The sequence below is a fragment of the Ipomoea nil genome, unplaced genomic scaffold, assembly GCF_001879475.1.
Source record: "Ipomoea nil cultivar Tokyo-kokei standard unplaced genomic scaffold, Asagao_1.1 scaffold2036, whole genome shotgun sequence".
In the NCBI taxonomy this organism is placed as follows: Eukaryota; Viridiplantae; Streptophyta; class Magnoliopsida; order Solanales; family Convolvulaceae; genus Ipomoea; species Ipomoea nil.
Genome location: NW_017618464.1, coordinates 2,154,235 through 2,226,323, shown reverse-complemented (window position 1 = coordinate 2,226,323; position 72,089 = coordinate 2,154,235). Strand labels below are relative to the sequence as shown.

The following is a 72,089-nucleotide window of genomic DNA, read 5'->3' as shown; positions in this document are numbered from 1 at the left end:
GATTTGAATTTCATTTTTTAGATCAAATAGCCAAACTACTTTTATTAAAATCTATTTCATTTTAATTAATTCATATTCGGAATCTTATGATTGAACTAATCATCCGTTTTAATTTAAGAAATGAAACTCCATGCTCTTTGCCGTTAGTTGCTAAATAATCAACAAAATAATCGTATTGTATAAAATCGTAAATGCTCGTGCAAACTTGTGGATTCCACATTCAATATATACGAAGACGTACGATAGCACGTACAATAGCTCTCAAAATAATATATATTATTTTTATACCTATTACGGTAAACATTTTTTATTTTTAAATTTTTGTTATATATATTTGATAAGTTAATTATCAGGTAATCTTATTAAGTTCAAGTATTTGAGTGCAGATGAGATTTATAATTTATAGATTTAATCCTCACAACACAAATTTTCAATTGAAGAGGTAAAGAGTAAAGACGCTCACGACGAGTCGGGAAGTATTAAAGTTCCTTCTTTCACTCTCGTTCCCTTGTTCAGTGAAGTAAGATAACTTTTATAATGTGAGGAGGGATGACATGCTCGAATTCTCACTATCGAGGAACATGTGGCACTCGCTCATAGGCTAGTCATATCGGTCATGCCACACATGGCACTAACGTGATCTGGACAGGCCGGTGTAACAACCAAGTGGATACTTCACGGTTGGTTGGCCGTCTGATCGAGTAGGATCCACTTTTTGACCTTGGAGACTAAGAGACTCAATACTAGAGCCATATAAGGATAAAAGTCGTTAGATATGCATTGTATATCACCATCAATAATAATCTAGCTTGTATAAGCAATAATAGCAAACAAGATTATCTTTGTAATAAGACAAGTTTTTTGTTATAGTACAATTTGTCCACTTGATTATGAGAAGAGAGTTAGTTGGACTGTTGAAGGAATCGAAGATGATGAGATGTTATGGCTTTTAAAAGAAATACACAAAAAAAAATAAATTGAATTAGTTAATAAGAATTTTACGACCAAATATTATAACAAAAACTTTTTTTTTTTTTTGAAATATGGCGTACCAATATATTAATTAAAAAATTGAATGATAGAGTCGGGAGGGATTAAATCCCAGTACACAGAATGATCCTGATCATGGGCTAATCTAGCAAGAGTATGCGCATGTAAATTTAAAGTTCTTGGAATAAAACTAAGCGAACAATTAACGAAACTACTAATAGCTATCCTGCACTGCTCAACCAGAATTCCAGTATACGATAAGTTCGGTGTAGTTACTGCATGAACCGCATTCTTTAAGACAAGACAATCCGTAAGAATATCCACCTCGTTCTCGTTTCGGTCTTTAAGCCAGGACAAGGCTTCCTTGCATGCTAGTGCTTCTGCCATAAGAGGAGTTAAACACCCCGGGAGTTTTCCGCTTGCCGCTGCTTTGAACAAACCATTCGGATCGAGCAAGACCGCCCCATAGGTTGCATTTCTCGTTCCCGGATCGTATCCGGCGTCGACGTAGCACGCCGTCCGCCCGGCTGCCACTGTCTGCACCCCGCCGGCCGGTGCCGCCGCTGGGCGAGAATGATGTGCCGTGTAGCTCGCCTCCCCTGCAGCTGCACGGCGCCACACCACCTCCGGTCTCCGTACCGCATGGTCCCAGACCGCCTCGTTTCTGGCCCTCCATAAAAAATAGAGGACCCCCACAACGCGTCTGACCTGTTCGCCTGTGAGCATATCCATAACAGTCATAAGCCAGTTCGGGAAAGATGTTGAAAAAATATTCATAATAGGCAATCCCGAAATATTCCATACGGCTCTAGAATAATCACATAAAACTAATGAGTGCATAACATTCTCATTTGTAAGACCACACAACATGCATGTTGGGTTCACATCTACCCTCTTTATAATCAAATTTGTTGTGGTTGGGAGTATATCACACACCGCTCTCCATAAAAAAGTTTTCCACTTGGGGGGACTTTCAACTTCCACAATGTAATCCATTTATCAAATTCTCCCAAGGTGTGATTAAATTCTCCCATTAGACGCCTATAAGCATCCTTTACAGTGTAGCAACCATTCGCATCATTATGCCAATACCATGTGTCTTTATAGTCTGGGCTCACAGGTATTCTCAATATACGATCCACATCCTCTGGTTCAAATAAATCTGTTAAAATATGGGGGTCCCATGTTTTTGTTTGCTGATCTATTAAACCTGCAACAACTGCATCCCTTAATGGTTCAGGCATTACTGTTTGAACCAAGGGACTAGGATTATCCTGCAACCACGGATGACCCCATATCAAAGTCTCCTGGCCATTTCCAATTCTCCTGCGGACGTGGGCAATAACAAAATCATGAGCAGCCATAATACTTCGCCAACAAAAGCTGGGATTATTTCCCACCGTTGCATCAAGAAAAGAAGTTTTTGGGAAATATCTTGCTTTATATATTCGTGCTGCCAGAGATCCTGGATTCGTTAAGAAACGCCATGCCTGTTTACCCAACATTGCCAGATTAAAATTCCTCAGGTCTTTAAACCCCAATCCACCAAACTTCTTAGGGATACACAATTTATTCCATGCTTTCCAGTGGATTCCTCTGTCTGGCCCTTTCCCCCACCAATACCTATTCATGGCCCTTTGTATCGACTCGCAAACTGATTCAGGGAGCAAAAAAACACTCATTGAAAATGTAAGCATAGACTGAGCCACACTTTTCAAAAGCACCTCTTTGCCAGCCTGTGATAACAATTTCTTGTTCCACGAGAAAACTCTCTGTCTGATTTTATCTTCTATATAAGAGAAAACAGCCCTTTTATTTCTCCCTATAAAAGAGGGTAACCCCAGATATTTTCCAAAGTTTCTTGCCTGTTCCACGCCCAGACATTCGGCCACCTCCTCTCTCATCTGTTCCGCAGTATTCTTACTATAGCATATATTAGATTTATGATAGTTTACCAACTGACCAGATAACTCCCCATACCTTTCCAAACACTGCTTAACCACCATAGCTTCCTGGACATTTGCTTTAAAGAACAACAAACTATCATCAGCAAAAAATAGGTGTGATATTGGGGGGCTCCCCTAGCCACTCTACAACCGTGAATAGATCCTACTGCCTGTTCTTTCTGCAAAAGCATGGATAAACCTTCAGCACAAATAATAAATAAGAAAGGTGAAAGTGGATCTCCCTGTCTGAGACCCCTTGTTGGTTGCACCTGACCTCCACTCACGCCATTGATCATCACACTGTATGATACAGTGGTAACACATGTCATTATCAGCTTAATCCACCTTTCATCAAAACCCATTACTTCCAGCATCCTTTTCAAGAATGGCCACTCCATCCTATCATAGGCTTTCGCCATATCCAGTTTAAGTGCTCCCCACCCAGCCACTCCACACTGTTTACGATTCAAAAAGTGGCCCACCTCTGCCGCCACAAGTATATTATCCGTTATAAGCCTTCCTGGAATGAAGGCACTTTGAGAGTCTGAAATCAGATCCCCCAGCATAGGTTTCAACCTGTTAGCAATCATTTTTGCCATAATCCTGTATAATACATTACTGAGGGCAATAGGCCTCAAATCCGCCACAGTTGTAGGATCATTCTTTTTCAGGACCAAAACAATATTAGTCGCATTCAAATCACCCGGGACTTCACCTGAATTCAAACAATTAACAGCAAAAGTAGACACATCCTCCCCAACTATATCCCAAAAACGCTGATAAAATCCGGGATTCATCCCATCCGGTCCCGGTGCCTTGTCAGGATACATGGAAAATAAAGCAGTTTTGACCTCGGCCACATCATAGGGACACAACAATGCCTTATTCTGGTCAGTTGTCACACGGGGCCCAAACTCATCAAACAAAGGATCCTCACACACAGGATTACTAGTAGCAAAAATTGTATTGAAATAGTTGATTACTACATTATTCATATCCTGTCCCTCCACCCATACCCCATTCTCATTCAACAGCTTAGAAACAGTATTCTTTTTCTTTCTAGCAGAAGCGTACCTGTGATAATATTTCGTATTCGCATCTGCGCCACGAAGCCAATGCTGCTTCGCTCTCTGCCTCCAAAAGACATCTTCCTGGGCTTCTAACTGGGAGATCTGGTTATTTAACAGCTGGAACTGAGCCAAAGATGCCGAATCCCTCCTACCTCGGATCCACCCCTGCTCCCTGCGGAGTCGCCGGATATGCTCTCCAAACTTATGAAAATGGTCACCGCCCCAGCGCATCAGTCTATCCCCACATCGTTGTTGACAATTCAACAACCCCTCTGTCCTCCCCCCTTGCCAGGCAGTTTCCACCACTCCTCTACACCCCTCATCAAGCAGCCATGCCATCTCAAACCTGAACCTCCTCGGAACCCTTCCTCCTCCCCTTTTTCGTGCATTCATATCAAGAAACAGAGATGAATGATCCGAGTTACTAGTAATTATGTTCTCCACACCCGCCCCTCCATGCACGTCACACCACTCCATCGTTGCCAGTACCTTATCTAGTCTCTCCTCCAACCATTGATCCGTTCCACTATACTTCTCCCATGTGAACTGGTATCCCCTCATAGGTAACTGGCGCAATCCACACTCATCCACAGCTTCACTGAAACCCCGGAGAAAGCTATCTGGATGTGGATTGGTTCCCCTTTTCTTATGCTGGAATAAGAGATCATTAAAATCTCCTATTACAACCCACGGAAGCGGAGACTTCCCCACCAAAGATTTAAGCAACTCCCATGATTCTCGCCTTTGACTACTCTTAGGGAAGCCATAGAAACACGTCATACGCCATGTCTCTCCTGATGACATTCGGACCTCAATATCCACATGGTTTTTCGAATAGCCCAGTAGTGTAGCTGTATTATTCCTCCTCCACAACAAAGCCAGTCCCCCACCATTCCTCACACTATCCACATAGAACAAACCTTCAAAACCTATTCTCACACAGAGTCTCTCCGCATGATCTCGCTTCACCATTGTTTCCATTAGAAATACAAAGTCAGGCTTCTTACCGGACACAAGGTCCACAATCTCTCGAACTGTACGTGGATTGCCCAAGCCACGACAGTTCCAACTTATCGTACTCATGATGATGGGCGGGACTGGACTCCAGCTCCCGCCGTTCGCAAGTTTTTTGACATATCGGTCATAGCCACATCTTCTCTTTCCCCCTTAACCCCCCGGCGGCGCTTGACAGTTGCCACCACTCCCTCCACCCTCTCCCCAACCCCCATACTTCCCTCCCTTATCTCCCCCTCTTCCCGCCCCCATGCACCGCCACCTTCCACCCCCTCCCCCGCCTCCTCCCTCACCCTAGGTTTCGGCTTCCCCCCAACCGGCACTAGCCAATTCTCCCCCACCGCCCTCGGCGCTCCCTTATTTCCTCCCGCCCGTAACCCTAGAAACGGGTGCATCTCAACCGGTGTCGGCCTCTCACGTGCTTTCAGACAGAACATGTGGACATGACCCAACATCCCACAAAACGAACAGTGTTTGTGCAGACGTTCATACCGAAAAGTTATCCAGCTTACCGACTTATCCCGCTTCACCAACTTCATGCCACGCCTCAACGGCTTCCCTACCGCAATAGACACACGGATTCGGTAGAACGTAAGCCATGGTGCCCCTGCGAATCTCTCATCATGCTTCACAAACTTGCCTATAAAGTTCCCAGCCTGCTCAAGTACTGTATCCGACGTATATCCCATCGGCAATCCATGCAACTGAACCCACATATCAATTGAATTCAGCTCCACATCCCCCGGCACTGTTCCGGCCACCACCTCCCGGCATACCAAAGTATTATTCTCAAAACCCCATGGACCCCCATCCAAGACATAATCTATGTCCGTCCTATGATAAAAGACAAACAAGAAAAGTCCCTGTTGGATCTCCGTAACCTGCACCCCCCTCACCGGTTGCCATACGCATGCCATAACCTGCTTCATGAAATCCAATTTCACCAGCTTCGTAGTAAAGAACCTCCCAACAACAGCCCATGTCTCCTCATCATCATCCTGGAGTTCCCCAACTCCTTCCCCCTCCGGCACGAACTCGTCACGTTCGTCCTCCAAGTCAAACCCTTCCCACCGTGCAGTCAGCCTCTCAACGTCGCTGCTGTCTTCCGCCATGCCTGCCCCGTACTGCCTGCCTCGCTTCTCGTCAGAAAAGAAGCCGACGCTCCTTGTCGGTGAAAAACCGGCGTTACACACCGTAGAGATCCGATCGGAAAACGCAAAGAAACTTAATTTTACATCTTTATTATGAATATTTATAATATAAATATATTAGCTAAATTTGTAATGTTCTCTTTTTTTTTTTTTTTTTGATAGGAATTTTGTAATGTTCTATATATTATATATATGTTGAATATAGCCCTTAGCTTCACGTTTGTAGGATTCAAAGTTCAAATTCATAACCTTTCGCATAAGATTGACCCTGACACCAACTTAAAAGATATTTTTTGTCTCAACTAAACGAATGAATTTGCTTGCTTTAGCAATTAGGTAGAAGTGATATTCTAATTCCCTTCAACCAAACGGGTTGTAAGTATTGTTACGAAAGTGAAGAGAGAGAGAGAGAGTTTCTAATGTGTTGTAGTATATTGTCTCAAACTGTCATATAGAATAGAGAATACAAGGCCCTATAAATAGGTGCTAAAGACTACGAATAGGAAACAAGTTTTCATATACCCTACTTTCCTAAATAGGGATTCTATATATCAAATATGTATTCTATATTCCATAACACTCCCCCTCAAGTTGGAGCATATATTTTAATAATGCCCAACTTGTTACACAAATGAGTGATAACGTAACCCAAAATAACTAAATAACAAATAACTCAAGTCCATTTAGGACACTCCTTGTTGGAACCGTTGGTAGGAAAAACAAATAATAATCAAAAAATAAGATTATTATTTTATGGAAAACAAGGGAAGGAAAGATGGAGAAAAATTGGCTAGTGTTTGGTGTTGAGTTTTTGCAAGAGTCAAGTGAGCACTCTTTCCTTAAAACCTTATTTGTCACCTCCCAAAGATGCTAGGAGCGTTGTGGCCTAGGCTTCCCAGGATAAAACTTGCCAGTGATTCAATGTTTGAGCACTCAAACAAGGAATCCGGCGAGCAAGACACGGTTATGAACACAGTAGACTAAAGAAGGAGTAGAAGCAGAGAGGTTTTGAGGCTAAAAGATGAACTTTCGTGTTCTATATTTCTGTGCGTTAAAACTCTACTGCCCAACTCCTCCTTATATAGGGGTGGAGGATTTAAATAGCTTTTATTATGCACTTAATGTAACACCCCCCCCCCCCCCCCCCCCTAAAACAGGCTAATTAAAACCTTAAAACATGCAGATAACACAACTAAACAACAAACACAGCGGAAGACTAAAGGATAACTGGATAAATAAAAATCCAAGTCATGGGGTGTTATGCCACGTCCACCAACAAAGATGAACGCTACCACAGAATCTGCATTGTTTACAACTATCCAAAAAAACTCAACAGTCTACAACTAGAGCGGCACACAGGCCATAAACCAATGGGAGAGCTATGCTAACAGGCACTAGACTGCGCACTCACCTAGACATCACCTGAAAGAACACAACAAAACATGGGACGACGCCCAGTCAGCGAATAAAGCTGGTAACCCACCAATACATGTGAAATAACATACATAAGTAAGATATAAGTTGTAAAGCCATTTTCGAAACGGAATACATAAGTATATAAGTCAAAACCAAGATCAATAGTCAACACAAGACTCAACACTCTCAACAAGGATACGAGAACACATCCCAAAACCACAAAGGATAACCACAACACAAAAGATAACGACAAGACCAATGGCATTACATGCCCTTGTGACTACACACGTCACAAGAAAGAGATTCATAACCACGGCTACACAAGCCCTCGTGACATCACCCATCACGAGTTGATATGCCTTCCTTATGCCCGGTTCCAACCTTATGGCTACCCCCAACCTTGTATCTTCTTTCCAACCATTACCTCCAGGACCCCTGTACTTCTTAGTCCAACCTTTTCCCTCCTGGACCGTCGTCCCCCACCAACAAACCACCAACAAGACCACCAATTTCATAGTACACGAGGGTACCGTACACACACACGGCAACACATGCTACCCAAGAAACACGTGAACCTTACACAAAGGTCACAACTCCATAATCACGTCACGGCTATCACGAGGACCACTGCAATACCTTGGTGACTAGTGTCTCATACCACTAATCGTGCAATCCAGGTAAAGCCACACACACATCACACCACAACAGGAATCAATCAACAGATCACAACGAAGATATGAAACCATACTCAATCAAGGAATGGGTCACAGCCCAACAACAACAACGATGAATAACACAAGTTATCATCAACCATTAAGAAGGTACAAACAACACACATGCTAGCATTTAAACACCGAACTAGCATGCTTATCAAACGGGTAAACCGAAGGTAGTTCCGAAGAACACACAAGACTCATCACGGTTCAACGAAACACAATGTTGAACACTTAGCACGATTCACGACACCAAAACCTACATGGAATCCTAGCATATAGTTCTAGACATACGAAACATCAAGAAGACACTCAAATAGTTCCACAAAAGAACATCGGTAAGTCAAAAGACCAAATACTAAGTCAAAAGAATCACGGGGAACAAATCCCAATCAAACACCACGGTGTTCCCCGCGGGTGGACCCACGGGTAGGTTCCCACCCGTGGTCCCGCCCGCGGGTACACTACCCACCGGCCTACGTTCCCCGTGGGTGGGCGGCGGGATGGAGCTCTACCCGTCGTTCCGCCCGCGGATACATATACCTGTACAAAATAATCCCTTCGGGGATTTTCAACTCCAAGCTCAAATTCAAATCCAAAACATGTCAAATCTTACCAAATACAACAAAATGACTTGAATCAAAGGAAATGCCAAGCAATGGCACACAAGAACCCTAAACACAAGCTCTAGATATGCATTTTCACAAGATCATGCATCAACACTCACATTTCATAGCAAAACACATGTAGAATCCAAGAAATATTCACATATAGGTAAGCAAAATAGGTATTGTAGAGCATGGGTTACCTCTTGTAGACTAAAGACTTCACTTTACACCTCAACAAGCTCCTCACAAGGCTCACTTTCCAAACCCACTTCAAGAACAAACCAAAAGATCATAAAGATCCTAGCTTTAAGAAAAGACACCTTAGATAAAATCAAAAACACAAGATGAACTTAGATCTTACCCTCCTAGATGCCCAAATATAGGAAAGGTTGAATCTTGGAAGCAACTCTTGAAATCTTGGCAAGGTTCCAACTTGGCTTGGAAGAAAAGCTACTCATCTTTTAGAGAGAGGGTGGAGCTAGATTTTTAGAAAAGTGTAAGGATAGAATGAAGATGGTCTACTAGGTTAGGTTACATTACCAACAAGTGAAAGGTCAAGAATACCCTTATTAACATTAGGAAATGTAAGGAACAAGGGAACTCCTTACAAAGCTCAAGGTACAACTTTGACTTTGGGGTTGACTAGTCAATTACTAGTCCCCAAGTATTGAATTTTCAGGATTTTAGGAATTAATTCACTAATTGAAATAGGATTAATTACTTAATTAATCCATTAATGGAATTTGGATTTTGGGGTGTCACACTTAAGGGCACCCCTCCACCTTCTTGTAACAGCAATCATTAGCATGGCCTTCAATTCAAAAATTAAAAATTGAAATTAACTCAAAAAATTAATTCCGTAACAATAGAATTGAACACTGAACGGTCACAAAACTGCACAGGTTCGTGTAGGCCGAAAGTTCTGCGAACAACAGTTCGCAGGTGCCGGCGCACTCGAGCTTGAATCAAGCCTTTTTCAATCTCGTCTAGTTGGAATTTGATTTGCACCCCCACCCACCCCCCCGCGCGCGCGCCAGAGAGCCTCTATGGTATACAATTCTACAAGCTTCAAAAGAGATCTTGTATATAAGGGGGGCAAATCCACTTTCCAAACCAATGTGGGACAAAAGCTCACTTTTTCCCTTCATTTTCCAACTCAAATGGGTCTACTTTGAGAATCAATATCTCATTCACCCATTATCCGTTTTGAGCGTACAATATATCGATCTCTTCGTCTCACTACGAAGAATCCAAATCCACTTTGACCCGACCCAAATCGGAAGTGGACCTACTGATAATTGTACCACAAAATATCCATTTAATATGCCATTTTATGCCATTTTAAGCTATTTTTTCCAACACTCCTTTGAAACGAAAGCCTTGAACGCCACCAATCCCACGAACAACGGGTGAACACACAGTGACCGAACAAGCTTGAGATTGGATACTCATACTCCCCCTCCAACGAAAGCTTCGAACGCCACGAGTCCCACGAATAATAGGGGAACACAAAGTGACCGAACAAGCTTGAGATTGGATACTCCCCTGAAACGAAAGCTGTAAACGCCACCAATCCCGCAACTTCGGGTGAACCAAAAGTGGACCGAACAAGCTTGAACACACAAAGTAAAGAAAACAAATTCCAAACTGGAGGACACAAATTCTTTCCTAGCAAAAGGGAAATATCTTGACTAACAACAGGGAAGTATGCTCCAAATGACGAGCATAAAAAAGGAGAGACAACACCAAAACGAAAGGAGAGAGAGGACCAAAACTAATACTTGAACTATACATTTATGTTTTATATGTTATATAATCAACACTGCTCAAACCAAATATTAATATGCTCATTCGAATTTAGATTAATTCGTTACTCGATCTTGAACCTGACTCAACAATAATCAATTGAAATGGAACAATAATCACCAAATTGATCTCCAGTAAGTAAGCTCATGAATTTGAGCTGCTTAGACTCCTCCTAGGCCAAACAAACAAACCATAAATGCAGAATCAAAGTGACAGGAAATATCTAAAGAGTTCCATTTAAGGATATTTGTTTACAGGGGGCAAGAATCTAGTAAAGAAAACAATGTATGTAAGAAATAAATATAAGAGTAGAAAAGAAACAAAAGAAATGTGGGGTGGAAATAAAGTATGATGCAACTTAACAGTTTTCTGATTAGTACAAGTGGAGTATAGGTTGTAGATTACCAAAGTGTCCTTTAATTTGTTGTATATATATATATATATATATATATATATATATATATATATGGTGCAGATAAGCATCATATGATGAGGGTGGGTGGGTGGGTATAGTAGCAAGCAACCTGCGCATGCAAATCATCAACGTGGAACTACAAATACCAAACCCCTTTTATCAGTTCACCTTCCCTTTTGCATCATGGACCATCTCATCTCATCTCCCTTCAATCCTATCTAGCTTCTATTATAATTCTTCATGCAATTAAGTTTAAATTTAATTTTTGCTTTCATATCTACAAATCTACATTATATTCTATTCTATTGTAGAATAATACGTAAGATAGATTGTATATGAAAAGTTCCCTTAAAGGTTAATGTTTTGTTAGTAGGTATTAACCGTATTTTTCTGGGCACCCATGGAGTGAAGTGAACACATATAACGTCATTCAGTTAACCTTGCACTTTAGTACTATCAAGCTCATTGCCCTTACTTGACCTCCTATCTTTTAGCTGATCTGAGATTAGTAGTCAAACCTTCGGTCTGTATTCAGGTTTACATCGTGGTGCCTTTGGATTTAAAAGTTTGGACCTTCTATCACATATAGCTTAAAAGATTTTTTAAAATTAATGACATTGAACAAATATGAGATATCATGGATGTGACTTGTTCATGTTTTATACAATCAATATATTCAAAAAGAAAAAAAAAAAAAAAAAAGTACATATAAGACAAATTATTGTCTAGCTATATTATAATTGATTAATTTTCAATTGAAGAAATTCTATAACTTGACAATCAATCAATAAAAATACATTATGTTAAAGGAAAAAAAGAAAATTATTCTGCCTAAATATCAGAAATATTCTTTTCTTTTTCTTGAAAATTAATTAATAGTGTAATATAATAGAAAGATAAAAGGGAGGGAACAAAAATATGATAGTTGACAGAGCACGTGACATGCACGCCTATGCATCCATTCATCCCATTACATTCTTTCACCTAATTCAGAGCATTCTCAAGTCACGTGTTTTACACGTGCCAACTCACATTTCCACTCCCCAGCCGTTAACTTAACGGCTACTCTCAAGTTGACGCACACCAGTTACTTACTTACACCTAAACAACGTAGAGTGTAGGAGATTAACAAAAAGGCTTACAATAAAACATCCGATAATACAAATATAATAATATTTTAATATTAAACACTCAGTTAACGGTGGTTTAAAACTTCGGAGACACTAATGCCTAGAATTTGTAAACCGCGCCGATTTTATCTCTCAAAGAGCCACGAGAGGATCCGACCCGAATATATCTCCGTAATCCAGGAAGTAATCGTCCGCCGGCAATGCCGACAGCCCGAACCCGGTATCATGACTTGACCCGATAAACATGCCGCAGCATTCTTCCTCGAAAATCTTGTCGGAAAAACCCGTTACGTCGAACACTTCGGGTACGGGTACCGGGTTGTCGAACTTGAACAAGTCGTTTGAGAATAATGGGTCGAACGGAGAGAAGTCCGGGAAGTTTTCCGGCACGGAAGTGTAGTCGGAGAAGTCTTGGCTCATTTCGACGGCGTCGTTTGGCAGGGGTGGAAGGAACGACTCCGTTTCGGGTTCTTCGTTGAAGAACAAAACGGATTTGGGAGAGCGTTGGTTGTTGTGGGACTCTTCGCCGGAGTTGTAGCCGGAATCTACTGATTTCGGCGGCTTGCGCTCCTCCGGTGGAGCCTTGACGGCGGCGGCGGCGGTTGGAGCGGAGAAGTTGGTCAGCGCGTCAGGCCCACGCATCTGGATGGCCGCGTTGTCGTAAACCATAGCGGCTTCTTCGGCGGTGTTGAAGGTTCCTAACCATACCCGCCGGCGGCTGAGAGGATCTCTTATTTCCGCCGCCCATTTCCCCCACGGCCGCTGCCTCACTCCTCTAAACTTCGTCACATTTTCCACCTTCCCGGAGTTCCCAACCGCCGGCGTCTCCGCCTTCTTCCGCCGCTTCGCCGCCGTGGGCCCACTCCTCACAACGCCGTTACAGCTTGCGTTACCGTCATCTCTCCCCCACGCCTCAAACGTGACCTCATTCACGTATTTCTTCACTCTTCTTCGCCAAAACAACCCTCCCTCCCCCTCCTCATCACCGGAGGAATCAGTAGCATCGCTATCAGTCACCGATATCCTCACAACTCTGGGCAACCCAGCATTCGTCTCCGACGACCTCATCCCGGAACACCCACCGTCCGGCAAATGCCTAACCGTCGTGGTTTGCCGTTTGTGCTCACTGTACTTCACTCTAGTGGACAACATGCCTTCTTCTTCCATATCTCCACCTCAGATTCGCATGGAAGGTTTAAACTTTAAAACTCCGAATCAAAAAGCAAAAAAGCACAAAGATTCCTAGAGCAAATTAAAGAGAGAACAAACTACCCATGCCTACGCACGAGCCTCGTAACCAAATCTAGAAAAGTTACAGAAAAGTGATTCAAAAAAATTAAAAAAAGAGAAAGAGAAGAGGATATGATTAGAAGAACCCCCACTGAAGAACAACCCAGAGAAGTTAAAAACTTTAAAGCAGAGTGGAGAATTTTTCCAAGAAAGTTTACGAGAGAAAAAGCGGAAAAGTGGAAGGGGAATCAGTTGGTTCTGCTAGTGTATATTAGAGTAAAAGAAGCTGGGGAGAAAAATATCTCAGACAAAAATGGTGAAATGTTTGAAGACCAGACAGAGAACAAAGTGAAGTGAGAGAGAGAGAGTGTTCTTTTGCGGTGAAGAAGGAAACCAATGCGAACTGTTTTATAGGATCCGGCGTAGACTAAACATCAAAACCTCTTTTTTCTTTTTTTGTTCTTAATCTTAATTAATGAGATTAATTTCATAATTAGTGTGGGAGTTAATGGCCATTAGAGTTACGGGTATGGAGCGGGTACGGTTAGATATTTTACGAATTACCGCACCGCCGCATAATATGGGTGGGACTCGATTTTGACCGAGGACGTGGGACCCGCGCCATTCGGGCTGACTCAGCAACGTGTGATACGAGTCACCGTTAAACCGTTAACACCTGCCTTACTAGATCTTGTTAATTATAATTTATACTTTTACCGCATTATTTATGTATGTACTTGTATCAGAAATTCAGATGTATAGTAAAATAGTAATTGCATGCTTTTTAATGATTTTTTTAAAATAATGAGTTGTTTTTTTTTTATAAAAAAAAGTTTATAATTCTATTAAACACTAAATATTATTTAAAATTTTTTAATGTTTTTTGGGGAAATATTTTTTTAAAAGGTTTGGGGAAATATTTAGTGCAAGTAAAGCTAGCAAACCTAATTAATAAGCAGTAATTATGATTAATTTATCCGATTTAATATTTACTCTTTTTTATTATTTTTAGAGTGATAAGAGAAACACCTGGTCACTACTCAAGCAAGGGTCATGTGGTGCACGGGGTAAATTCTGCCTTATAACTTAATTGGCAAAAGATCACAATAAGGTGAATCAACATATATTGCTCTCATTAACCAAGAAGGTCAATAGGCCGCTTCACGAAAAGTCAAACTTGTAACTTTATGGTTATTAAGTCAGTAGTTTGATTAACTTGTATTGGATTACACTTTATTTACTTTTTTATAACTTAAATTTTCTGACTTTACTCGACTATATATCATAGACGTCATGGACCCGCGCTCTTAGACCTATAAAGAGGCAAATAATTAAATCAATTTAACTTTGAATGTGAACACCAAATTGTATACTTGTCTGCCCAAAAAATTTAACCAAAACTTAAACCACCCATATTTGTGGGTAAAATTAATTGAATCCCTTCCTATCGCCTCCTCGAACTCTTACCATATCACCAAAAAAAATGTCTCAAATAAACATATAATTTTCATTCACTATATCAATAGCAAGGTGATTTAATATTTATTTACAGTACAAGAAGGTGGCATGGGCAGGCAACCTAGGATTTGCTGCCCTTTTTTTAATTTGTATTTTGCTGCTACGGTGCATGATCTCTTTTTCTTATGTTTCAACTTTCAATTGTTTAATACTTCTCACCAACCCCTACATAACCCAGCCATTACTATAGACATATGCCATTCTGAGATTTTGTTCATTACATCTTCAGAAAGTTGATAAAAGAATATATATAACTAATATAATTATAAATTCATAAGTTAAGTTTTTTCTTTATAAGAGATATATATACCAGCTAAAAAACTTTAGAAGTATGATATGATTCTAAGTTACATGTAGAACTCAAGAGAAGGATCCAACTGAGTTGCTGCGTCTCTTGAACTATGAGTTCGTGTATGTGTTAAAATCTATATTAATCTCACAATATTTTTTTTTTTTTTTGTACATATCCCACAATAATATATGAAACTAGCTCGCATGACAGCTCAGTTGGTCACATGAGTAAAATTTGGGAACAATGACTTCAGATCGAGTCTCATCAACGACAGTGTAAGAACAACCTCTCAAAGTGAGGATGACTTCTTGTGCACAGTAAGCAATGGTCTAACCTCTGTGTTTAGCTAAGTTACCATAATTTACATTCTCCCAAATGCTCTGTTCGGCCAGAACATGGGGAGGCCTTGGAGTTGGGGATTCAACCGTTTGGAAACAATATATGAAACTAGTCCAAATGAGTATTAGTCAAGCTCTATTTAATTAAGACAACTTTCTCAAATCTTTTAACCTTAATTCCAAGTGGTTTACAATTAAAAAAAACCCCATTACTTCTTGAGCTAATAGGTCGGTGGAAATCTTAAAGAACAATGTATTAGTTTGTGGGAGAATGGAAACATGTTTGGAGGTAAGGAAACAGCGGGAAGTAAAACATCATGGAAGGAACGTACGAGGAAGGGAAGCGGATTGGAGTAAAGTTCTGAGATTTCTAGGTTGCATGCATGGGCCGGTCCAAGGTTATTGGGTTCCTTGAGGAGCAAGAAGTCCAAGTGTTTGTGTACGACACATCAAACAAACATGCCGCTTTGCTTGTATTTTTTCGCATTTATAATTTAATTACGACAATTATTTCTTGGTCGGTTGACTAATAATTGCAAAGTCATTACTTGCTGCCTGCTTACATACTTACGTAGATGTATATATTTATCGCATAGTCCTTTCATTTGTTGTTTTGTATAGTTGTGGAAATATATTTAACTTTCAAGAGCACCAAAACTATGTACAAACAAGTAGAAAGAAATGGAGCCACTCCAGTTAAATTGGTCGAACTATTAGTTTAGTAATCATATGGATTCAAGTTTGGCTCACAATGACAATGTATGACTACACAAATTAAACACTAGGTATGTTGAGCCAAACAAATGTAAAACATATCTAGTAAAAATTAACATACAGAATTTAATTCAAACGTTTTCATAAAATTTTTTGGAAAAAGTGTCAAATTGACTCCCTAAGTCATTTGGATAATGCAATTAGGTCCCCTAAAAAAAAAAAAAAAAAAAAAAAAAAAGAAAGAGATGCATTAAGATTCCCTAAACCTGTAAAATTATTCAATCGAGTCCAAATCAACATTGTATAGCAGGTTAATTTTTCCCAAGCTTGACACATGTCACTTTTAAAATATATTTTTTATTTTTATGTTTTAAAATTTTGTATTTATTAATTTTTTTTTTTTTTAAAAAGAGTTTCACCCACCGAGATCCAGATCTGGACCTCATGTTTGACAGCCGTAGCTTCTGACGCGGTCGTCTATGAAGGAGGCAGTCACTGGCTGTCCGGTGGCTGAAACTCTTTTTTTTTTTTAATAAATAATTTAATAAATAAATAAACTATTTTTAAAGAATAAAAATAAAAAATAAAAATATATTTTTAAAGTGACATGTGTCAAGTTTGGAAAAATTTAACCTGCTATACAAGTTGATTTGAACTCAAGTAAACAATTTTACAAGTTTAGAGAATCTAAATGAAACTTTTTTTATTTAGAGAGTCTAACTGCACTATCTAAATGACTTAAGGGATAAATTTGACATTTTTCCAAACTTTTTTAATCACCTTAATCTTTAGATTAGTCGAGACATCTAACTAGATGAGTTAACCCAAACCAAGTAAATCATAATGGATAGACAAACAACTGAGCCACAACTAACTAGTAGTAGATACATACTGACTAGTCTGGACTCTGGAGTGTAGTCTAAATTTAATCTTAACAATATATTTGCTATGTTTATTAATAAAATGTTACACAATCAACAAGTACAGTTGGCACGCGGGGGCACGAGGGTATATTGATTAACATATAATATTAATATTAATTTTATTTTGTAGCATTCAATTTCCACTTGCTTATATTAAATTACATTCCTAACTAAAAAAAAAAAAATGAAAAATCAGTATCAACCAAAGTAAGCTTTTGAACCGTTCGATAGCAACACGTACAATTTCCTTTTAACACGTATAGATAAGCTACCCACCATATCAGAACTAGAATTCAAGTTACTTTCATCCTTTAATTTTTCTTACTTGTTTTTTCCTAAACGGTTGCTAGAGGTATAATATGATGTAAACACATATTAAAAAATATATACTCCTGTCTCATTTTATCTCTCCTACTTACTATTCATTAGTTTTTTACTGAAACCCAAACAACCAATAGCGCCTCCACTAAGGCTCGAACTCATAATCTTCCAAATGAAAATCCAACCCTGGTACCATTGGACCACATAGTCCTGGTACTATTCATTAATTAAATCAACTATTTCTTCTTTGTTTATTTTCTTTAGTATTTTTTATTTATTTTTAAATTTGATTTTTTGTGTTTAATAGTACTTTTTGTGTTGTTTCTAAATATATAAATTTTGTATACTAATTCTAAACTTAATACTAGTATTTTCACCCGTGCGATGCACGGAATGGAATTGTTGTAATATATTAAGAATATTTAAATCGATATATAATTATTTAAGAGTTAATTTCACCCGAGGTCGTTTATATTTCCTGACAATTCCAAATTTAATCCTAGACTATAGTTATTAATTATTACAATTTATTCTATGTTACAACTCTTACGTTAATATTCTTACTATTATTATTAACACTTAATTACTTTTAGATATTATTATTACCACTTATATTATTATTATTATTATTATTATTATTATTATTATTATTATTATTATTATTATTATTATTAGTTTCTTTTCAAGTACTGTTAGTATATAATGGTCGTGAGACACAATAATAATATAACCATAAATAAATATTCTTGTATTGTATTCCGGAGTTAATGCCATTTTTGGTCCTAGACTTATTGAGGCATTGACATTTTTCATCATCCATAATAAAAATTGCCACTTAGTAGACACTGTTATTGGTCGTTGGACAATTTTGATCATCCGTCAATGAAGTCGTTTGTTGACCGTGAATTAGAAGGGCTTTTCTGTCTTTTTATGTCTTATTCTTCTAATCTTGTTTAGATCAGCGCTGCTGTGACTCCTGTGAGGCGAGACTTGGCGGCTAAGTAGTAACCGTCGGTAGTGAGTAGCAGCGAGGTTCTTCTCCGGCGAGTTGTGGGTACCGCGGCGAGCATACGAGGCAGTAACTCCTTCCGGCGACGGACCAGTAAGGCAGATCTGGCGGTGCAGCAACAGATCCGGCGAGGTTGGGGCCTTCACCGGTGGTTTTTGGTTCCGGCGAAGCAGAGAGGGCAGCAGGTCGGCGAACCCTCCTATGGTAAATAGCAGTTGTAGTTGTAGATGGCGTGATGTAAGAATTTGCACCTGTAAGTCCTCCCTTCCATATTGACCACAAATATCCTTCCCATCTCTCTCGCTCGCTCTCTCTCTGACCACAACTACTTGGTGCACAACCTCAAAAACTCTGTTATTCTACCTGAAATTCATTGAAGTTTTAAGCTAAAAATGTGGAATCCGCCGCTCCCCAAAAATCGCATTGTCTGAGGGGTTGGAATGGCTGGTGTTGACTTCCTGGCTGCTGTAGCTTCATTTCCCAACCCGGATGATAAAATTCGGAGCACCAGCTTTGAGGTTCAAGGAGGTGGTAACACTGGCAATGCTTTGATAAAACCCGGATGATAAAATACGTCTTGGTCTTAATCCAAGGATCATATCTAAGGTTGTTGATGACTCGCATGGCGAAAGAATACTTGATGAGCTTGAAAGGGATGGTGTTGATACATCTTTTATGGTGGTGTCCAAAGGAGGAAACACACCATTCACATATGTCATTGTTGACAACCAAAAAAAAAAAAAAAAAAACTCGCACGTGCATTTTCACTCCAGGATATCCACCCATGATATCTGAGGGTCTACATACCCAAATCAAAATTGTCTTCAGCACTTGGAGTAAATATTGTCTACTTAGATGGAAGGCTGCATGAGACTGCTTTGATTATAGTGCAGGAAGCAAAGAGTAGGGACATACCTATTATAGTTGATGCAGAAAGGTTAAGGGAGGGGTTTGGTGATATTCCTGACTTTGCTAGTTATGTTGTATGCTCGACAAAATTTCCACAGGCATGGACTAACGCCCTTTCTATTCCAACTGCACTTGTTTCCATTATCTTGAGATTGATGTCAAATGTAAAATTCGTGATTGTTAGTTGGGTGAAGATAGTTTCTTAATGTTAGAAAGGACTGAAGCGGATAACCTCAGTTTGAAGAAATGGATGTAGTAGTAACCAATGGATGAAGAAATACAAGGATTAGAACATAAAAAGACAGAAAAACCCTTCTAATTCACGGTCAACAAACGGTGTCAATGACGAAGGATCAAAACTGTCCAACGATCAATAACAATGACTACTAAGTGGCAATTTTTATTATGGAGGATGAAATGTGTCAATGCTCCAATAAGTCTAGGACCAAAAATGGCATTAACTCTTGTATTCCGTGAGTCACAATAATAATATAACAATAATTAAATATTGTTCAATTCTATATTCTTCTAGGATTTCTATTACCATCATTAATTATTCCCAAATTTACCATAATTAAATAATTTGACCAATTATAAAGAAAGATTATTAAATAATGCACGGGACAATTGTTTGATTAAAATTTTTAAAAATTAATTAATAAAACATAAGGTTCTCATAGTTTTTTCTTAGAAACACTTTAATAAATTATTTTTTTTTTTAGAAATTGGTGGGCCAAACCGCCTACGGCAGTTTGCAGTGGATAGATCTCGAAAAAATACGCGATTTCAAAAAAACATTTGTCCAAAACGGACAACGGAGTCAAAAGTTATGCCTAGCCGAACTTTTGACACTTTACAACTTAAAAAAAATAATAAAAATTTAAAGGCCGGTTCAGCCGGCGAGGCGGCCGCTAAGGAGGACGATTCCGGCCTTCCTCGCCGCGGCCAGCGACACGATTTTTGCAACAATGATATATAAAATAGATATAGATTAGAATAGAAATATTATTACACAATTTTATAATATTAGAATAGAATTTTAACGCAGAATTATTGTACGAATGGGAAAGTAGAAATCAATATATTTTATTAGGAAGAGAGATTTTTTAGGAATTGAGCGGGAAGTTAAAATTTCAGGATTTTGTTTTTATATATAGTATAGATTGTATTACACAATTTTATAATATTAGAATAGAATTTTAACGCAGAATTATTGTACGAATGGGAAAGTAGAATCAATATATTTTATTAGGAAGAGAGATTTTTTAGGAATTGGGCGGGAAGTTAAAATTTCAGGATTTTGTTTTTATATATAGTATAGATTGATTGTATTACACAATTTTATAATATTAGAATAAAATTTTAAAGCAGAATTATTGTACGAATGGGAAAGTAGAAATCAATATATTTTATTAGGAAGAGAGATTTTTTAGGAATTGGGCGGGAAGTTAAAATTTCAGGATTTTGTTTTTATATATAGTATAGATTGTATTACACAATTTTATAATGTTAGAATAGAATTTTAACGCAGAATTATTGTACGAATGAGAAAGTAGAATCAATATATTTTATTAGGAAGAGAGATTTTTTAGGAATTGGGCGGGAAGTTAAAATTTCAGGATTTTGTTTTTATATATAGTATAGATAGATTGTATTACACAATTTTATAATATTAGAATAGAATTTTAACGCATAATTATTGTACGAATGGGAAAGTAGAAATCAATATATTTTATTAGGAAGAGAGTTTTTTAGGAATTGGGCGGGAAGTTAAAATTTCAGGATTTTGTTTTTATATATAGTATAGATTGTATTACACAATTTTATAATGTTAGAATAGAATTTTAACGCAGAATTATTGTACGAATGAGAAAGTAGAATCAATATATTTTAGGGAAAAGGGTCAAATAGGCCCTCGAACTTTAGCTTAAAAGTCAATTAGTCCCCTAAATTTTTTAAAGGTGCAATTATACCCATCAACAATTCATTTAGGTGCAATGAAGCCCAAAAACAAATTAATGACCTGCTATCACAAGTCATTAGACTTCAGGCCACCTTCCGGCGAATTTTCCGGCAAAAAAAAAAAAAAAAAAGTGACCGGCGAAATTTTCGGCAAAAAGAAGTGACGGGCGAAATTTTCGGCAAATCTGGGTCGGTTGCTAGTCACCATTTTTTTGCCGAAAAATTCGCTGGAATGTGGCCTGAACCCTAATGACCTGTAATAACAGGTCATTAACTTGTTTTTGGGCTTCATTGCAACTAAATGAATTGTTGATGGGTGTAATTGCACCTTTAAAAAGTTTAGGGGCCTAATTGACTTTTAAGCTAAAGTTCGAGGGCCTATTTGACCATTTTCTCTATATTTTATTAGGAAGAGAGATTTTTTAAGAATTGGGCGGGAAGTTAAAATTTCAGGATTTTGTTTTTATATATAGTATAGATTATGAAAAATTGAGTTAAAAATAACTTCAGTCAAGCCTCGTTAACCAAACTAGACACATAAAATGGGATGAAGGGAGATTTTTTTTTTTTTTTTTTTTTTTTTGGTACGCCAGAGGGACCCAAAAGTCTCAAAATTAATAAATTCTTCTTGTAGGATAGCTACGCCTCTCGCATTGGAGAATAAAGCCTTGATGCCTTCTGGGATTGCGCGCTTCAGGATCATCGTCCCCTAGTCGGTACATTGGCCAAATATTCTATTGTATTTAGAATCAATAGCACGAATTGCTAGGGGACTGGGGAACATTCATGTTCACCATGTTAAGAGGTCAGCGAATATAGTGGCTCATGCACTCGTTCGGGCAATTATTTTTATGTCTGTCCTGGAATCGTGATCTGTGATCCCTCCTGCATGTATCTCTGAGTTATTAAGTCATTAATGAAGTTTGTTATTTAAAAAAAAAAAAAGAATCAACAGCACGAATGTAGGATAATTATAACGAACTATGTGCATGCTCATGGTTAAGAAGTCAATTTGGGCATACCAAGTGAGGTAGGTCATACAACTATACAAGTTTTCCTTGTGAAGTATATGTCCTTTATCTAAGTCTTTTCTCATGAAGTATATTAATTAACCTCAACAGTTCTGTACTATGATAGTAGATTGATAGGTAACAAATATTGTAATTTCTTATAGGAAAAATGACAATTTTTTCTCCGCGCGAGAGAACCTCTATATTATATAATTCAACTATCTATAAAATGGTTATATATATATATATATATATATATATATATATATATATATATAATGATGTAAATATCTTTCTTTCTTTTTTTTCAATGTGAGACAAGTGCTTAATTCAAGTATTTCTACCTTCATTTTCTAAGTCAAATGGTCTACTTTGAAATTAATTTCTCATTCACTCATTATCTGTTTCAAGTGTAAAATATATCAATCTCTTCGTCTCACTACGAAGAACCCAAATCCACTTCAACCTCGATCCAAAAACGGAAGTGGACCCACATATATTTATACCACAAAATACCACTTACAAATTACAATGTCATTTTTAATAATTTTTTTTCCAACACTTTTAACATTTTTTCTCCCTGAATTATTTATGTATCCAGATTATTTTAAAAGTGGACATGGCGATTCCACTCTCTTCCCCCTTGTTAAATAGGCTTTTGGATTACTGTTAAAAAATAAGGGCAAAATAGGAAGGTATTTCATTTGTTTTTCTTCTCCGACAAATTATTGTTTATATATGAAAATAAGAATAAATGCGAAAAAGAACAAGCACCATTTACAAATATTATAATTATAATTTTAACCCAATATTAACAACAAAATTAATGCTAGTAATGTTTCAAAAAAAATTATGCTAGCTAGAAACAAAATTAAGATTTAAACACAAATAATACATTAATGCTAAATTTGTGTTTAAGTCTTAATTTTGTTACTAACATTAATTTAAAATTATATTTATATATTTTGCAAATGATGTATGTTCTTTTTTTCTTTTTTTTTTTTTTAAATATATTCTGATTCCACATGTAAGCAATAATTTGTTGGTGAAAGAAAAGTGTTTTGAAATACTAATTTTACCCTTATTATCAACAACCTAAAAACCTATATATTTAACATGGAGGGGCAAAAAGCAACATTTTAAAATAATTGACGGAACAAATGTAAATAAATAAATAATTTAAAAAGCAAAAAATGTCATAAGTATATAATTCAGGGAGAAAAAATATTATTTTCTCTTTCTTATATCTATTGATTGAATACCCTATATTATATGTAAATATTTGATACAAATAGCGTTGTCCACTTGTCCGTAATCTAATTAGGCTAGCCTGACGCGTAAACTTAAAATCAAGAGATTAACTTGATAGCCTTGATTAGTCTTTTAAAGCCTACCCAATGATTTGCCGATTTGTCTTTTAATTATATTTGGATTATACATCATCACTTTGTGCCTTGACGTTAATCTTTGTTTTCTTCTTATTATTTAGCCGTAAGGCAACTTGCTTTAATCGGATTCTCAGCCCCAAGAGTGTTTTAAGTATTAAAGATTAAGGAATAATTAATTTTCATTAACTAATGTTAATTGAGGTTGAAGATCTTACCGGGTTAGATTTGTTCACAAACAAAAGACATAAAAAAGGTTGTCATTAAGCATTAAGAATGAATGCATAATGCTAATACTTCGGCGGCACAAATGGCATTATCTAGAAAAGACTGCACAGAAATTTTTAATTAATTTGTTTTCTTTATTCTTATTTAGTTGTGTTAGTCAAGGAGTCAAGGTATATATATATGGTATTTCAATCAAAATTCACTCCATAAAAATAACAACCATCCAAAATAGCAGTGATAAACTCCTTATAAGTTTGTTATTTTAAATATAAAAAAAGTAATTTAATTGGTAAAATTAATATTTACTCAACAATATTCTATTGAGATCCCGCTCTAAAGTTAAAGAGAAGATTGGAATAAGCTGTGAAATGTTTGATTATTCTTGCCCTAAAGTGGATTGAACATGATTTTCGTACCCAAATGTTATAAGTATGATTTTTAACAACATTTTCTTAGTTGAGGTTGTCACACAAGGTTTTTCTACTATGTGATTTACATCTCATGTGTTGTTTATAGAGTAAATACCCAAAATGGTCCCTCGACTATAGCTAAATTCACAAATTAGTCATCGACTTTCAATTTCAACCAATTAAGTCCTTAACTTTATAATTTTAACACAACTTGGTCCTCTGTCTATTTGACCATTTGTTGACTGTGGATTTTGAGGATATATATGTAATTTCATGGTCCATCGTCGGGGTTTTAAGGTTCCGATTGCATTTTCAGACCGCACTGTTACATTTGAATCCACTGCCGAAAGCAATCTACCAAATCCGGTCGCCTTTCTTCATCCTCCCTTTGAATTCAATGTAGTTGAGTTCGTACCAGTGCGAAGAAGGCGGTGTGTTTCCGAACCGGTGCAACGTCATCCTGGAGGCCTCCACGTGCTCCGACGAGAGCTAAAGGTTATTCTGGAGATCGTCGATCACGGTCAACAAATGGTCAAATAGATGGAGGACCAAATCGTGTCAAAATTGCAAAGTTAAGGACTTAATTGGTTGAAATTGAAAGTCAAGAACCAATTTGTGAATTTAGCTATAGTATGTGGACCATTTTAGGTATTTACTCTTGTTTATATGTTATTATAAAGGAACATGATTTACTTATTACACACCAACAACTAATGGTCATGAGTTACTCTCGTCACCCAAAAAATGATTAGAATAAGACTTGCCAACACCTTATCAGTTGAGCCCGTCGCACAAAACTAAGTCTCTTAACAATTTACTTCTCCGGTGTAATTTGTGACAGAAGCAGTGTTTACTAATATATGTACACTCTCATTTAATGATGTCAGATATTCCTCGCCACCCAAGAAGATTTGAATATGAGTATATGAGTTATATAGATTAAAATTTTAAATTAAGACAAAAGAAGAGCCAAGTAGCTAATTAATTAGGTGTGGCGTTTTCTTCTTGGTACACAGCTAACACAACAACGTGCATGAAAACCATGGACAAGGACAAGAAACACAAGTACACTAGATTCGACAAATACCCTTTTTTTGATGTTTTTGTTTTGATCCTAATTTCTAGGTTTCTTTTTTGTGTAATATATGCAAAGTTACGTTGTGGAGGGTTAGTTTAACGTTTAAGCAGAACGATGATGGGCTACAAGTCAAATCAATAGCATCAGCCCCAAGATCTCCTTCGAGCCTCAAAACACTCCGACTTAAGAATTTGTTTGTTATTATTGGAGACATCAAATTGGAATTTTCCACTCCTTAAGTCAAATGTTGTGCATTCAGTCCTAGATATATGACCTTGGTTATAGTAATGTGTTCTTCCTACACAATTATGAACCCATTATCTAATTCTATTTGAACACAATTATGAACCCATTATCTAATTCTGATACAAATAGGACATATATTTTCAGCGTGGTAGGAGATTGGGTAGTGCATGATTTTTTTTGGGTAAAAAAAAAAAAAAATTTACAGTCACTACTTAATGATGTGCATTAGGTAAATTATGTTCATATATAATAACCTGCGAACTACACATGAGAGATAAATTGCAGTTGGAAGACCATGTGCTACAAGCACGATCAAGAGAGTGTTGGCAAGAATAGAACTTGTGACCTTCAGATACAAGAATCATGTTTCATATACTTAACCACTTATTTGAGGACAATGGTAGAGCATGATTTTCATAATTAGATGGTCACAAGTCCAATTCTCATATCTGTATGGTGCATAATGTCTTAGGCGGATATCATTAGTGTTGGTGGATTAAAGCTACTTTTATGAGAATTGTTGGACATAAAAACTACTTTTATGAGAATTGTTGGACCTAATAGATGAGGGAATACTACCCGTCGTACAAAAGCTAACCCGAATAAGTCATACCCGAACATTTTGCTCACTTTGGTCAAAACTGGAGATCGGTTTCGTGACTGTATTGAGTTCGCTTGGGCTTCCCAACCTCCATATGGTTTGACTGACCCAAAGAAGCACAACGAGTGTTATAGGTCCGGATAATAGGTCTAATAAATGAGATCAAGAATATTCATGCACCTGGAGTCATCGACCTGAGCACCCAATTCAAAAACGATACGTGTATAATATATCGGAAGACCGACATATGTTCTTTTCAACCTTTATAAATACCCGAAGCATAGCGTCATAAAAGAGGGAGAGAAGAAGGCACTTATGTACATTGCAAGTATTTACCGACCATAATATTCACAATTTACACTATCATTAATAATCAAAACACCTACTCCGTATTTGTTAATGTTGTGATTAGACACAAGTACATTTATAATTTTTAAAATTGTGTAATTAATTGAATATTCATCACTTTTTTTTTGGGAATAATCACTTTTTTTTAATCATAGAATTTCCACTTAATTTCATCAAACATTGTTTGTTAATTTATTTAACCACGGAGCGTAAAGTCACGCGGTTATTCGTCACTGAATTCCAATGCTATGTGTAATTGAAATTTCACTTTTATTACTCCGTGCGCTGCTTTTCCTAGGTGCGTGCATCCAACACTTGTACATAATTAATTAATTAATTGTATGGGATAAATAAAATTAAAATACGGAATTGTATTAATGGGTTTTGCAATTGTAAAACAAGAATGTGATTTCGTACTTGAATTGGTACAGTACTAGACAAGTGGGCAATTAATAAACCCGTTTGTTTTAGGTGAACACAACCGGACCATGCGGGCCATGTTTCAAATTCGATGAATTAATGCGGTCTACATCGGTTCGGGCTTCGGGTCCCCAGCTCAACACTCGCCATCCACACTGGTATTTGGCTATGTCTGTTGAGTTATTGAGTCATCATAATTTATATCCTTCCAAATGTTCTGTCGAGTCGGGTTGTGAAGCCTTTGAGGTAATAGGATTGCTATTCCATAATGAATGGAATATGCAAGGAATAAAATATGAATTGTATTCAATTGTTTGGTTTGCGGAAGGAATAGATCGACTTTATGAATTATATTACAATGTTTGGTTGGTTTAAGTAATAGAATGAAATATATTTCAAAAGACATAAATACCCGTATAAAAATATGTGGTGGTGGTGGTGGCGGCGGTGGCGATGACGGTGGTGGTGGTGGTGCAGTAGCGGTGGTAGCAATGGCGGTGGTGGCGGCGGCGGCGATAGCAGTGGCGCCGATGGTGATGGTGGCAATGGCGGTGGTGGTGGGGTGGCGATGGTGGGGTCGTGGTGGTGGAGACGGCAACAGTGGTGTCGGTGGTAGCAATGGTAGGATATTTTCGATATTATAGTACTAAAGCTATTCCCAAATACTTGAGAATAGCTAATACCGGGGGGGGGGGGGGGGGGGGGGGGGGGGTGTCCCTAGGAATGGCTATTCCCCCTGCAAAGGGAATAGCTCATTCCCAGGAACGCTATTCCCATGAATAAAATGACAAAACAAACAATGGAATAGGGCTATTCCCGAGAATGGTATTCCATTCCTGACCTATTCCATGAACCAAATACGCCATTAAGGAGAAGAGTTAGTTTTTCTCCCCCTAAATAAAGGTATGTTTAAATTTTATTTCTTAAATTATGGTAGCTTTAAATTTGTTTCCTAAACTATAAGATTTTTTGTCATGTTAAGATTTTGTCATACGTCTGATTTGAAATTGTTATCATCATATTACAGTCTATGCTATGTCATACACATGTAATATCATATTTTTTTAAAAAAATACTATTAATGATAATTGAACTTTGGTTGTTTAAATAATACGGAGTAATTTAAAATTTTAACCATTATACCACAATACTAATTTGTTACGGTCGGTGACGAAGTGTAAATAAGTTTAAATTATCATATTTCGGTAAAATTTAAAAGCACATTTTTTTTGGTAGGGAATGGTACTAACTCTATTACAATGTAGTCTGCTCATATATTTTCTCAACCTACTAAGGCTCGAACTCACAACTTTCTAAATGGAAGTCCAATTTAAATACCATTAGACCACGTAATATAATTTTGGTATTTAAAAGCATCTTAATTTAGGAAGAAACTCTTTATTATAATACAATGGCACTGGCAGCAATCATGTCCCACTAACACATGTCTCCGGACGTGATACTAATGTGGTTGGAAGTGTTTGATAACATAGTAGTTTATCAATTAATTTTAGTTTATTTGATCACTATTCATTATTTGATTTGATTAAATAATTAATATAAATATTTAATTATTTTTTTTAACAACTTTTTCTTTAAAATATTAAAATGCAAAAAGCTATTCAAAATAATTTTTTCGATCAGTTTTTTGAGAAAGTTAGTTTGCATATAATAAATTATCAAGTAATATCTGATTTACAAAATATCTCTCTACAATTAGCTAATATTATCAACTAGTTAAACTCACTAACCCAATCATCTAACAGTTATTTATTAAACACCTCATTTATCTTGTGCAGTTTTGTATTTGAGAAGGGATCGAGTTTTCATTAAAATCATTTGCTATATAACATGTCAGTATATTATTCGTATTTGATATTTGATTAATAAATAGATTATTTTTTTTTAACATGATGTGGGTCGATGAATTCATAATAACCCATGAATACAAAAAAAAAGTTCTATTATTATATCATATCATATAGTATAAAAAAATTTGGTAAATAATTGTGATCCCGTAGCTTTATGTGTTGAGAAATTAAACCACAATGACGTAGAGAGTAGAAGACAAAACCACCTTTTCCTTTATTAAACTTTCATCCCCGCGTATCTTGATATTCTAAAAAACGAACCACTTTTTTTCTTTATTCTTTTTCGTTTTACTCCTTTTGTGGTTAAACCACACTTTTCCTTTCACTTTATTGGACCATGTCTTGACCACTTTTTAACCATTTCTTAATTAAAGATTTTGGAGTGTTCATCGCTTTGATTCTTTTAATGAAATTAATTTGTGTGATTTGTACTCATGTTTTTACATATATTTATAATGAAATGTTAGTTGTCTTATGGAGATTGAGTTTAGATAGGGGACATTAAGATACTAATACACGCTTGGAAGGAATGTATGGTCTATATAACTAGGATTTGGTGTTTTAATTCTATATAATTTCCTTCTTGTATAGTTGTGTGTGTATATATGCATACATAGAGCAAATAGAATATCACATGCGTGGTAGGGTTGACTATAAACTTTTTAGAGCATCCATTCATTGTTTTTAGTATTACTGACAATTAAAATGTAGTACTGTTCATCTATACTTTTTCAACCTATTGAAGCATAAAGAGTCAACACTATCTCCATTGAGGCTCGATCTCATGATCTTCTATATGGGAGAGTCACTATATGCCATCTGAACACAAGGTTACACCAATATAACGACAAATTATACCATGGACCAGGGTCTACCTTACATTGTAGACCATGGTCTAAAAATAACTTTTAAATTTTGTATCTATAATTGACACATTCTGTACCTGCAATTGATAGTTTCTGTACCTGTAGCTATCATATTATGTGTCAGCAATTATCATGTCATATTTTGTATCTATAGTTAACACATTCTATACCCACAGTTGATAGTTTCGTACCCCTATAGCTATCATATTATGTGTCTACAATTATCAAGTTATTTATTTATATGTACAGAAACTGTTAACGGTAGGTATATAATGTGTTAACTGAAGGTACATAATTTTTATATCAAGCTTCATAATGCAATATGAACTCTGGTTGATGGTATAATAATTGCGATATAACAATTGGAACAGTTCAAAGTGGGCTATGAAGGGAGACTACTTTTGTTTTGCTTTGTAATTAGTAGTTTAATTAATTGTATCATTATTCCCCTTTCATTTGTTTTGAGCCTTTTTAGCACCTAATATGGGTACCCATGCTATAACAAGCAAAATGATTATGGAACCACTAGAGAATATAAACACTGAAGTTGTTAGCTATTGATTCATTATTAGGTTAAAAATGGAAATGTGATGGAGATTTCCCAAAAAAAAAAAATAATAATAAAAAATCCAACTCATAAAAATTGAAAAATTCTCATGCATGTGGCGACTCGACACTCGAAAACTCGCGACTCGCGAGTGGCCATTATATTTCATCATGGTTATTAGTTATTACTATGACTGAACAACCCCAAGTCACCCTTTTGCACGTAGAGACTAGACCTCAAGTACATAATTAATTTTAATTAAACCTATATTAGTTCTAACAAAACCACCATACTAATAAAGTTTATCATATCTGAATGGGTCGAATTCGATCTTTACCGACACCTTTTTAGTCCAATCTATCGCACAAAGGGGTGTTTCGTAAATAGCTGTTAGCTTATTGGTTTGGAGAATTTGACTAGTTGATAGCATTAGCTGATTGTAAAAAGATGTTTGATTAATTAGTTGTTAGCTGAAAGCTTATTACATGCAAAATGATTTTATCAAAAAACTAATCGAAAAATCTGTTTTAAGCAGTTTTTTGAATTCTAGCATTTTGGAGCAATAAGTTGTTACAAAAACTAATTAATCAAACACTTATATTGGTTGTTTAACCAAGTCAAACAAACCAAAATTGGCCACTGTGTTACCAAATAGGACCAAGGTCTTTTTGGTGTGATATACCTCTTATATATGTGATTTGAGCACCATTAACCTATTATACAAGTGAAAACCTATCGAATATGGATAAGTGAAATGCTAATGCAACTGTAATGTAATAGAGCTAGTAGCATTCAAAAAAAAAAAAAAAAAAAAAAAGTAATGTCAGAAGTTGGACTATTGTAAATGTATGTCGTGTTAAAGAGTTTATTACAAGATCACAATAATTTAATAAAAAAAATAAAAAAACTAGATGCTTTGCAGATCTTTTATAGTATAATTGTGTGAGACCTACGTGCTATATACTATATAGTGTATATATACCACTCGTGTACACGACCCCTTCGCATGGGCTAAAAGACATTTTTTCTTAGTAGGGTTTGCACATGCGAAAGAGAATTCAAATATTACAAAACAAATGTTCATTAAATATATATTAATAATTCCATACAAATATACAAACAACAAAAGACATGGGTCACAGAGTCCCATAATATATTTTTTAAAAAATAATAAAAATGACAGTAATTAAAAGAAGATACTAGTACTAGGCTTTCTTTGCCTTAACCTCTTGTCTTTAATTCTTTTTATTGTTATGGGGACACTAAACACATTAAATGCAAAGTTTAAAGATGAGAACAGACAAATCAGAGTTGCAAGGTGTTGTTCTTGACTCCATTTTTAGCGGTTTGAATTGCAGATTAAGTCAGGCTAATCTGACGCTCATGTTTTCATGGACGGACTGTACATACAATGTATCATATCAACAAGCTAATTAAGATTCCTATAATATATAGTGTTGTGTAAAGAGAGGACCATAAGTCTGAATTATTGCTTCACATTAATTTATATATGCCTGAATTTGTAACACATGCTCGCTATGTATGCAAATACTATATAAGATCCGGTCGGTGTTACATGCGTTGTTACAATATTATGTAGGTTAGTGTGGGTAGGTTGTTAATTATATATATATAGGAGTGCGTCAGGTGCGAATTGTCTGTCCAGGAAAAAAATGAGAACGCATGACATTTGTCTATGTGTTTAGATCTAACGGATGATAAACATCGATTTTTTAAAAAAAAAACACAGTGACATTTTCGTAAATAATTAAATATTGAAGTGCAAGTAAAATGTATTACAAGTGCAAGTAGCAGTTTCAGGTAGTGCACCTAAGTGCAAGTAAAATGTATTACAAGTGCAAGTAGCAGTTTCAGGTAGTGCACCTAAGTGCAAGTAAAATGTATTACAAGTGCAACTAAAATTTACACTGAGCATCGATACTAAGTGCACCTAGGTGCACGAATGTTAACAAGGTAAAATTACTTGCACTTGTAAGTGATTTTACTTGCAAATGTCCACTATCTACTTGCACTTATAACACATTTACTAACACCAAAGTTTGAGTTATTTACAAAAATACCACAGTGTTATTTTTTAAAAATTACATCTGATTCGTTGATCTGGACACGTAGACGGCTGTTATGTGTTCTGATTTCTCTCCTGGGCGCTGGTTCGCATTAGAGCGTGCCCATATATATATATATACACACACACACACACACACACACACACACATAATCAAATACAGATAGGCTAAATCATGCATCATTAGGTATGCATAAATGCACCACAACGTGTTCAGAAATGTACTAGAGTGAAATGCATCGCACCTTGATACATTTTTAAACACGATTGGATGCTTTATAAATTAAGTAATTTCATACCATTTTGCATATTCAAAATAAAAATAATAATAAGAACCTTAAAGGATATCTTTAAAAATTTCTTGAAAGGGTATGTTTATCTTGTTAGCAAAAGTCTATTATATAGAATACATTAAAGAAAAAAATAAAGAGAGCAAAAATTGAGAAATGATGTAGGTGTGTGTAGTAGGAACTGAAGCTCATATTTATGGAAGAGAGCAGAGCAGACCTATTTGTTACCCTAACCTATTTGTTAGCCTTTGCAGTTTTCTGCAGCTCTACTCCTTTTATTTTGTGCCAAAATTAAATGTATGCCCTCTTTTTTATTACCATTTTTTAAAAAATAAAATAAAATCGAGTTATAATGTATGTATTCCCGTTTCACCTTATACTTTTTGACAGTGTTACAAAAATCACGTCTAGTTTCAATTAATCGACGTTTAGGGGGTCGGTCTCCTAGGCACCTTAAGCGGTTCCCAGACGTCTAGCGATTTTTTCAATATTCTTTTTTAATATATTTTTTTTTTTCTTTTTATCTAATTAATGCAGATCGCGTAATGAGAGTATATATTTTCCAGAATACAGCTATTACAAGTATATTGTGAACATAAATGGAGTAAGAGCTACCATGAGCTGTTGGTTTTTGGGTGTATTTAAGAAGAGCCACAATTTTTGTTGGCAGATTTCATGTATCATAATGCTATTATGTTTGAAGTCTAAACTATGTAGTACACAAGAATTGTTCCTGCCTGCCTGCCTGCCTGCCTGCCTGTTCCCTTAATATTAACTCATTCTGGTAGGAATATAATTATGGAATTAATTATAATTATTAATAATTAATGGATTTCTACTTCTAGTACATAATAGTAAATAAATTATTTATTACTCCGTATAATTCTACCTAACACAAAAAATGTGAATTCAGTCAAATTACTGACATTGATGTTCTTGCAACTTGAAAGTGGTAGTCTGGTAGAAAATTATTCTGTGGACCCAGGTCCACCTTGTAATGTTGATCTGGGTCTAAAGATTCATAATTTACATACTAAGGGGGTGTTTAGTTGGCATGAATTGCGTTGGAATTGAATTGCAATTCAATGAAATGATAAACTACATTGTTTGGTTGGAGGGAATTGCAATTCCATGGAATTACAATTCCCTCAATTCATTGAATTGCAATTCATAGGGTTCATAGCCCCCCCCCCCCCCTCCCCCTCCCCCTCCCCCTCCCCCTATGAATTGCAATTCAATGAATTCATGCAAAAGGAAAGGGAATGAAAAGACATATTTGTCCTTGAATGTTATTATTAATATTATTACACAAAGGGTATTTTAGTCTTTATATCACTTCTCCCATTTTCATTATTCACCCCTACCAAACAATGTAATTGTAATTCCTACTTTATTCCTACATTATTCTTTTCCCACCAAATTACAATTCCTTTCCCCCTTAATTCCTTCCTTCCAACCAAACACCCCGTAAATGTTTACAATTTAAGTTTTAAAAATTCTACAATTTGCTATAACTATGTATTGTATTCACAAATTTTAAAAACTTAGAAATAAAATCTATATTTTAGATGTTCACAATTCTAATACTATAAATACATAATTTAGGACCAAGGTCCACCTTGCAAGGTGGACCTAGTCCATGATATAACAACTAGATTTGCCCAGTTGTTATATTATAGACCGTGGTGCATAATCGATTATGCACCGCGGCCCATATACGGCGCCGTTTCTTTAAGTAAAGAAACGGCCCGCCGTTAGAGTTAACGGAGTCTGTTTGTTTGGTATATTAAACACCAACTGACACTACAGTATATCCAAACCGACACTGCAGTTATATCAAAATGATACTGTAGTTATAGTGAAATGAAACTGCAGTGTATATAAACTGAAACTGAATAACATTTCACATATTTGAGTCTATATTGTACAATGAAGCTGTAATTATATCAAAATGATCATGTAGTTGTGTTTTAATAAAATTATAGTGTATATAAAATAAAATTAAATAACATTTTCACATATTTGAGTCTATAAATATCGAATGAAACTATAGTTATATCGAAATGAAACTGTAGTTGTGTTCAACTGAAACTGCAGTGTATACAAAATGACACTGAATAACAGAGTTACTTTTTGCAAAACAGTGCGAAACGGCAAAAATAAACACTGTTAATTTTCATTTAAAAAAAAGACGCGCGGTGCATAATATAATTTGCCAGATTTGCCATTTTGGGCTTTCATGTACTTATCAGATTCAAATGGAATTTAATTGGGCTGAAAGAAGTTGGGGTTATATTTGGGTTCGGCCTTTCATAAAGCATTTGGGCATTAATCCCCCGTGTCCAGCAGTCCAGCCTGGCAGTTGTCAATCGTTATGCTGTGGAATCGTGTCCACCTTGCAAGGTGGAAACGGTTTGAAACGACGCTATTTTCATGTGATTGAGTAACAGTGTTGTTAGTGGCACCGTTATCTTTCATAATTTCTATATTTTAGATTCATAATTTCTATATCGTAGATTCATAATTTCTATATTGTAGATTCATAATTTCTATACAGTGAATTCATTATTTCTAAGCCGTAAATTCATAATTTAAATACAGTAGAATCATAATTTCTATACTGCAGGTTCATAATATCTATATTGTAGATTCATAATTTCTGTACTGTAGATTCATAAAATCTAAACTGTATAGTTATCAAATAATGAACATATAGTTATGTGATTTGTGAATATAGAGTTTAACAATTGGGAATATGAACATCGAAAATTACGAACATATAGCTCTAGAATTATGAACATATGTTTATAAAATTATGAACATGTAGCTCTATCACATGTGCACAAACCTAGTACTCTAGATTCATAATTTCTATACCGTAGATTCATAATTTAAATAGCGTAGATTCACAATTTCTACTGAGTGTATTTAATGACTCCTGGGTGATGACCCTGTTTGGTAACATAATTAGTTTTTTGTAACATTTTATTACTCCAAAATGCTAAAATTCAAAAAGTTGTTCAAAACAGTTTTTTCAATCAACTTTTTGAGAAAGCCATTTTGAATGTAATCACTTATCAGCTAACAGTTAATTTACGAAATATTTTTCTACAATCAGCTAATACTATCATTTAGTCAAATCTACTAACCTAACTAGCTAACACTTATTTATCAAACACTCTGATGCCGTATCAATTATGCTATGGTGAGAGCTCTACGCATAGAGAAATAGTGACATTTAATGCCATCAAACTTGGGTTTTTGCAATCGTTATGCTATGGATCCGTATCCAGCATGCATTGTGGACACGGTAACAGTGCCGTTAGTCGCACCGTTATTTTCCATTTTTTTTAAAAAATTTCAGACCACTTCTTTATAGGAGTATATGTTCATAATTTTATCACTATATGTTCATAATTGTAAGTTCATAATGTCAGAGTTCTGTGTTCATAATTCCATAACTGTACATTCATACTTCCATAATTGTACATTCATAATTCCGTAACTGTACATTCATAATTCAATAACTGTAAATTCATAATTTTCGAAGCTCTATATTCATAATTTTATCACTATATGTTCATATTGTAAGTTCATAATGTCAGAGCTCTGTGTTTATAATTCCATAACTGTACAATCATAATTCCATAACTGTACATTCATAATTCTATAACTGTACATTCATAATTCCATAACTCTACATTCATAATTCCATAACTGTACATTCATAATTTTTGAAGCTCTATGTTCACAATTTTAGAGCTCTATGTTCATAATTTTATCACTATATGTTCATAATTGTAAGTTCATAATGTTAGAGCTCTGTGTTCATAATTCCATAATTTACATTCATAATTTCGTAACTGTAAATTCATAATGTCATAACTGTATATTCATAATGCCACAAACGAATAACGTCGTTAACGGCGAGACAAAAGCAACTTTTTTTAAAAAAAAAAACTAGAATGCCGCGTTTTCCTTGAAAACGACGTCGTTTTGGACTCGTGTCCACAATGCACTGTGGACACGAGTACACAACATAATTTGCAGGGTTTTTGGGTATGGGCTACTTCGCTTGGACTTGGTAATTTTTGTTGAGTTAATTACTAAAATAGCTCATTGACTATAGCGAAATTACCAATTTAATCCTCGACTGTTTTTTTTTACTAATTAAGTCCCTCAACTTTAAAAATTTTAATCAATTTTGTCCTCCGTTAGTTTTGCCGTTAGACTCCGTTAACTTGTGACTAAATTGATAATTTTGTTATATTCAATGGACCATTTCAGTAATTAACTTTAAGGGTGTCAAATCGGTTCTGTCGAACCGAACCGAACCGAACCATCCCGAACATCGGAACATTGTAATAATTAACAGTGTAGTTAGTGGCACCGTTATCTTTCATAATTTCTATACTGTAGATTCATAATTTCTATATCGTATATTCATAATTTCTATATTGTATATTCATAATTTCTATACACAGATTCATTATTTCTAAACCGTAAATTCATAATTTAAATACAGTAGAATCATAATTTCTATATTGCAGATTCATAATATCTGTACTGTAGATTCATAATTTCTGTACTATAGATTCATAATTTCTAAACTGTATAGTTATCAAATTATGAACATATAGTTATGTGATTTGTAAATATAGAGTTTAACAACTGGGAATATGAACATCGAAAACTACGAACAAATAGCTCTAGAATTATGAACATATGTTTATAAAATTATGAACATGTAGCTCTATCACATGTTCACAAACTTAATACTGTAGATTCATAATTTCTATACCGTAGATTCATAATTTAAATAGAGTAGATTCATAATTTCTACTGAGTGTATTTAATGACTCCTGGGTGATGACCCTGTTTGGTAACATAATTAGTTTTTTGTAACATTTTATTACTCCAAAATGCTAAAATTAAAAAAATTGTTCAAAACAGCTTTTTCGATCAACTTTTTGTGAAAGTAATTTTGAGTGTAATCACTTATCAGCTAACAGTTAATTTACGAAATATTTTTCTACAATCAGCTAATACTATCATTTAGTCAAATCTACTAACCTAACTAGCTAACACTTATTTATCAAACACTCCGATACCTTATCAATTATGCTATGGTGACACCCACATGGGTAGCTCAATTGGTCACAGAGGTGAAACTTTGATAGAATGACCAGGGATCGAGCCTCACCAGCAGTAGTGTGGGAGAAACCTCTCAAAGTGAAGGGGGTTCTTTTTGCGCAGGCGGTGAGCACGGTCTAGCCTCAGTGGTTCATTTTGGGGTTCTTCCTTTTGGAAGAATTATGCTATGGTGACAGCTCTACGCATAGAGAAATAGTGACATTTAATGCCATCAAATAAATGTCCATCAAACTTGGGTTTTTGCAATCGTTATGCTATGGATCTGTGTCCAGCATGCATTGTGGACACGGTAACAGTGGCACCGTTATCTTTTTTTTTTTTTTTTTTTTTTTTTTTTTTTTTTTTTTTTTAATTTTAGACCACTTCGTTATAGAAGTATATGTTCATAATTTTATCACTATATGTTCATAATTGTAAGTTCATAATGTCAGGGTTCTGTGTTTATAATTCCATAATTGTACATTCATACTTCCATAACTGTACATTCATAATTCCGTAACTGTACATTTATAATTCAATAACTGTAAATTCATAATTTTCGAAGCTCTATGTTCACAATTTTAGAGTTCTATGTTCATAATTTTATCACTATATGTTCATATTGTAAGTTCATAATGTCTGAGCTCTGTATTCATAATTCCATAACTGTACAATCATAATTCCATAACTGTACATTCATAATTCTATAACTGTACATTCATAATTCCATAACTGTACATTCATAATTTTTGAAGCTCTATGTTCACAATTTTAGAGCTCTATGTTCATAATTTTATCACTATATGTTCATAATGTCAGAGCTATGTGTTCATAATATTAGAGCTATGTGTTCATAATTCCATAACTTACAGTCATAATTTCGTAACTGTAAATTCATAATTCCATAACTGCACATTCATAATTCCACAAACGAATAACGTCGTTAACGGCGAGACAAAAGTAACTTAAAAAAAAAAAAAAAAAAAAAAAAAAAAAAAAAACTAGAATGTCGCGTTTTCCCTGAAAACGACGTCGTTTTGGACTCGTGTCCACAATGCACTGTGAACACAAGTCCACAACATAATTTGCGGGGTTTTTGGGTATGGGCCACTTCGCTTGGACTAGGTAATTTTTGTTGAGTTAATTATTAAAATAGTCCATTGACTATAACGAAATTACTAATTTGACCCTCGACTATTTTTTTTGACTAATTAAGTCCCTCAACTTTAAAAATTTTAACCAATTTTGTCCTCTGTTAATTTTTTCGTTAGACTCCGTTAACTTGTAACTAAATTGATAATTTTGCTATATTCAAGGGATCATTTCAATAATTAACTTTAAGGGTGGCAAATCGGTTCGGTTGAATCGAACCGAACCGAACCATACCGAACATTGTAATAATTAACCATACAGAACGATTCAGTTAAAAGCCGAAAGAAAATACCGTTTGATTTTATTAAAAATAATAATAATAATAATAATAATAATAATAATAATAATAAAGAAGTAAATCTAAATCCTTTGATGCCTCCTTTACCATTCAACTGAACCGTACTATTATTATTATTATTATTATTATTATTATTATTATTATTATTAAACAAAATCAAATTGTATTTCCTATCAATTTTAACCGAATCGTTCGATACGGTTAATTACTTTAATGTTCGGTACGGTTTAGTTCAGAAAAACCAAACCGAATTATCCACACTGAAATGGTCCTTTGACTATAAAAAAAAAAATTACCAATTTGGTCCCAAGTTAACGGAAGTCTAACGGCAAAACTAATGGAGGACCAAATTGGTTGAGATTTTTAAAGTTGAAGACTTAATTGGTCAAAAAAAATAGTTGAGGACCAAATTGGTAATTTCACTATAGTCAAGTGACCATTTTGATAATTAACTCTTTTTGTTGGATTGGGTTAATTTGACTATCTACATTCTTAATATTTCATCCATGCTGCCTTGTAAGGCAAATTATTGTGTGGACCATGGTCCACATAATTGTGTGGATCATGAATATCAAGTACATTTTTAATATATTAAAAGTGTATTGTTTTTGTACTGAAAGTATATTATTTTTGTACTGAAAGTACATTATATAAAATAACGTACCCTTAGAGCATCCACATCAGTTGGGGAGATTTGGGGAATAATGTAAGAGTGATTAGGAAAGATAATGTGGGAGGAGAGAGATAAAAAAAAATCAAAAAAAATTAAAATATAAAAAAAAAACTAATGAAATCAGACGTGTCAGGCGCGCCGACTAGCGAGCCTGACGCGTCTCCGGGCGCGCCTGGCGCGACCTTCCTCTTGGACTGCGCGATACGCGCAGTCCGTGCGTTGCTCTATTTTTTTCTTCTTCCATTCTCCCACTCTTTGCAGGAGAATTAATTTTGTATTTTTTCTTCTCCACATTGGTTATTATCTTCAACATGAGAGAATTCAACTTACATTATCCCCATATTATGCATTGATGTGGTTGCTCTTAGGGATGTCAATTGAACCCGCACCCGACGGGGAACCCGATTCCCCGCCCCTACAGGGACGGGGATGGGGACAGAAATAGGGAACAGGGATGAGGATGGGGACAATTTTGAATTCCCCGTTGGGGACGGGGGCGGGGATGGGGAGTACTCTCCCCGCCCCGCCCCGTCCCCGATATATATATATATATATATATATATATATATATATATATATATATATATATATATATATATATATATATATATATATATATATATATATATATATATCCGGATCAGGTGAGGATCTAATCTTAGGTGAGGACGTGATGACTAATCTTGTGCGTTTGTTTTTTTATTTGGATGGTCCAGATTTGAGTTCTTGAGATGACATGGATTGATTTTTTTTGTTAAAGTGGGATAATAGTGTCTTTTTTTTTTTTTAAAGTGTGAACGCATGTATAATTCTTGGCCAAATTGGTTTCCTATTTTCTTGGATCAATCACCGTTGCAATTTGGAGCTGCGATTTCTTAATCATTGATTGAGTGTTCGCCCATGCAAACTAATCAGTATTTTTTATTTTTTTTCGCTTGTTCTTTTGAGTATAATATTGTCTATATTTGGATTGTCGTGTATATGTATAAATGCCTGGGTAGTACGATTGTGCATTCATGTGTGCTGATTGTGCAACCTAGTGTTGTAAGTTGTGCACTATAGGCTAGGGAGTTGTGCATTATAGCACATAGTTCAATGCATCGTAGAACATTGGATGTTCACTGTATGATTTTTTGGCAGGGTTTGAATGCACAACAATGAAGTTATTGATGCACAACACTCAGTATAGGAATGCATAACATTTTGTATAAGAATGCACATCTTTTAATAAGACTAATTTACCCTAAATTTAATATTTTAATATTTTAAAGGGATTTGTTTTCTTAATCCGTGTGATTTGTTTCTTTTTATCTCAATCATACATCATTCTGATTTAATGGTCTAGATTAGTCCTCACGTCCTCACCTAAGATTAGGTCCTCACCTGATCCGGACCCTATATATATATATATATATATATATATATATATATATATATATATATATATATATATATATATATATATATATATATATATATATATATATTGCTATACAACACACAAAAATATAGTACTTTGTATACAATATATATAATTTTAGAAGTATTCTTGTCTTTGTATGTCATGCATATTTAAATAAAATGTTTAATTGTAAAATATTGAATACAACTTTGAGTTGGGGATGAATATATATGCGTTATTTATTTAAATGTTTTATAATGTTTAATTTTAATTTTTTTTTATAACTTATTAACGGGGGTGGGAATTCCCCGTCCCCGAATAATCCCCGTGGGGATGGGGATGGGGGGAATTTTTCATTCCCTGGCGGGGATGGGGATGGGGACGAGGAATGAGAAGAAAGTTGGGGACGGGGATGGGGGATGTCCCCCGCCCCCACCCCGCCCCGTTGACATCCCTAGTCGCTCTTAGTATATTAAAAAAGTACTTTAAAAAATGTACCTTACCGTGTCCAATCATTATTATGTGGGTCACAAATAAAAAGTACATTATTTGTATATATAAAGTATATTATTTGAAAATATATTATTTTGTATACTATCAAATAATGTACCTTTAGTATACAAATAATGTATTTTTAGTATATTAAAATTGTATGTTATATTCTGAAAAAGTATATTATTTAAATACTGGAAGTATATTATTTTATATAATGTATATTCAGTACACAAATAATGTATTTTTAATATATTAAAAATATATTTTTTTTTATGAATAACACAACACTGTTTGGATCATGGTTCACAAAAATTTGTCGTTTTATAAATAATAGACTTGACTTTTAATCTTATAGACATTAATAGAGTTTTTTCCCAAAATGGTCCCTCGACTATTGCTCATTCTCAATTTTGCATTTCGACTTTTAATTGCACCCAATGTGGTCCCTTGACTTTTAAAAACTCCTCCAAATTGGTCCTCCGTTAGAAATTCCGTCTATTGAGTGTTAAAATGAAGGGCATTTTCGTCCATTTACCTATTATATGCCTAATATACTCTGAAAAATAGTCAAGGAACCATTTTGGGAATAGTCGAGGGATTATTTTGAGAAAAACTCATTTATTTATTTCATTTTTGTTTATTTCCATTTTTGTAAGACTATCAAATTAGAGTTTCTATACATTTTTTTTTACAAATATAAATAGTTAAAATCTACAATCAAACCTCAAAATTTTAAACTTTCTATACAAATTTGTTCCTTCTGTCTAAACATACAAACTTTTCCTCTAATCCTATCAAGTTTTACAATAAGTTCCGTAAATTTCAAAAATATAATACTCATATACTTTTTATGTTCACACACACACACACACACACACACACTAAAACTTCAATAGACAATCAATCACTATGTATCATATTAAATATTACTTTTACCATTAAAAATAACATTACTATTTTTATTAGTTTAGATACCCAAAATGTACTCTTCACTTCTCGGTCACTATGGCTATCAATTGTATGTCTTAAAGGACAAGTAAAATAAACCAAATGCAAAAATAATTAGCACAAAACAAACAATTCTAAACCTAAAGTCTCATCATTTACCAATATTACAAGTTTGTGTCATTTTGAAGTTTGTTTGTATTTTATATATGAATGTTAATAAACTTAAATTTGAAATTTAAACTTGTTTACCAAAGTACGTAAAAAAATAATAAATTTATTTTAACTATAAAAGTAATATTTAATGTAATACATAGTGATTAATTGTCTTTTGAAGTTTTAATATGATTATATGATTATATATATATATATATATATATATATATATATATATATATATATATATATATATATATATGTATATGAACATAAAAAGATAAAAATAAAAAGTATATGAGTATTTATGAATGTTACGAAATTTATTGTAAAACTTGACAGGGATAGGGAAAAAATTTGTACGTTTAGACAAAAGGAAAAAATTTGTACGTTTAGACAAAAGGAAAAAAATTGTAGAGAACATTTAAAATTTTGAGATTTGATTGTGGATTTTAACTATTTATATTTGTAAGAAAAAAAAATGTAAAAGAAATTCTAATTTGATAGTGTTAAAAAATTGAAATAAATAAATGAGTTTTTCTCAAAATGATCCCTCGACTATTCCCAAAATGGTCCTTCGACTATTTTTCAGAGTATATTAGGCATATAATATGTGAATGGAGGAAAATGCCCTTCATTTTAACACTCAATAGATGGAATTTCTAACAGAGGACCAATTTGAGGGAGTTTTTAAAAGTCAAGGGACCACATTGGATGCAATTAAAAGTCGAAATGTAAAATTGAGAATAAGCGATAGCCGAGGAACCATTTTGAGAAAAAACTCACATTAATATACAAAAGAAAAATGAAAACAAAAAAGAAAATTTTCATTTTTGATCTCAAAGTACTTATTCACCATTTTTTTTGGTCAAAAAAGAAAAAAGTACTTAGTCACCTACTCACCTTTGTATCTATAGTTTTTAATTGCTTGCCTCCATCAATCAATCGTTATACCGTGCACCAGGGCACACATTGCTATGTGCGCCCCGCGCATCTCAAAACGACATCATTTTGTTAATTTCAGGTATTAAATTTTGTGCATTCTATTATGTAATTCTGTACATTCGAAATATGAAAATTTTCAGTTATAAAATTCTGTGTTTCCAAGTATAAAATTTTGTGTTTTCAGGTATAAAATTCTGTACATTCTATTATATAACTCTATACATTCGAAACATGTATTTTTTTTAAAAGAGTTAAGAGTTTATGTGTATTATGTTAAGAATTTATGTATATTATGTATTATGTTAGATTATGTGTATTATCCTTTCAAAAAAGATTACGTGTATTCAGTTATAAAATTCTGTGTTTTCAAGTATAAAATTCTGTGTATTCTATTATATAATTCTGTACATTCAAAACATAAATTTGTTTTAAGGAATTAACAGCAGACACGCGAAAAGGTACAAAATGACGTCGTTTTGGGCCAGGACGCACAGTGCATTGTGCGCCATGGTGCACGGTATAATTTGCCTCCATCAATGGTTCCCTAACATATATTATTTGCCTATGAGGTTAATGCTTTCATGGATCATGATCGAGCTTATAGTCTAAGAAAAAATTGTAATTTATGCCCCTCACAAATATATCATTTATTTATGTCACTTTTAAATTATTAGTGGTTTAAATATTACCTATCAATTTTTAAAACGTGACATATATTACCCGGAGCAAACGTGCCATAAAAGTAAAATAACATAGCACAATTGCATACTATACTTACAAAAGTCAACACCCAAAAACCAAATCCATTAGTAGGACCCAAAAATGCAATTTCCAAAAAAAAAAAAGAAAGTGAAGATGCATATCATAGCTTAACAAGTCCATCTCTGCAATTACTGTACTGTGATCATCAGATTATTACAAAGAAGAATCCCCGGACTCCACTGAGATAGTGAATATACATTTAAACACCGCTGGAATCAGATTAAAATTAAAGCTAGATGGCAACAATGTGGGACATGAATCACTTCAACTTCTTCATTCAATTCTGCAGATTCTAAGAGCATTCCTGCTCAATCGAGGATGGTGACAGCCTCGATGCGCCATTTTCACAAGATCTCCGGTTCTCCAAATGATCGTTCCTCCTCACGCCTTCGATCATTTTAACAACTTCTGGCATTTTGGGTCTCTGATCCGGCATCCTGACCACACACGACAGAGCAATCTGCAACATCTCCACCATCTCTTCCTCTATGTCTGGGATCTTCAGCAGCTTCACATCAAACACTTCAGCAGTCCACTCCTCCCGGACCACCGAGTGCACCCACCGCACCAGGTGGATGATCTCGTCCCCGCTCGTGGTGTGGACGGGGGATTTCCCGGTCAGGAGCTCGAGCAACAGCACTCCAAAGCTGTAGACGTCCGAAGGGTGTGCTGCTTTTCGCGTGTCCACCACTTCTGGGGCTCGGTACCCAGCAGCACGAGCTACTGGCGGAGCCAACGAGCTCATTATTGCTGACAGACCCACATCGGATACGCACCCGTATTGCTTTGAGTTCAGAAAGATGTTCGAGGACTTGATGTTCCCGTGAACTAGCTTCCCACCCGCCTCACCATGGACTCGGGCTATACCCCTCGCTGCACCAATCGCTATTCTTAGCCGTGTTTCCCAATCCAAAGGCCCCCTACTTTCCCCCGTTTTACCTGCACAGTTAAGGGGGTACTTTTAGTCTCTAAAGGGACCATAGTCTCTCTTTTTATCAGGTGACGCGGAGATTCGAACCCATAACCTTTGGTATGACTTTGATATCAAATTGAAGCATGTACTCTATCTCAATTAAAAGTCTAAGCTGATTATTGGATTGCACATTAATGGGTAATTGCTCAACAGAGAACACAGCTGCTAAAAATATTAAAGAACAAGAAGGCTGCAACATCATGGATCGAGAAAAGGTTAAGAAAACAGGAACACGGGAAATTATTGGCTGGTTTTTTCGTTTTTGCAGTTCATGGAACCTAAATCAAATGGATGGAATAGCATAAAGGCAAGGAATGAGAGGAAGGTGTCAATACATTAGGTGATGGAATGTACAGACAAACATAAACCTATTTATCTTCACAGGAAATTTATCCTTGTCCCAACATATATGCTCGATCACATGTTTGAACAACCCACTTCATTATTACATTCTACTTTCTAGGACCAAATACCTACCCAAAACTGGAAAAGGACCTCCCATCTCACTTGTAGCAAAAGGCATATATGTCCAATTGGTTAGGTCTTCCCTTTAAACGAATTGTCAGGCAAAATGGAATTTCTTCTTCCTCTAAATCCAATTTCATAAACATAACATAGTATACACCGATTTCATATTTGAACAAATTAAATAAATAGCTTTGGTACTGCATATTTTAATGTGTGAAACTAAAATTACTGAGGTCGAGTAAAGCGAGCATACCATGGAGCATTTCAGCGACGCTTCCCTGGGTGAAGTGATCAGAAACAATGAGCTTCTCGTCTTTGGAATAGTAATAAGCTCTAAGCTCAACCACATTCTCGTGTTTTATGTTCCCCACGACCTCCATCTGCTGCTCGAATTCCTTCTTCCCAACCCCCACTTCCTTCAACCTCTTCACCACCACCGTGATCGCGTCCTCCAGTATCGCCTTATAAGTCATCCCGAACGTTCCCTTCCCGAGCACCTCAGCAGAAGCTCTCAACAGGTCCTCCAAATCGAACACGTAATTACTACCCTCGAAGAAAACCAACCTATTGTTGGCATCTTGGCTCCTCGAAACCGCCTTCTCGGGGGACATATCTCCCTTCTCCAACTTCCCCAAGAACGCCTCCTCGTGCTGTCGTCTAAGACAACAAACGAGCAACAGAAAACCGAATCCTAGCGCCCCGACCACACCCACAGCAACCACAATTCCAAGCAACACTTTCTCACTCAATCTCCCAGCATTCTTGGATTTGGGAATTGGGTGTTGGGGCAGAGAAACAGGGGAGCTTGAAACAACATAAGACACATTGTTTCCCACAAAAACACTCCTGGGAAACCGTTGGAGTGAGCTGGGCACAGTGCCGGTAAGATTATTGTAAGACAAATTCAAGAACTGCAAACTGGGTAAGTTAAAGTCAGGGATTTGTCCAGAGATTGAGTTGTTAGCAAGATTAAGAGAGGTGAGCTTGGTCAACCCAGAAACTGAGGAGGGAATGGTAGCATTGAACCTATTGTTAGACAAGTTAAGACTGGTGAGATTCTTCCAAACCGAGAAATCCAAAGGCAAAGGGCCAGAGAAATTGTTGAACTGCAAGTAAAGATAGGAGAGGTTCTTCAAGTTAACAAAATCTAGAGGGAAGTTCCCAGAAATACCATTGGATCTGAGGCTCAAGATCTGCAATGCTGACAAACGGCCGATAGTATTCCCAGGAATTGGGCCGTGAAATCCCACCCCGGGCAGCCTCAATGCCACCACTCTAGACCCATCTTCACTGCACCCCACTCCAGTCCAGTTCATGCAAACCGAGAGCTCCTCGTTCCAGTTCAGAGATCTTAAATGGCGAAGGTTGTTCACAAACTCCAGCAACGCTTGCTTGTCATTCTCAACGAGACTGAAACCGCCTCGTGCCGCCACAAAAACCCCCAGCAACACCGCCACAAACAAAACGCTTAGCCTCTTCATTTCAAGATTGTTTCTTTCTTTCTTTAAGCTCCTCCACAAGACATGCCTTTTAGCTTCGGGAGCTACGGTGAAAGAAGCAAATTCCAAGAATGGTGTGTTGTGGGAAAGAAGAGAGTGTGGTTCTTAAAAATGGGGTTTAAAGTTTTAAGAAATATAAATGGAGGTCAGCAGAAGAAGGTTTGAAAGAAGAAGAGAGGTGAGAGGCGAGGGGATTTGGGTCAAAAGCGAATTTTTAGTTTTAATTTAAAGGAGGCGACTTTGGGTCAGAACCCCGATGAAGCTTTTCTTTTTGTTGTTTGCTCTTTCTTGTTTTTTCACTTTTCATACCTTCCCCAAATCCAAGAACCTGTATCAGAATGTGAGCAAAACAGCAAAATTTTTACTGTAAACACTAACCGCTCGTTTGGTTCGCTGGAAAATATTTGAAGGGAAATGGAATTGAAATTTCATGGAAAATAAATTCTAAGAAAATAGATTCCATTGTTTGGTTGGTGGAAAAGAAATTACTGGGAATATAAATTCCATTGTTTGGTTGAGTTTGGAATGGTAAGGAATAATGTGTATAATGACAAATATAACCCTACACAATAATAATAATAATAATAATAATATAATAATAATAAGAGTAATTAATAAAGAATGATGAGGGTAAAATTGTCATTTTAGTTTTCCATAAAAAATCTTTTCCATGGAAAACAAAATACCTAGCATGAGCTAGGAATTTGTTTTCCTCATTCTCAAGGAAAACTTTTTCCAATGGAAAATGTTTTCCATCCAACCAAACAACATAAAACTTCATTTTCCTTCACTTTTAGGAAAACATTTTTCATGGAAAATGTTTTCCATCCAACCAAACACCCCCTAACAGTGTGTTTGGTTGGAAAGAAGGAATTAAGTGAGAAAGGAATTGTAATTCGGTAAGAAAAGAATAAGGTGGGAATAAAGTAGGAATTACAATTACATTGTTTGGTAGTGAGGAATAATGAAAATGGGAGAAGTGATATAAAGACTAAAATACCCTTTGTGTAATAATTTTAATAATAACATTCAAGGACAAATATGTCTTTTCCTTCCCTTTCCTTTTGGATGAATTCATTGAATTGCAATTCATAGGTCCCCTATGAATTGCAATTCAATTCCAACACAATTCATGCCAACCAAACACCCCCTAAACACTCTAAACACCAATACATTACTCCCTCTTCTTCCTAGACATGTGTGCCTGTTTTCTGGGATGATTTCAGTCAAAATTATTCTGTTTTTCCCCCACACAAGGAGCCACTACACTACAATTGCCCGAGTTCGATCTTATATATATATGCCAATAACATAAATTATACTCTATTTGTCTCATTTGATCTGTCTTGTCTATTATTCATTGGTCCAACCAACTTTTCTTTCTTTATTATAATTTATTTATTTTTAAATTTGATTTTTTGAGTTTAATAGTACTTTTAATATAGTATCTAAATATATAAATTTTGTATACTAATACTAAACTTATGAAAAAAATTAAATTAAAAATAACTTCAGTCAAGCCTCGTTAACCAAACTAGACACATAAAATGGGACGGAGGGAGTACTATGGATTATGGTCTAATGAATCTCAGTGCTGCAGTATGCTTACTTCCCAGTAAGTGACTCATCTTGTGATGGCCGTAAGTCAAGCACGCTTAACCACAGAATTCTTTGGTTATTTGGTTGTCATATCCTACTTAAAACCAAGACATTAACCATTTAACTGCATCCCTCTATGGTAAGGCACAACGCCACGTCTCGAATCGAGCAAGAGATGAACTCGGCCAATCCGACCGACACCCCACTAATCTCCCTCTTGGAACTGGACTTGGCCCAACTTACGCCACATCCCATTTGGAACTAGACTCGACTTTCACATGCCATCGATTCGAACCTGTGACCTCGGCTCTGATACCAATTGATAGATCTCAACGCTGCACTATGCTTACTTCCTAGTGGGTCACCCATGTAAGTCAAGCATGCTTAACCACAGAGTTCTTTGGCCATTTGGTTGTTATATCCTACTTAAAACCATTTGGTGATAAGTAAGTTGACATTAACCATTTAATAACATCACTCCAATGGTAAGCCGTCACGTCTCGAATCGAGCATGGGCTGAACCCCGTCGACGCCCAACATTGTCTACGTTGCAATGTGAGCCACAGATAAATATTCATTTTTAGTATATTGAATGTTTATTTTTTAGTAATATACTTAAAAAGAAACTTCCAGTACACAAAATAATGAACATCCAATATACTAAAAATGAACATTTAGTATATTAATAAGGAAAATTGTATCAGTGTTCGATTTTAGACAATAGTTCATGATATAATAATGGGCCAATATCTATCTGAGTTATATCCATTTAATTTTTTAATCTAACAAGGTATAATTAAACTTTTGAAATATAAACTTGTTTTTTTCTTTAGGGGGCGTTTGGTTCAGGTTATATAAGATAACCAAGGGAATGTGACATTCCAAAGCTCACATTCCGGTGTTTGGTTCATATTATCTCAGGGAATCTAACATTCCCAAGGAATGTCACATTCTCTCCACATAGGATTTTGAAGGGAATGTGATTCCCTTCAAAATCTTAGGTAATCTAAGATAACCTTGGTTATGTTAGTTATATATATATATATATATATATATATATATATATATATATATATTATTATGTTATGTTAGTTTATAAAATAATTTTGTTTCTCAAGTTCAAGATTTTAGTTAATATTTTAAAATCATGTGATTATATATGATACCGTTATCTTATTTATTTATTTTAATTTTTAAATTTATTAAAATATATGAAAATATGTTAAGGATATTATAGTGTGTATAAAAGATAACCCTAAACCAAACATCATTATATTACATACCCCAATTTTAACCAAACACAGGAATCTAACATTCCCAGTAATATAATATTCCCAGCAATCTAACATTCCCTAGGTAATCTTACATTCCGTGAACCAAACGACCCCTTAATGTAATATCATAATGGTAGATAAAGAGGAGAAGATTGCTGAAAGGGATGATGCCGACATGGAATATGAGTAAAAAGATACGGAGTACATTAAAAGACAGGACAGATTTAGAGGAGAAAACAACAGTAATAAAAAAGTAATAATTTTTTTTTTAAAAAAAAAAGTCAAAAAAGAAAAGGGTAAAAGTCATAATTAGATAAGCAAACACGAGTGAAGAAAGGTATAATTGAACTTTTTTTAGTCATCATAGTTTACATTAATTGTAGTAATGATGAGTTGACTTGGTAGCTACCATAGTCATCGCATAATCATACTTTTACTCGAAGACAAAATGGACCAATAATTTACTGCTCACAATCGAATTCGAGGACAATTTAATAATGGTGACCGTAAAATAATAGGTGGTTAGAAATAGAAAATAATGCATGTTTAATTAATTACATAATTTATAAAAGTTATAGGGAAATATGCTCCGCAGTCTATTATTCGTAGTAGTTACCATTTATGCGATTATTATAGTATTATAAAATTTAAAACAAAGGGTTAATTGTTCGAAAAAGAGTGGTTAAGAGAGTGAAACGTGATTATTGTACTTAAACTAACGAGTTTGATTCTTGTTAATATTTTTTTGCACGCAAATTCGTCACGTAGGGTCATTCTAGTACAGTTAGTTTATCTTTTTTTGTGTAGTTTACGATTATTACACATGAGCGATATTTAATGACTCTCTCTAAAGAACATTTTTTTAGTGAGGCGACTCTTCAATTTTTCTAATAACTTGTCTTAAAATTTCCGACGAGCCATTAGTACGATAGAAAATGAGTCCATGGCTATGGAGGATGAGGATGGAAGGTCCTCATTCATTGTTGTAGAGAATGAGAACATTTTGTCTTCATCTTAGATGAAGATGGAAGGCCCTTGTCCATTGTTGTACACGATCTTCAATTCCTTGTCCTCTCATATCCATGGAGGATGTTTGTTCTCGTTCATGACTATGGAGAAGATGACCGTCATTTTATTTTTATTTTTTATTTTTGCAAATGTAGAAAAAAAAAAAAAAAACTAAAAACTAAAAAAAAAAAACAAAAAACAAAAACCTAAAAAGACATACACACAACATGTTAGCGAAAAAATGATATATCATCAGATAACTTGCTACTAATAATTACAAATAAAAAAAGTGCAAATTGCACTTGTTTTCTTACTTGAGTTTAAGGTTAATTTGAAATTTTAATGAGTTTGGAAATACAATTGAATTGTTCTAAATAATTTAAAAATTTATTTTAAACTTTTTTTTTTATATCTAAGTTCAAATCGTACGATAATAATTGCATAAACAAGCAATTAATTTAGTTATACCAACCAACTTCATATATAATAATATGATACTTCTTCCAAAAGAAGCAACAAGAAGCCCCCCTCACTTGGCATTTGGGAGGATGTAAATCATGATGACTCAACTGAACATGAACCACAGAGGCTAGACCGGTGCTCACTGCGCACAAGAAGTCCCCCTCACTTTGAGAGGTGACTCCCACACTACCGCTGGTGAGACTCGATCCTTGGTCATTCTTCCAAAGTTTCACCTCATAGAGTTTACCTGGTTACTATGATTTTATCTCATTATTTATTTATTTATTTTTTAAAGGATAGGATACCTCTTAGCACAATTAGTGGTGAACTTTGCAAAGCCTAATTATTGTGCTTTCGTAGGATCAGCATGTGAAATCACAGATCATCTGCTGCGGTTCAATCATTGAAACTTTAAATCTAAACCGCTTATTTTATACGTATGATTGTGTGTATTTATAAGTTGCAAATCATCTATTTTGTCTACCCACAAGTTTGAATGTCTTGAGACTAGCTAGAGCTTCGATCTCCCTCAACTATTATACTATATTGGCTTTGTCACATTGTTAATACTTTAGTGAAAGAATTCATTTTAGGTTTTAGTCACACAATTATAATACTCATCACCTATCAAGTTAAACAATCCATCTTTAAAGCCTCCCCAAGACACTCTTGAGACGAAAGAAACCTCCCGCCATAGAGATCGAAAGTCTGGGTCCCCTCGATCACCCTCCCTTGAACCTGAACAAGTCAAGAGAGATTCAACTGCACCACATTTTCTCGAATCCCCCAACTAGAGATGGAATTCCAAAGCCTAAACAACTTAGTTGAGAGCTCCGTGATTTAAAAATATCACCTTTTTTTTTTAAAAAGGATACTATAAGTTATAATGTTTTATAATTTAATTTCGAGGATTAACCGACCGATCCAAACATCATTTATGTATGAGGACAAAGCCCATTCCTCAGATAAAGATGTCTTCCGCGCTACTTGATAACTGTGTTTATGTCCTTGATTCTACCACATATATAGACCTATTTTGAGTGAAATATACTTTGGTTTTATACAAAATGTGCCTTACTATCATTTGTTTATATCCTTATGTACATAAATTGTTGATTTGAAGACAATCGTATGCTTTTCGGGGCATTTTGAGTGAATTTCGAGTCAATGTGAAGCTATGGAGGTGGCTAAAATGCTTCAAAGAGAGCCAAAGAGTGGTACTTTCAATGGATTTGATCACAAGAACAAAACAAGGGAAAAGTGGAGCAAAAGACCAAAGAGTTGTAATTCCCGCTAAATTTAGCGACACTTTAGTAGATCATATCTCACTCTAGGAATGTCAAATTCAAGTGATTGTTGCGCCATTGGAAAGAAGACTCGAAGGGCCACAACCTATGATGCAGCAGAAAACTCAATGCGTCGAGTTCCAAACTCGACGCGTCAAATCTTTCCAGAAGCTACGCGAAGATTGATGCTGAAAACTCGACGCATCGAGAATTCTGGGTGAATTTTGAAAAATTGTGCGGAAATTTCCTAATCTATTCCTATTAAGCTCCCGCTATAAAAGGCCATCTTCCCTCAAACCCTAGGGCATCAAGATGTGTTTTGGAGACAAGAAAGAGGAGAATCAAGAGGTACAAGTTGCCTCGGGAAGAAAGAAGAAAAGCTAGGAAGATTTGGGAGAATCTCTTGGTCTATTCTTTTACTATCTTTGATTACTTGTAAACTCTTTATTTTATTGCAATGGATTCTATATTAGCCATGTGTGGCTAAGTTATCTTAGAGATTCTTTGGTAAAAGTGTTTATAAACTTATGTGCCTAGTTCTCAGATTCTTTAATATATTTATATTTGGGTTTTATAACTTGTGTTGCAATTGTGATTCATATTGTTGATGCTAGTAGTTAGTGGCCATAATTACTTGTTTCATAGATAACTTTATGTCTTAACGGGAGTTAGGGTATAATTGAGAGCACCAACAATTGCACTTAACTATTGCACCTTTAGAGAGAGCATATATGTTAGGGAGTTAATTCTTAGCTATTGCATATCGGGATATAGTATTAGTTAAGAGTTTATATTGAATGCTTGTTCTTTCATTGTTGAGTGTTTATATCACGGGGGTGAATATTCACTTGGGTTAGAGATTACGAGAGTAACTCTTTCCCTTGTTTGCATTCTTATACTTGTTTAAACTCAGATTTAGTATTGTTCTTAAGATTGACACTATGTGATTAAATACTTGAATCGTAGGAATCTCACCCTCTCTCTATTGTTTTCACAAACTTGGTATTTTGCTCTTTAAATTAGTTTTATAATTAATCAATCATTCATGACTTTCGTTAGGATTAGCTTCTCATGAATAGATTAGTAGCTAGTGCTTGATACACCCCGCTCTTCCCTGTGAATCGATAACTCGATATTCCGGGTAATTATTTGTTTGAGAAATATACTGCAACCACTACTCTCCAGGCAAGAACAACCCCAACTCTTCATTCATTAGAGAACCAGAGTTAGTATTTGATAAATGATAACTCTTGGTCAAACTCAATAGAATTTTATCAATTCTTTTTTCTGTGGTTAAGTTAGCGAACTTAATCAAGATTATTTTTCTTTATCCTTAAGCCAATCACAACTGCATCCGGTCTTTAAACTTTCATAAATTGACCAACTTCGTTTCCAAAAAATAGATTAAATTTGGTCATTTAAAAGAATCAAAAATTAAACGTGGCCAAACTCGTGGTAATTCCTGTTTAAATGTGAAAATGGTATTGGCAATGCAAAGGTTGTTCATTAAAATTAGAAATACTTTTTTTTTTCTTTTCATTAAAAAAAAATTCTGTAGATAAATGTAATTCCTGATTTCTTATAAGGGTAGTCAGGGGCGCACGTCGCTATTCGGCTTGACTTGCACGCGTTTGACAAGTTCAATTCTAATTGAAAGCCTACATCCGTATTATATTGTAATTGTTCCCTGTTGTTTTTTTATGTTTCAATTTCTCGCCTACATATCAAAACTATGTATATTTTTTTGTTACAAATGTATCTTATAATTGTGGGATTAGTTATATAGTAAAAAGAAAAATGTATAGTATAAGGAGCTAGACATGTGCAAAGGGGACCAGAAGTGATATGTTGATTTGTAATTAATTCGTTGTTTTTGGGTTGGATGGGAATGAATGCAAGCTTGAAGAGATGTCGAGCGCAATGCATTGCCATGGACAAGTCCTTATCCTGTTTTTGGCGTCTCGGGACAACCTTTTACCTGCCCAAAATCAATGAAGTTTTAGTTCAACAATTATATATATATATTATGAACTGCAATGGACATTCACCACAAGTTTTTTTTTTTTTTTTTTCAAATAATTTAGGTGTGTTTGAAAATACGAAAAATGATTTCTGAATATCATTTTTCGGGTTTTCCGTGTTTGGGTGTGCCTAAAAAATTAAGTCAACGGAAATCATTTTCCGTTGACTAGAGAAAATATGGCTATTTTGGAGGAAAATGACATCCGCCAAAATTTGGCGGAAGTCATTTTTCACAGAACAAAAATAACCTAGACAATTTTCTAAAATGTAACCAAACATAGAAAATGAAACTACTTTTTAAAAAATAAATCATTTTCTAAAAAACATTTTCAAAAGTCATTTTCCTAATTTTTAAACACACAGTCAATAAATATTATTTTTTAAAATTGAAGGAATCGATAATAAGTTATATATATGAATACAACAATAATTTATTATTAACAATTAATATTTAAATCTAATTAAAATTATATAAAAATCAATAATATGAGTGTAAAATTTTAACTAGTATTGTTGGAGCGTTATGTTGTGCATCTGTGTGCATCATGCATGGTGCACACGGATGCAAAAACGACGTCGTTTTAATGTCGACTTAAAAAAAAATCCATAACTTTATAACTATACATCCAGAATTGCATAACTAGTTAACTACACATCCATAACTTCATAATTATACATTCAGAATTGCATAACCATACATCCATAACTTCATTACTATAAATCCAAAATTGCATAACTACATCATGCATAATTACACATCCATGACTTCATAACTATAAATCCAGAATTGCATAATTACACATCCATAATTTCATAACTACAAATTTCAGAATGAATAAACTAAAAATCTAGAATGAATGAACAACATAATACTGTTGCTGGGAATAGAAACTGATTTTTTTTTTTTAAAAAGTTAGACGCACGTTTTAAATCAAAACGACGTCATTTTTGCATCCGTGTGTACTAAATGCACACGAATGCACAACATAATTTGGCAGTATTGTTAAAGTGGGTGGACCACTTCAGTATGCCATTTGAACAAACCTAAGAAATTCCAGTCTACCACCACCAAAACTAGCCATAATTTTTAAAAATAAAAATTAATTTGATAATATATTAATTTAAAAAGTAAAATAGTTTAGATAAATAATAATATCAAATAAATTTGCGTGGCTGCTAAAGAAATATTGAGATCTGTGTATACCAACAAGATCTCAAGAATCAAGATATACCACAAAGATATACAAATAAGAAACAAAATCAGAATAGTAATTGTTTATTTTTTATTTTTAGTTAGAATTGGATGGGTTACTAGGTTAGTCACTAGTCACTTCACTCACTTATAGTTACTTAGCCACAAGGATTTTAAAAATTAATAATATAGCAAGCTGGCCAAGTGGGACAAATTATATCGTGGACCATGGTTCACAGTGCATTGTAGACTCTGGTTTAATACATAAAATTTAATCTTATAATGCATAAAATTCATGTTCATAATACACATACATATAAACATGATATAATGAACATGAATTCTGTAAATTCTGAGTATTATTATATCCGTAATGCGTAATGAAAATTGAAAAGTATTTGACAAAAAGAACATCGAAACAAAGAATATATACACAAAACATGAATGATATCATTGATATGCCTCAACCCCATATGCACTCGATAAGAACTAACACAAGGGGTTCCTCCTTATACCCACACAAAAGATTTCAAACCACAAGAAAAGTGAGACTATATTTAAGGAGAAAACTCCTTATTTTCTTAATGTGCAGTGGGACAAGGAGTAAAAGTAAGAATCTTATAACTTAGAGAGATCTTTTAACCTTCCCAACTCCGATCCCTAGTGTATGCATGTGAAATCCTGTCTGGTTCCTACTTGGTTTTTAAAATAAATTAATCATTTGTATTTAGTATTGTATTAGGAACAGAATAAATAATAAAAACAGTGCAAAAAAAAGTAAATGGAATCATAATATGTTCACATAGTTCGGATAACTTCTCCTACGTTTGCGGGGCCACACAAAGGTGATCGAAACCCAACTCCACTAGATGATCACAGATGATACAAGGTTCAATAGATTTCCATACAACAGCTATGTCCTACTCTCCAACACCAACTAATCATCATCATCTTGTGAGTTGGTAATGATGCAGGAATCAAAGTTCCCAACTTCTTCACCTTTCTTGAACCATTTGATAAGACTTTCACTCCGTGTAGAATACCCAATTACAACACAACTCTAGTCTAGATAGCCATATATAATAAATTGAGCCCGAATTAATTTAACAGACTTTGAATATTAAAACATCTATCAGGGAAGGTGGGGGAACTTTTCTGTATTTTTCAGCTTTAAAAAATCTCTGAAGATTCATCACAATTTATACTTGATACTCTTGAATTAAGCTTGCATGAATTTCCCCTTGAGAATCACCCACTCAAATCTTTACCCGGAAAAAGTTCATCAGAAACCATCTTTGCCTGAATGAATATCAACGACATCTTTTGTCTTCATGCATTAAAAGATCCCAGGCATAATTAATTAATGAACCAATAATACTAACTAAAATCTTAATTAGTCTAACAAATATATTGCCAATATATTCTATACAATATTATTTCACTTACAATTATGTATCCCCACCCCGGACCGGATAAGATTGTGGATAGGTAAATTATAGTGGCTCAACTTATCAACTGATGCTAGACTTTTGCTCATCACTGTGCACAAACTAAACTCCCTCATTTTGAGACTTGACCATTAATCTCTTGTGACAAATTTCACTTCTGTGACCATTTGAGTTCCTCATGCGGGTATCGCCACTCTTTATACGAAATAAGAGTAGATACAATAACTTTTAATAAATCATTACATCACTTTTATCTCACCACATCAAGCAATAGAAGAATGGAGCTAGGCAACCCCAACCGAGTTGGTCGGGCAATTGATTTGATAATTACAAAGTTTTAAGTTCAACTTCCTGTGCGAGTTGCCTATTAGTCTTCTTGATATGAGTCGATCAGGTATGGACAACCTAGACTGGTTGACCTCCTTATGGCCTTTTGCTGATTAGGATCATAAGACATGCTTCTTCTAAAACGCACATCTGAATAACAGTTGCAAGACTTTTTCTTAAATTAATGAAATAGAAGAATATAATGATGTGAAATGTTGATTATTATTGCCAATAATCTAGCTTCAATTCTAAAACCTAACCTACATGACATATATAGTACACAATGGAATAAAGAATAAGTCGATGGGTTAGAGGGTTTTGAATGTGTTGGTTGGTATGAATGCTCCATTATTAGAGAATTTCAAAAAGCATGAAACCCATAATGATAAGTGGACAACTGTCTAATGCCAACAATTTATACTTTGTAGTATTATATCAACCAGTAGCCTATCTATAACTTTGGATGGGATGTCATGCTATACAGAGGATTACTACTATATATTATATTATTAACAAGGATTTGGATTTTAATTAATTTCATCCTTCATTTGTCCATACATAAACATGGCGGCTTTTACAGGGTCGGATATATATGATATGATCAAATTCCATGTTCAACCTGTGGGGATACAAATCATGTGTCATGTGCTATGTATTGTCACCATATCATACCTTGTTTTGGTTGTTTTGTCATCTTAGTATTTGGTCATTATTTGATACCATAAGTTTGGCTTTGTTAGGTTTCAGATGTCATATGAGGTCGAGCTAGCTTAGTAGTCCCATTTTTTTTTTTCTTCCTTAGCTTCTATCAAGTTATAATTAATCACAAAAAAAAAATAATAAAAAATAAAAATAAAAATAAAAAATTAAATGGACCCAATATTAAAACCTGAGTCAACCATCGTGAAGACTTGTGAGTCGACATCGTAAGGCACAATCAATTGTAGGTGCAGAGACGCAAGAGATAAGGAAGAGTCAATGCGGAACTAAAAGAAGTGATTATCTAATAGAGCTAATAAAGTTGAAGCTAATGCAATAATAGATTGTGATCCGTGTCTACTTCTATAAATATAAAAATAAATAAATAAATAAAAATGTGTAAGAGCATCCACACTAGTGAATTTTTCTTGATTTTTTTGTGGGACCTATAATCAAGTGGATGATAGAGAAAGATGTGAAAGAATGTATTTTGATCTCTTGCAAGTAAAGGATTTTTGTGGGTCCCAATGAGAGAGAAATAAATGGAAAAAGGGAGCTGCTGTGCGCGTGAAGTGCACGTGCCCGCTGGCGCGTTATACCTTTACTTTTTTTTTTTTAAGTCAGATGCCTAGATTTTTTTGTTTTTTGTTTTCCCTCTTTTTTCTTCTTCTCTTTCCTTTATCTCTCTCCTACTAATGTGGATGCTCTAATAAGTTCATTAACATAGTTTTAAAACAAAATTATAGTTATTTATTATTATAAAAAAAATGTCACAGTCTTTTTCTATCTATAATAGTAGTCATAGTATCTTTTTGATATAGTGAAAATTTTCAATAATAAATATAAATATGTAGCTCAACAACAAATATGTTAATTGTAACTCATATGAACAAATAGCTAGGTTAATATGACGTGTCAAATGTCCTTTCATTTCAACTTTGCCTTCCAATTTGAATATCCAAACTTAAACGGAAACTTTATAAAAGATTAAAAAGGTTTTTTTTTTTTTTTTTTTTCTTGGTGACAAGAAAAATCATCAATCAACCTAGATGGGTGTTAAACTTTGAATCTTGTAGTTACCAAAACAACATTTCAATCAACTCACTGGGGTTGCTTTCCAAAGTTTCATTTTATCCGATCCATATAAAAATCGTTTGTATGAAATGAATATAACAAATTTAATGATGAAGGTAACGTAACATATGTCAGATTTATTATCGTGTTTTAAATTTCTTAAAATATTATTCTCTAAACTTATCCCTTTTGTATTTTCATTAGATGACTCCAAGCATTATGAGCAAATTATAATATGAGTTGAATATAGATAAGCTAAGTTTATGTCTCAATATATTATTGTATGAAATTTGGAAAGTAATGGAATCAGGAATTGGACACAAACGTCCATCAGTTTGGAAAGTGGACCATTACACTATTCTATCCAACATGAATCGCATTTTTATACTTTTAATATGGACACAAGCGTACACGGTACATCACTCATCAGTTAGCCGCCCATATGGAATCAGAATGTATAGTATAATAGAAACATTGAATCAAATAACAACAAATCAGAGTGGCGCAGCGGAAGCGTGGTGGGCCCATAACCCACAGGTCCCAGGATCGAAACCTGGCTCTGATAAGAGTAGCTTCCAAGTGCGAATAGTTTTTGCGGATGGGTATTTTCGTTCACAAAGTTGAGCTTTTGGCATTACCTTAATGAATAAAGGTTTCATGATACATACAACAATCTGGGGAAAAGATAAAAGACATTTGCACTCACACAATTAATGGCTATGATACATATAATAGTAATAACATTTTGAGTGGGCAATAAATTAGTTATATATCTGCATTCTGGGTTTGTGGATGTATAAATAAGAGCTAGATTGTAGGCATTACAGCTAGCTCCAATCGCCCAGTCCACTCCTCGCCTGGCTTCAACGTGATTGGTTTCTCGACTGCTGCTCCATTCACACACAGCATCTGCTTGTACTCTTCGTCTCCAAAATCCATTATCGCTCTCGATTTCCTTTCCCATGGATTCCAAACAACTGTTCACAATTAAATATCCTTCAATATTTGCAGTTATGGAACAAACAATCAATTAACTGCTCATTTTGCATTGTGTTTTCTATATATACTGATACATTTTTGGTGAGTGCAGTCTGTTGAGCATATAACCATTAATGTGCAATCCAACTATCAGCTTAAGCTTTTAGTTGAGATGGAGCACATGCTTCAATTCAGTCTCTCAGGGATTTAAATTACATTACCTACGTCCGGAAGCCCTTCCTTCCTTATAACGAAAGTCCGCTTCTTCTCATGATCAAAGACTGCAACTACATCTGAAGAGCTGAGATAAACTCGATCCACCTGTATGTATTTACAGGGAGAAGAAATGAATCAATGGCTTGAGTTGAGAGGAAAGTAAGAGTTTAAAGAAACTTCCATCTGCATTAAACTGCTTTTTTCTAACAATAACAGGCAGGCAGGCAGGCGTTGGTTTACCTCGGATTCAAATGTCAATGCATCGCCCTGCTCTGTGAAGCGTTCTCTGTTGCAGAGGTTGTCGAGATAATCAAGAGTTTCTATGCCTTCCACTCTTACTTCACTGTAACAACAAGTTACATTCAGATAAAATTATGGTGCAACCATCCAAGATGTACTTCAGAAACCATGCAAAGGCTTTAATCAACGCTAAATCTCTTATAAAATAGCACTCGAGAAGTCTAAATGTTACCTGATATCGGATACTGAAAAGTAGGTCTGGTAGGCAAATGAGAAACTAAAAGGCTTGCAGTTGATATTCCTCACGCGTGATATCAAGATGAGCGACCCATCACTCGTCACAGCAACTCTAAGACGAAATTCAAAACTGGAACAAGTGAAAAGGAACAGAGAATTACCCACACAAGACAACTACTTCTTACACTAATTAAGCATGGAAAACAATCTAATGTTAGATTAGATTATGCGAATGTTGGTATAGCTGATATCACTCCCAACCATTCAAGAATCTAGATATGTTGTAAAACTTGCTAAAGAAACAGCTTCTTATAATTATATAATCAAAGGAGCATTATAAATCATACCCATGAGGCCAAAGTTTAAGATCATCCTCGCAAGGCTTAAATAGCAAGTCGGTATATGTCTTGCCATTGGAATCATTGGGGTGTAGAGGTGGAGGATTATCATCAATGACCCACATCTTGTTTCTTGCAAATCCATGATCCTCTAGGGAACCCCGACATCCAAACTTCAATTCATACACATATTAGATTAGAGCAAGTAGTAAATCAGTTAAATATCAAACGCTCTACTGCACCCAAATACAATAGAAGCATGCATACCTGTGGGAAACAAATAGGAATCCCTCCTCTCACAGCTTTTGGTGGCTTAAAAATTGCCTGCTTACATAATAGCAATGAGTAAGCCACTTCATGAAGAGAAGAAAATATTTCCCAAAATGAAATCCTGCCAACTTTTTCCATTCTTTCTTCACTCTCATTCTCTTGTATTTATCGGTTTATTGCTTTTGCAGATCATTCTCTTTTAGCAAATCAACTTTTAATAAGATAAGAACCAACCACATCGACACGCTCAAGATCCAAAATCTCATTTTCAGCAACACAACCTAAAAGTTTATGGCCCCATTTGGTAAAATAGTTAACCTATCAGCCAAGTTTGACTTGTTTGACCACTATTAGCTGTTTGACTTGGTTAAACAACCATGAGTGTTTGATTAATTAGCATTTTGTAACAGCTTATTGCTCCAAAATACTAAAATTCAAAAAGCTGCTCAAAACAACTTTTTCGATCAACTTTTTTAGAAAGTCATTTTGTATGTAATTAGCTATCAGCAAACAGCTAATTTACCAAACAACCTTTCTACAATTAGCTAATACTATCAACTAGTCAAACTCATTAACCCAATCAGCTAACAGCTATCAACTAACAACTATTTACCAAACACCCCATATATATATTAGATGAACTTAATATATAGTAAAATCCCAGAAAGGGATGATATAATTCTAGAATCTAATAATCCATTTTTTATGAACAAACTATCAATTTATAAAGAGTTTTAGATATATTTGTTGAATCATTCATCAATGCCACCAAGTGCCAATCCCCATATCCAGAAGAAACCATTAGAGCAAAAAAAAAAAAAAAAGAAAAAAAGTATATCAGTATATGATAAATGATGAGGCAAAGCACACCTTGCTACTGGTGAATAGTAATTCTTCACCATGGTCAGTCTTCCATGAAAGAACCTGTCCTCCATGTAGGCTCACCTAAGTAATAATAGCAACCTCATTAAACAAGAACTTAGCATAGATCTTAGGGAGACGGGTTCAGGAATATGCATCGCTTATTCTTAAGTTGAGAAAACTAACCCGAGCTGAAGCTCCTCTGCAATTCTGAAGCAGAACTTGATCAACTCCATTCTTATCCTTGATAACTTCTACTCCTGCTTTCAGGTCCACGTCTACTGTAGAATTATCCATTTCAAGAACACAAAATAGGTATGAATAGGAAGAAGAAAGCTTTCTCTGTAACACACCGTATACCTCTAGTGTGACTTTATACTGATCATGCTAACTAATACTAAGAAGACAAAAACACAAACACCTGGTATGCAAAAACTTAAGGCTCAGCAATCACTGCAGCAGTTGAGAATCAAAGCTTTTCCTTGACAACTTTCTTGTGACAAACAGTTATCCCGTGAAAACAAACCAAAAATCATAACTACCCCCAGTTCTTTGACTTCTTTCCCACCTCTAAAACTGCTGAAAAATTCAATTTCCCTTTAAACCCTATGCACCCACAAAGAATCTAATTTTTGTCAAGAAATGAACAAATTCTCATAAATTCAGGAGTCAATTTTTCCCCAAACACAACTCCAGATTTTAAAGAAAGAAAATCATCCACATAGTCTAGAAAACCAAGAACCCACAAGAGTTCCAAATTTATGGCCACAGAATCATAAATTTCAGCTCAATAAATTAAGGTAACTGTTTTCTTTTTCTTTCTTCAAATAGAACTTCAATAAAAGGACAGAGAATGAGCAAAGAAAACTGAACCCCAATTCACACAAATGGCCGCAAAATATACCCTTTCAGAGAGACATTGTGTCTTTTGTTTTGATACTGACTTTCAGACTTGTCTTATCCCTAATAAACAATAAAGACTCAAAGGCCAGATCTTTCTAAGACCCCAGGACCAACCAGTGGTCATCTCAATATACCTATACATATAACAAAATATTGTTTGCAGACTGAGAATCAATTTGAAGTATATTTTTTGTAATTGAGCATGCGTGATAATGGCCTGCCAATGAATCAACTTCTCAAATGTCAAAGTCTGAATGGGATTAACCGCAATAACGACCCTTGAAAGCAACAGAGGGCTCTCCACGCCAAAGAAGTTGTCAAGTTACGAGGATTGAAGCCTTCAACTCTTCAAGGGAGATGTACCACACGAATGACACGATTAATTTAACATGACTTTAGTCCAATATCAATATGGAAGGTTGCCTTCTTGCCTTGGGGAAGGCAAGGCTACCTACTTTGACTGTACCATAAAAAAGTGGCAATGAATTATCATACAAGTGAATTCACATAGTATTTTCCTATTGAGTATACAAATAGGAAAACACTATTTGAAATCTCAAATTCAACTTTGAATTTTTATTCTCACTCTAAAATTTTTGATATGAATAATTTGCTAGGGGTCACATGATGAAAAGAGTTAATTACTGAAATGGTTCATTGACTATAGCGGAATTTACCAAATTGGTTATTGATTTTTTTTTTGTTTAATTAAGTCCTCAACTTTAAAAATCTTAACCAATTTGGTCATTCGTTTGTTTAGCTATCAGGAGTTCGTTTAGGGACTAAATTGGTAATTTCGCTATAGTCAAGGGACCATTTTGGTAGTTAACTCTTCTATTTAATAACAGAGGAAATGGCGCATGTGATGATTGTAGTGGTCCCTTGACTATAGCGAAATTACCAATTTGGTCCCGAGTAAACGGACGTCTGATGGCTAAATAAGCGGAGGACCAAATTGGTTAAAACTTGTAAAACTGAAGATTTAATTAGGCAAAAAAATAGTCATAGACTAAATTGGTAATTTTGCTATAGTCAAGAGACCATTTCGGTAACTAACTCTGATAAAAATAGCCTAGCATTGTTTAAAATGTTGGCCACATTATGAACTAAAAGTGAGAGAGTAGAATTTGAAAGTATGCATAATATGATAATAGTGCATGTGATGACTATAGTGCATGTAATTACTGAAAAGGTTCATTGACTATAGTGGAATTACCAAATCGGTTATTGAATTTTTTTTTTTTTGTTTAATTAAGTCCTCAACTAGAATCTTGTCACTCTTGTCCTATAGACTTGATAGAGTAAGATGATTTTTTTTTTTTGTTCTGAGAGATAAATTTGAACTTTTTTGACTTATTTGGTTCAAAAAAAAAAAAAAAAAGAATTTATGATGAATGAAATTAAGTTTCACGAAAAGAATTAGATGAATTTTATATTATTATTTGTTAGTAGAAAATAGATTGTAAAAAATAATTAATATAAAGATTCAAATGTATATATAGCAAATATATGTAAGAATGTTGGGTAATCAAAAGGTTACAAGTTTGACTTTTCGCATGAGTGACTTATTGACTTCTTGATTTGTGCAGGACTATCGTTACTTATGGCAACTTAGGCTATTTTACCTTTGTTGGCTGAGGTTAGAATGTGAGGCTTATCCAGTACACACCTTTGGATACTAGCGACAAGTTTCCAAACAAAAAATATAGGCAAAAACTTATGTGAGACTGTGAGACCGTCTCACGGATCCTTGTCCGTGAGACGCGTCGGGTCAAGATGAAAATGTAATATTTATACTGAAAAATATAATAAAAATTAGGAAAAAAATGGTTATTACTTATATGGGAAAGTGTAATATTTTTAAATTTTGATTCAAAAATATTACATTTTTTCCTCATAAATATTACATTTTCTCTTATAAGTAACAAATACTTACCAACATCACTTATAAGGGAAAATGTAATACTTTTGATGAAAAATATAATACTTTTACATCAAATTGCAAAAGTATTACATCTTTCTTCAAAAATAACAGTGTTGCAAAAATCGCGCCTAGACGCCGATTAATCGGCGCCTAGGCGCTAGGCGGCATTGCGCCGCCGCGAAGAAGGCCGTAATCGGCCATATCCGCGGCCGGCCGCCTAGCCGGCCGAACCCCGGTTTTTTTTTTTTTTTTTTTTTTTTTTGGGTTAATCACCAAAACGACGTCGTTTTGGCGATTAACCCAAAAAAAAAAAAAAAAAAAACGCGATTCAAATCGCGATTCTGAAGACCAGAAACGGAGAAACCCTTGCAGGGCTATTCAATATTTCAGACCTCCGGCCTCCGCAGTCCGCACACCGCTCCCGCCTCCACCGGCCGCCTCCGCCTACCGCCGCACGCCGCCACACAGCGCCACACAGCCTCCCACAGTCCGCACTCCAGGTAAGCCTATTTTGGTATTCACTATTCACTGAAATTTGCTTGTATGTTTTGTATGTGCAATTGTGCAATTTGAATGTGTTGAATAATTGAATAGGATGACATCTTTTGTATGTGCAATTTGCTTGTGTGTTTATCTGTAAAAGCCTAAAAGGCTATAGTTGAATGTGTTGATTCCAAGCTTACTCTATGACTGGATTAGTAGATATCAATGCATAATTGCATATTATTATTTTAATTTTTAAATGAGTATTTTATATAGTTATATAGTTATATATTTAATTATTTATATAATTAATAATTTTCAATTGCTATATTGCTAATTTGCTATTCAATTGCTATATTGCTAATTTGCTATTGAATTGCTAATTTGCTATTCAATTGCTATATGCCTATATTGCTATTCAATTGCTAATTTGGTATTCAATTGCTATATGCCTATATTACTATATTAGTATATTGTTAATTTGTTATTCAATTTGCTAAGTATTAACTATTAAGTATTATACTATTATTAATTAGGAAATGGAATTGGGAAGTGAAGATATTTCTCAACCACCAAATCAAACTCAAAGTGTTGGATCTTCTCAACCATCTACAACGTCAACTACAATAAAAAGAAAGTCCAATGATGTAGGTTGGGACTATGGGGTACTTAATGATCCTACTAAGTCATTGGACAAGATTAAATGTCTATTGTGCAAGAAAGTAATGTCTGGTGGGGTTTATCGGATCAAAGAGCATATTGCCGGTATTTCAGGGAATGTTAGCAAATGCCCCATAGCTTCAAAAGAAGATCAAATAAAATGTAGAGATGCTCTCATTATGGCGAAGAACAAAAAAAAGAACAAGAGAGCTGAAGAACTTAATATAAGAGCGGAGGTAAACATTGGTTCACATGAGAGTTTGAGTAATACGCCTACAAATAGTATTGATGTTGATGAGTTGCAAGAGTCTGAACAAATGAGGCCACCTCGTCCAATTGGCCCTATGGATAAGTTTGCTAACCAAATCAATCCTGAAATTTCTTTGAGTTCAAGAAGGGGCCCGGCGCAACAACGTATAATTGAGGCATTTGACAAGGAGAGGGTGAACCGAGTGAAAGAGTACATATGTAGATGGGCGTATGAAGCAGCTGTTCCATTTCATGTTCTTGAGAAAGATAGCTTCAAGTTGATGATTGAAGCTGCTGGTCAATTCGGTCCGGGAGCGCAGACACCAAATAGATATGAACTGAGTGAAACATATTTGAAAAAAGAGGTTGATCGCGTCAAGGACAGTTTGAAGGAACATGAGGCATTGTGGAAACAAAATGGCTGCTCAATTATGACTGACGCATGGACAGATAGGAAGAGAAGAAGCGTCATGAACTTGTGTGTAAATTCAAGATTAGGCATTGTTTTTCTATCTTCTAAAGAATGTTCAAGTGAGGCACACACAAGTCAGTTTATATTTGAATATGTGGAGCATGGGATTAAAGAAGTTGGAGAGAACAATGGTGTACAAATTGTCACAAATAATGCCGCAAACAACATGGGAGCGGCTAAATTGTTGAAGGAGAAGAGGCCACGACTATTTTGGACATGTTGTGCAACTCATTCCATTAATTTAATGCTTGAAAGCATTGCAGGTACCTTTCAATCTTTAAATCTTTATTCTTTAATCTTTATTCTTTAACTTTAAATCTTGTAATTGTTCATACTTCATACTTCATACTTGAATCCTTTGCAGGTTTACCCCGGTTCAAAAAAGTTCTTGATCAAGCAAAGAGCTTAACTATCTTTATCTATGCACACCACAAAACATTGGCAATGATGAGAACCTATACAAAGAAACGTGACATAATTAGGCCAGGTGTGACTAGGTTTGCTTCTGCATTTCTAACTTTACAGAGTTTACTTGCTAAGAAAATTGAATTAAAGGCTATGTTTAGTAGCAATGAATGGGAGGAATGTAAGTTTGCCAACACAGTTAAAGGGAAAGCTTCCTATGCTACTGTCACGAATACTTCATTTTGGCAAGGGGTTACATTATGCTTGAATGTTTTTGTACCGTTGGTGAAGGTGCTTCGTATTGTTGATCAAGATAAAAAACTTTCAATGGGATTTGTTTATGGTGAGCTTATGCAAGCCAAAGAGGACATTAAGAAGGCACTGAATGAAGTGGTAAGAAACTATGAGCCTATTATTAAGATAGTTGAAGAAAAGATGAGCAATAGGCTAGATTCTCCTCTTCATTTGATGGCTTTCATGTTGAATCCTTATTATCATTTTAAGGATCCTCGACTTCATTTGGATGTTAATGTTTCTCTTGGATGTATTGAGTTTCTTGAAACATATTACCATGACGATTTAGAAATGCAAAACAAGGTATTGAATGATGAATTTCCCATTTACAAGAGGAAAGATTGTGTATTTGGGAAGACACTTGCGGTCAAAGGATGTGAGACAAATAATGAGCGATATGATCCGGGTAAATGAGTTACATACTAGTTTTGAATTTTAAATTAAAATTTTATATATTTTGATTTTTTATACTTAATATTGTTTATACAATTTTGATGTAGCAATGTGGTGGTCAACTTATGGTGGGACAACTCCAAACTTGCAAACAATTGCGATAAAAATTCTATCTCTTACTTCAAGTTCATCGGGTTGTGAAAGGAATTGGAGTACATTTGAAGGGGTTAGTTAAATACTTAAATCTTTACTTAGTTATTTACTTCTTTTCTATTTTAGTATTCTATTTTTGATGGAATGATATATTTGACATTTGTTTTGCATATTTATAGATACATACAAAGAAAAGAAATAGGTTGGAATCTAATCGCCTAAACCATCTAGTCTTTGTGCAATTCAATGCAAACTTGATGAACAAAAGGAAAAAAGAGCAAAATGTTGAAATATTACTTAGTAGTGATGCAACCTTCGCACAAGATTGGATTGTTGAGGATGAAGTTGAGGTTGTTGGTGAAGATGAAGTGGCTACTAATGAGGAAGGTGATGACGCATTAAGACCACGACGGAGTTCTAGATTGAGGGAGCTTGAAGAAGATAACTTTGAATCCGAAAGTGAAGAAGAAGAAGTGGTGGTTGAGTTTGAAGATGATGAAAATCAAGTGATAGATGGGCAAGTGGAAGAACAACACCTTGAAAGTTGAATACTTGCATTTGAATATTTGATATGTTGTTAGTGTTTAATTGTCATGTACTTTGTGTCTTTGTTTGAAATTTGATGACTTGAACTCTTGAAGTATGAATGTATGAACTATGGTCTATGAACTATTTTAAATTTGATGACTTGAAGTATGAATGTATGAACTATGAACTTATGAAGTGTGTAGTATGAAATTATCAATGATTCAATATTTCAATGTATGAATGTATGAGTTGTGGAATGTGGACTAATAGTCTAATGGAGTAATAGGACTATAGGACTATAGGAAATTAGGAGTATAGGAATATGGAATATGGATTAAATGAATAAAAATAATTAACTTATTTAACTATACTACTATAGACTATAGTACATTAGTACATTAGTAGTTTAGTACTATACTACATTACTACATTAGTATATTACTATACATTATAATGTTATATAATTAATAATTTACACTTTTAAATAGTTTTAAGTTTTAACCATTTTAGATATATAGGTATTAAAATTTTATAATTTTAAAAAAAAAAAAAAAAAAAAAAATCGGTGGCGCCTAGCGTGTTTTGCAACCTTGAAAAATATTGATATTGAATTTTCCTGTATAAGTAACAAATAATTTATTCTTTATTAGTACTCCGTATTACATTTTTCAGTACAAGTATTATATTTTCATATTGACTGCCCTGACCTGACCCGACCCGACTCGACCCGATCATCTTATGAATAAGGATTCGCGAAAACGGTTTCACACAAGTGTGACCCTATAATTATTATTATTATTATTATTATTATTATTTTATATATATATATATATATATATATATATATATATATATATATATATATATATATATATATATATATATATATATATATATATAAGGATAACGTTGTCTCACTATGCTCTTTTTTTTTCCCTTTTTTTTGTTTTTCATTTTTGCAAGTGAGTACGATTTTAAAATTCCATAGGGACCCATGAAAGTTTAATTCATTAATGGTTCTTTTGGAAATTTTAAAAATATTTTTTACAAATTTTTTTTTTAAATGACTTATTTTTAAAAAATAATTTAATTTTTTAATATTTGGTTCAAGGTCAATATTTTTTCCTGTTTAATTCATTTTCCTAAAAGTGAATATATTATCCTTTATCCTTTATATAATAAAGCTATATGGTTTGGGAAATAATTAATGTTACAATTAATGTCACAACATCCTTTATTATTAAAAAAAAAAAAAGGCACAACATTTAAAAAATAAAATAGCTATATATTATATAATCATATAAAAAATATACTTTTGAAAAATAAAATAGCTATATATTATATAATCATATAAAAAATATGTTCAATTAGAGTTTAAATTTACACATACAAAATTTGAAATTTGCTTTCCAAATGTAATTATCTTAGTTATTATTCGTATTGTGAAAATTATAATATAGATGAAATACAATTAAGAATAAATCAATGTAATTATGTAAATTCTCTCTATAAGTTTATTTAAATATGCACATAATTAGAGATTATATTAACCATACAAAATTATCATTTTAATATTAATTTTAATTTTAATTGTAATTTTTTATTCTATAAAAATAATAAATACTTGACCAATGGAAGCTCGACAATATTATTATATTAAATAATTTAAAATATTTTAGTTTTTCTATTTTTTATTTATATTTATAATAACATAATTTTTTCTCGTGCATCGCGCGGGTGAATTACTAGTTTGTTATAATGATAATGATAATGATAATGATAATAATAATAATAATAATGATAATAATAATAATAATAATAATAATAATAATAATAATAATAATAATAATAATAATAATAAGGGGTGTTTGGTTGGAATGAATTACATTGTCATTGAATTGCAATTCAATGAAATGATAAACTATATTATTTGGTTGGAAGGAATTTCAATTCCATATTCATTGAATTGCAATTCATAGGTCCCCCTATGTATTGCAATTCAATGAATTCATCCATACAATGAATAGGGAAAAAGAAGGAAATGACATATTTGTCCTTGAATGTTATTAATAATATTATTACATAAGAGTATTTTAGTCTTTATATCACTTCTTCCAACTCCATTATTTCTCCCTACCAAACAATGTAATTGTAACTTCTACACCAAACGCCTTGTAAGTAGTGGTAGTAATAATAATGCAGAAACTAGTTTGAAAAGATATGAGAAAGAAGATAATGGGAAAATAAAGAAGAAATTTTTTTCTTGGACTAGAATGAACCCCCTTTGCCACTAGTGAGACTCGATCCTGGTCATTCTTCCAAAGTTTCACCT

The 72,089-nt window shown here is 34.6% G+C and overlaps 4 protein-coding genes and 1 non-coding gene across 7 annotated transcripts; 2 read left to right on the top strand and 3 right to left on the bottom strand.

Annotated features, from left to right (window-relative positions):
* Positions 1-12,028: 12,028 nt before the first annotated feature.
* Positions 12,029-13,862, bottom strand: LOC109147709 (ethylene-responsive transcription factor CRF2). 3 transcript variants are annotated; one of them, XM_019295351.1, is made up of 2 exons: positions 13,344-13,856; positions 12,029-13,313 (listed from the first exon to the last, which is right to left on the bottom strand). In XM_019295351.1, the coding sequence occupies exons 1-2, from the start codon at positions 13,424-13,426 to the stop codon at positions 12,392-12,394; spliced, it is 1,005 nt and encodes a 334-aa protein (XP_019150896.1). In that variant the 5' UTR covers positions 13,427-13,856; the 3' UTR covers positions 12,029-12,391. The 3 variants fall into 3 exon arrangements, with proteins under 3 accessions (XP_019150896.1, XP_019150897.1, XP_019150895.1); XM_019295352.1 differs by having other exon boundaries at positions 12,029-13,317; positions 13,348-13,856; XM_019295350.1 differs by having other exon boundaries at positions 12,029-13,862.
* Positions 13,863-44,901: 31,039 nt separating this feature from the next.
* On the bottom strand, positions 44,902-48,131 carry LOC109147665 (probable inactive receptor kinase At4g23740). The gene is made up of 2 exons (XM_019295281.1): positions 46,517-48,131; positions 44,902-45,761 (listed from the first exon to the last, which is right to left on the bottom strand). The coding sequence occupies exons 1-2, from the start codon at positions 47,742-47,744 to the stop codon at positions 45,115-45,117; spliced, it is 1,875 nt and encodes a 624-aa protein (XP_019150826.1). The 5' UTR covers positions 47,745-48,131; the 3' UTR covers positions 44,902-45,114.
* A 12,515-nt stretch (positions 48,132-60,646) lies between these two features.
* Positions 60,647-60,718, top strand: TRNAM-CAU. Its single transcript has one exon. It is a non-coding gene; the product is annotated as a tRNA-Met (tRNA).
* Positions 60,719-60,766: 48 nt separating this feature from the next.
* LOC109147646 (putative glucose-6-phosphate 1-epimerase) lies at positions 60,767-64,175 on the bottom strand. Its single transcript, XM_019295249.1, has 8 exons — positions 63,480-64,175; positions 63,303-63,377; positions 62,430-62,486; positions 62,172-62,335; positions 61,820-61,954; positions 61,588-61,690; positions 61,353-61,452; positions 60,767-61,130 (listed from the first exon to the last, which is right to left on the bottom strand). The coding sequence occupies exons 1-8, from the start codon at positions 63,588-63,590 to the stop codon at positions 60,961-60,963; spliced, it is 915 nt and encodes a 304-aa protein (XP_019150794.1). The 5' UTR covers positions 63,591-64,175; the 3' UTR covers positions 60,767-60,960.
* A 2,967-nt stretch (positions 64,176-67,142) lies between these two features.
* LOC109147767 lies at positions 67,143-69,777 on the top strand. Its single transcript, XM_019295425.1, has 4 exons — positions 67,143-68,247; positions 68,349-69,089; positions 69,184-69,302; positions 69,409-69,777. Exons 1-4 carry the CDS (start codon positions 67,143-67,145, stop codon positions 69,775-69,777), a joined length of 2,334 nt encoding a protein of 777 aa, XP_019150970.1.
* Positions 69,778-72,089: the final 2,312 nt, after the last annotated feature.

What these genes read in the sequence shown, in the direction of transcription:
- LOC109147767 (XM_019295425.1), top strand. Translation starts at nt 67,143, where the DNA reads ATGGAATTGGGAAGTGAAGATATTTCTCAACCACCAAATCAAACTCAA. An exon ending in AATGCTTGAAAGCATTGCAG is followed by an intron (nt 68,248 to 68,348) that starts GTACCTTTCAAT and finishes AATCCTTTGCAG; the next exon opens with GTTTACCCCGGTTCAAAAAA. An exon ending in TAATGAGCGATATGATCCGG is followed by an intron (nt 69,090 to 69,183) that starts GTAAATGAGTTA and finishes ATTTTGATGTAG; the next exon opens with CAATGTGGTGGTCAACTTAT.
- LOC109147665 (XM_019295281.1), bottom strand. Translation starts at nt 47,744, where the DNA reads ATGAAGAGGCTAAGCGTTTTGTTTGTGGCGGTGTTGCTGGGGGTTTTT. An exon ending in CGTCGCTGAAATGCTCCATG is followed by an intron (nt 45,762 to 46,516) that starts GTATGCTCGCTT and finishes TTAACTGTGCAG; the next exon opens with GTAAAACGGGGGAAAGTAGG.
- LOC109147709 (XM_019295350.1), bottom strand. Translation starts at nt 13,426, where the DNA reads ATGGAAGAAGAAGGCATGTTGTCCACTAGAGTGAAGTACAGTGAGCAC.
- LOC109147646 (XM_019295249.1), bottom strand. Translation starts at nt 63,590, where the DNA reads ATGGATAATTCTACAGTAGACGTGGACCTGAAAGCAGGAGTAGAAGTT. An exon ending in TACTATTCACCAGTAGCAAG is followed by an intron (nt 62,487 to 63,302) that starts GTGTGCTTTGCC and finishes TTATGTAAGCAG; the next exon opens with GCAATTTTTAAGCCACCAAA. An exon ending in TTTTCAGTATCCGATATCAG is followed by an intron (nt 61,691 to 61,819) that starts GTAACATTTAGA and finishes TTGTTGTTACAG; the next exon opens with TGAAGTAAGAGTGGAAGGCA.